This window comes from Glycine soja, chromosome 10, assembly GCF_004193775.1.
Source record: "Glycine soja cultivar W05 chromosome 10, ASM419377v2, whole genome shotgun sequence".
Lineage (NCBI taxonomy): Eukaryota > Viridiplantae > Streptophyta > Magnoliopsida > Fabales > Fabaceae > Glycine > Glycine soja.
This window is the reverse complement of record NC_041011.1, coordinates 9,098,466-9,164,945: the sequence shown is the minus strand read 5'-3', so window position 1 is coordinate 9,164,945 and position 66,480 is coordinate 9,098,466. Positions and strand designations below refer to the sequence as shown.

General features: G+C 36.4%; 2 protein-coding genes across 2 annotated transcripts; both read left to right on the top strand.

Moving 5' to 3' along the window:
• The first annotated feature begins 6,294 nt into the window (after nt 1–6,294).
• On the top strand, nt 6,295–33,669 carry LOC114371325 (protein ASPARTIC PROTEASE IN GUARD CELL 2-like). The gene is made up of 3 exons (XM_028328794.1): nt 6,295–6,381; nt 32,873–33,062; nt 33,149–33,669. Exons 1-3 carry the CDS (start codon nt 6,295–6,297, stop codon nt 33,667–33,669), a joined length of 798 nt encoding a protein of 265 aa, XP_028184595.1.
• Nucleotides 33,670–35,165: 1,496 nt separating this feature from the next.
• Nucleotides 35,166–35,816, top strand: LOC114371324. Its single transcript, XM_028328792.1, has one exon. It carries the CDS (start codon nt 35,166–35,168, stop codon nt 35,814–35,816), a length of 651 nt encoding a protein of 216 aa, XP_028184593.1.
• The last annotated feature ends 30,664 nt before the right edge of the window (nt 35,817–66,480 follow it).

The window sequence follows — 66,480 nt, the reverse complement described above, 5'->3', positions numbered from 1 at the left end:
GATGTTGTTGTTGTTGATAATGTCATTGAGATGAGAAGATGTTGATATTGAAAGCGATATTGAAATGAAATGTTGATGATGTTGAAAATACATTGTGATGATGTATGTTGTGTATGTTCATTGGGGGGTGCATTGACCTTGTCGAATGTCCCTGGTGGGGGAAAATAGAGTGGGTAAAGAGTTTAAGCATCTCTGGAGGGGATGGCTTAGGATCTATAATTCATCCATGGTTAGTATACTTGATGGTGCCCATGTTTCATATGTTGGATGTTGTGTATGTTCGTGGGGGGATGCATTGACCTTGTCGCATGTCCTTGGTGGGGAAAGATAGAGTGGTTAAAGAGTTTTAAGCATCTCAGAGGGGATGGTTTAGGACCTTTAATTCATCCATGGTCAGTGTACTTGATGGTGCCCATGTTTCGTACGTTGGATGTTATGTATGTTCGTGGGGGGGGGGGGTGCATTGACCTTGTCGGATGTCCTTGGTGGGGGGAAATAAAGTGGTTAAAGAGTTTAAGCATCTCTAGAGGGGATGGCTTAGGATTTTTAATTCATCCATGGTCATTGTACTTGATGGTGCCCATGTTTCATACCTCATATGACACGGAAATAGTATAAACTTTTCCAGTAAGTACTTGTAGTTCCTTGCGAGGAGGAATACTTGCACTAGGGGGTGTGTCACTCGGTTTGGAACTCCCTGTGACTCAGGCTGATCACCGTGGAGGGGGGGGGGGAGTTGCCTGTGCACGATAGGGTGACCTCGACAGTTACTGCCTAGTTTTCCTAAGTGAGAGTGTCGCGTGGACACGCTTAGGCTATTTCCTTGGGGATGGTACCACATTGCATCTGAGAGTTGAGGTCAGGTGCATACATTATTCTGAGCATAATTGATTGGAACTATGTACGAGTGATGAATATTTGTTGAGTGTGTGTGTTGATTAATGAATGTTGTGTAAGCTCATGATATTTGCCTATGTTTTCTTACTAATTGTGGTTATTTGAATTTAGTATTAGTTCTTTTTATAATGAACTCACCCTTGCAATTTTGTATCATGTGGTTGATACTTGTTCGTGGGAGTAGAATGACAGCAGTAGGGTGCGGGAAGTGAGATTCTGATGGGGAGCCACCGAGCCTACGTAATGACATTGGGATTATTTTGGGAGAGAGTTGTGTTTTGTTTGTTGGATCAAGTGGCCTCAGTATAATTAAGAAGGGGGGGGTGAATTAATTATTAACGTGTCTTGACTAATTATAAATCTATCATTCTTAATGTTACTAGATTCAATTAGGCTTTTACTACTAAGTTAAGAAAGTAAAGAACAAAAATAAAAACTTAACCAAAAGTAAAAGCGATAATTAAAAGTACACAGCAGAAATTAAAGAGTATAGGGAAGAAGAAGACAAACACAAGATTTAAGAATCAAAAGAATTCTTAGGCGGTTAGTCCTTTGAATCTTTTGTAAGGGAGAAGAGAGACACAAAAGAATTCAGACGGTTAGTTCTTCGTTCTTTTGGCAAAGGAAGAAGAGAATGAAAAAGATGAATAACACAAGTTTTTGAACAAAGGACTTTTCTTGGAAAAGAAAGTGTTTGAACAAAAACTTTTAGAAAGATGAAGAAAAATGAATCAGAAAATTTTGTAGAAAGAGTTGAAAGATATTGAATGATGTTGAGAGAAGATTGAAAGATAGATTCTTAGATTTTTTTTATATCTTTAAATTATGCCATGGTCACATATTTATAATCTCTTCATGAATCAAAGTCAAAGCTTGTAACTCTTGGCAATTTCTTTAAAACTAGTCACTTAAAAAGTTATGACTTTTGTAAGAATCTTCAGAAACAAGTCACTTGAAGAATTGTGACTTTTGGAAATGTATTTTTTGAAATCAGTCACTGGTAATCGATTACCATTAAGGTGTAGTCGATTACACATCAACAGATGTGACTCTTCATTTTAAATTTTGAAAATTAAAACGTTTAGAAGCTCTGGTAATCGATTACAAGTATTGTGTAATCGATTACACAAGTTGAAAATGTTTAAACACAAGTTGTAACTTTTGAAATTTAAAATCTTAACGTTTTAAAAACACTGGTAATCGATTACTACCTTCTGGTAATCGATTACCAGAGAGTAAAACTCTTTGGTAATGATTTTGTGAAAACTTCTTGTGCTACTCAATGTTTTGAAAAACTTTTTAATACTTATCTTGATTGAGTCTTCTTCTTGATTCTTGAATCTTGAGTCTTGAATCTTGATCTTGATTATTCTTGAATCTTGATTCTTGAGTCTTGAATCTTGAAACTTGATTCTTGAATCTTTGCTTGAAACTTTGCTTAACTCTTGATTCTTTGGCATCATCAAAATAACCTTGGAAGGCATTGCTTCCACATTGTTAATCAACTCCTCCATAGTTGGTTCATGATTCTTTTGTTGAACTAAAGATGTAAATCACAAATTTAATTATATGTATGAACAAGTTTAATTTCCATCATGTGTATGACGTGTACCGAGTTATATATATATATATATATATATATATATATATATATGTATGTATGTATGTATGTATTCACTTAAGTAATGGTGTTTTGTTTGGTGAATGTATGTCGAGACAAAAATTACTTTTATTTTTCATAAGCAAATTAAGGGAGTTTTCATTTAAAAATTGAAATTCTCGAAGATTAGAATGGTGATATCATAGCGACGAGACGGGTCGTTACAATAGTCTTTACAATATCCATGCCAACCTCATCATCCAACATGCTGGTGGAGGCCTTGAGAGCAAACAAACTCATATAAGTACCAATTTCTATATTGCATGACCCCATTTGGGAACTTCTTGTTGGAATTTTAAGGGATCCTTATAAAATACCAATAACCACCTGGAACACATTACTTTAGATTATCCAGAAGAATTTTAGGAATACCAACCTGGATTCATAATGATTGATCAATGCAGTGGAATCTGGAAAACAGTCACGAACAATTGGTTTGATGGCCTTCCTCAACCAAATCTCCTTATTCCTTATGGGACCTTCGTTTTCTTTTCAGATAGGGAAAGGAGAAAACTATTTATGATTTGGTGTCTTGAGGACCATAATCATGCCTCAGGTTTTAAACCTATTAGGGTTCCCATTATTCCTTAATGAGCCAAACGGATTTCCGCTCATTATGCCCATATCAATTTTTTGTTGATAATCTAATACGCTCATCAAATTAGATCACTTATATTGTGCTCATAAAAAATGTAAATAACTAATATTAATGTTATAATATAATGTGTTGCCCATATTAATTAATTAATTAGGAATTATGAAATTCCTAAAACCTCCTTGTGTTGTTGGTTCCTCAAGAACTCGACCATCATAGCATTGCAAACAATGGTTTCTGATAGAGGACATTGATTAAACACCTTGCTTGGGTGAACAAATATGGTAAAGGGGAGGATGATGGTGGTGCGGTGGTGGTAGGCGGCGAGGATGTTGGCAAAGTTGCAAGGTACGATGACATTGACAATGCTTTGGTGGATGATCGGTGTTGGGAAATAGCAAGGCAATAGAGGGCGATCGAGGTGAAGGTGTTGGACAAGTGGCCTCAGATATCTTAAGAAGGGGGGGGGGGGTTGAATTAAGATATCACAAACTTTTCCTAATTAAAAAATTCTATTTTTATTTTAACCCGTAACCCTAGATTCCTTAACAGTAAACTCTTAAGAAAATATGCAAGATAAACTTACTGAAAAGAAAGAATAAATAATAAGCAATTAAAGGAGTTTAAGGGAAGAGAGATTGCAAACTCAGATTTATACTGGTTCGGTCACTTCCTTGTGCCTACGTCCAGTCTCCAAGCAACCTGCTTGAGAGTTCCACTATCTTGTAAAACTCTATTGCAAGATCTGAACCACACAAGGACAACCCTTCCTTTGTGTTCAGATTTCTTTACAACAAGAGACCCTCGGTCTCTTAATCCCTTTTCAGAATAAAGAAGAAGAGAAGAAGAAATCTCTCTTGAAAGAGATCGATTGAAAAATTTGAGCACTCAAATAATTCCTTATAGAATCACAAGTGTTTTGGCCAAGGAATTTGTAAGAGGATAAAACGATTTTGCTTTTTAAGAAGATAAGACCTTTTTGTTCTGAAAACTCTTAGCAAATTCGTGTCTCAAGTCACATATATATAGGCCTTTGATGGCCATTCAAGAACCAAATGAAAAGATGTGACTGTTAAGAATATTTTCTGAAAATCTCCTCTGGTAATCGATTACAGTATGTGTGTAATCGATTACAAGCTTTAAAATTTGAATTAAAACGTTCAATAACTGCTGGTAATCGATTACCATATATGTGTAATCGATTACACAGTGCAAATTTTGAATTCAAATTTTAATAGCTGTTGTAAATCATTTTTGGCCACTGGTAATCGATTACATCCTCTGGTAATCGATTACCAGAGAATAAATCTCTTGAAAAAGATTTTTTAACTTAAATTTCTTGGCCAAACCTTTTGCTACTTCAATTAGGAATTCCCTTCCTATTTAATATACCCTTCCTAAGACTCTAGAGACTGTCTTGATCATCCATCTTGAATATCTTTAATTTCTTTGTCTTGAATAAAGCTTTGAGAAGCATGTGATCCTTTGGCATCATCAAAACATTCAGCTTGATCCTTTGTCTATAATCTCCCCCTTTTTGATGATGACAATCCCTGAAATCAAGACAAGCTATATACAAGATGATAGCACGTTCACACAACCCTTACTCCCCCTATCTTTTGGCATGTATGCCTAACTTTAAGGATTGATTTTTAATGATAGATTTCTAATTGATGTTCATTGATTTCTAACCCAAGTTCTCTCCCCCTTTGGCAACATAAAAAAGAACTAAGCAAAACAATCAATATCTAAACAGAGCCAAACATTAAACCAAAATAAGTCCATACATTGTCATAACCAACCAAAGCAAAGTCGAGAATTATAATAGAAGTGCAAGATTAGGATAACTAGAGCAACAAAAAGCCAAATACACGGCGATAAAACAAAGTACTAATAATACTTAATCATAATAAAAAAATAAGCTAAGATGATGATGAAGGCGGTGGTGGTGGATCAAAGCAAGTACGGATGAAGGAGACATCTTCTTCAACCTTGGTGATCCTTGAATCCATGGCATCGAACCGCATGTCGACTTGCAATTCCATGGCATCAAACTTGCCACCAACAAAAGTCCGAAGACCATCGAACTTGTCCAAAAGCCTTTGAAGAAGAGAGGAATTATCTTCAACTGGTAGGTTGCCTTCATCATCAGCGGGTTGAGCACCCTTTTTGACCCAAGAGCCATCATGCTCTTTGTGGTAACCAAAGGAGGCAATCACAGCAGCACCAATTAAAAAGGATCTCTTGATTGGAACATAAGGTTCAAAATGAAGAGGAATTTGAAAATGGCGAAGAAAGAGAGTGACAAGGTGTGGATATGGCAATGGAGCATTTAATCGCAATGCCTTATGCATGCGATATCTGACTAAGTGTGCCCAGTCAAGTTGACGCCCGATATGAAAGGCCCACATGATAACAAGATCTTCCTCAGAAACCTGGGCAAGGTTGGAAGATCGTGGAAGCAAAATATGCACAATGAGATAATGAAGGATATGACTTTCAAAAGCCAATGAACCGGCAAGAAGGCGTCCAATCATATCCGCATGGTTGGTGAAAACCAACTGGCGGGCATCATATGCAGAGAAATCAAATTTCCAATCGTCATTCAAATGGTACACCGTCACTGGACAATTGGGTTAAGTTATGGAAAAGGGATTGGTCAATGACCATTTTTATCCCAAAAACCTCATAAATCAAAGTGCTTTCCTGAATTTCAAGGTTACAATAAAAAGCTTTAACCAATTCAGAATAAACAGGCAATTGTAATGACATGAAAGGTATGAGACCTAAGTTCTGAAATGCTTGAATGCAATCAAAACTTTCAGCAGAAAAGAAATCCATATCTATGAACTTAGGGTCGATAATGGAACAAGATGAGAAAAGGTTTGAGTACCGTATCTGCTGTTCTTCGGAAGAAAACAATGTGGAAGAGGATAAGAAGGGTGGAATTGGTGCTGTGGATGCGCTGGTGGCTCTGGAACGATGAGGTCTTGAAGCCGAAGCGGATGTGGATGAACCCTTACGTTTCTTTGATGATTCTGCCATATGATGGAGTTTTTGCAGATTGTAATCGGTGAAATCAAAAGAAAAATGAAAAAAAAAGAAGAAGGTTGCAAGTTACGGGAGTCGATTTGATGAAGAAATGAGTAAGGTAGAAAGGTTTGAAGGTTTGGGAATGGAGGGACGTCGCAAGGAGGAAGAGGCTGCGCAGGGGTTTCTGAAAAACGTGGTATATATAGACCAAGACGCATTGTAATCGATTACAAGTACTGGTAATCGATTACAGGTGGAGGCAGCCTACTGGTAATCGATTACATGAAGACTGTAATCGATTACAGGTCAACTGTTCTAGTGTAATCGATTACAGTATTCATGTAATCGATTACCAGAACAAAAAAATAGCCTTTTCCCAAAAGAAAACTTATTTCTAAGTCTAAAAACTTATACTATCTTAAGAGTTAATTATACAAACAAGAAAAGTAAAATAAATTAAACAGAAACAAGTGTCATACTTAATCAAAACACAATCAATCAATCATAAACTTTACCTATCCAAATCACTAAGGTCTAAAAGGCCTAATTCTCTTCTTATTGAAAATAATATATCCTTTGGGAGAGGTTTTGTAAAGATATCAGCAAGCTGATTCTTTGTATCAACAAACTCTAGCAAACAATCTCCCTTTAGAACATGGTCTCTTAGAAAATGGTGCCTAATTTCTATATGTTTCGTTCTAGAATGTTGTATAGGGTTTTTGGATAGATTTATGGCACTAGTATTATCACACCTAATAGGTATGCGATCAAGAAGGATACCATAGTCAGATAATTGTTGCTTCATCCATAAAATCTGTGCACAACAACTGCCGGCAGAGATATATTCCGCTTTAGCAGTGGATAAAGCAACATTGTTTTGTTTCTTACTATGCCATGAGACAAGAGCAGATCCAATTAATTGACAAGTTCCACTTGTGCTTTTTCTATCAGTTTTAGATCCGGCAAAGTCAGAATCAGAATATCCTATTAAGTTACATGTTGAGTTCTTAGGATACTATAATCCTAAATTGATTGTACCTAATAGATATCTCATGATTCTCTTTACTGCACTCAAATGTGATTGTTTGGGGTTGGATTGAAACCTAGCACACATGCATACACTAAACATAATATCAGGTCTACTAGCAGATAAATAGAGAAGAGATCCGATCATACCTCGATATTGTTTCATGTCTATAGACTGACCAGATTCATCTTTATCTAAGTAACAGCTAGTGCTCATCGGTGTAGCCATGTGTTTTGCACTTTCCATCCCAAATATTTTGATCAATTCCTTGCAGTACTTGGCTTGGTTAATGAATATACCTCCTTGAGTTTGCTTGATTTGTAATCCTAGGAAGTAATTTAGTTCTCCCATCATTGACATTTCAAATTCACTTTGCATATCAAGGGAAAACTCCTTGCACAATGAATCATTAGTGGATCCAAAAATTATATCATCAACATATATTTGAAGCAACAAAATATTATTATACTTTCTCTTTATGAACAATGTGGTATCCACTTTTCCTCTAAAAATTCTTTTTCTAGGAGAAAATTGCTTAAATGTTCATACCACACCCTAGGGGCTTGTTTCAAACCATAAAGAGCCTTTTGCAATTTATAAACATGATTTGGTTTATCCAGGATTTCAAAACCTGGGGGTTGTTCAACATATATTTCTTCTTGAATTAAGCCATTTAGAAAAACACTTTTAACATCCATTTGATAGAGCTTAAAATCCATTATGGATGCATATGCTAAGAGCATTCTAATGGCTTCTAATCTTGCAACTGGAGCATATGTTTCTTCATAGTCTATTCCCTCTTCTTGATTATACCCTTTTGCTACTAACCTAGTCTTATTTCTAATAATTATGCCATGTTCATCTAATTTATTTCTAAAAACCCATTTTGTTCCTATGACAAAATTATTTTCAGGTTTTTCTACTAATTTCCACACATTGTTTCTTTCAAACTGATTTAGTTCTTCTTGCATAGCAATTATCCAATTATCATCTATTATGGCTTCATTCAAATTTTTAGGTTCAATTATAGACACAAAAGCCATGTTATTACAAAAATCTTTTAAGAGAATGTCTAGTTGTTACCCCTTTTGAGATATCACCAATAATGTTGTCGAGGGGATGATCTCTTGAGGCTTTCCATTCTCTTGGAAGTTCATTATTTGCTCTAACTCCATTATCTTGAGAATCCTCATTGCTTCCTTCATCTTTTTCTTTAGAGTCATTTCTATGAATATGTGTATCTTCTAAGGAATCTGAAATATCATCTAAAAAATCCTTCCTTGGAAGAATGGCATTAGACTCATCAAAGGAAACATGTATAGACTCTTCAATTGTCATTGTTCTTTTATTATATATTCTATAAGCTTTACTATGTAGAGAATATCCAAGAAAAATACCTTCATCTGACTTAGCATCAAATTTTCCTAAGTTATCTTTTCCATTATTCAATACAAAACATTTACAACCAAAGATATGAAGATGTGAGATGTTTGGTTTTCTGCCATTGAACAATTCATATGGAGTTTTCTTTAAAATGGGTCTTATTAAAGCCCTGTTTAAAATGTAGCATGCAGTGTTAACGGCTTCAGCCCAAAAGAATTTTGGAAGAGGAGTATCATTCAATAAAGTTCTAGCAATCTCTTCCAAAGATCTATTTTTCCTTTCAACAACACCATTTTGTTGAGGGGTTCTTGGTGCAGAAAAGTTATGCTCAATCCCATGCTTACCAGAAAATAATTCAAATTCTTTATTTTCAAACTCACCCCCATGATCACTCCTAATAGATATAATCTTGAGATTTTTCTTATTTTGAATGATTTTTGCAAGTTTTCTAAATGCTTGAAATGCATCATTCTTATGAGTGATAAAAAGAGTCCATGTGTATCTAGAATAATCATCAACTATAACAAGAGCATAATAACTTCCTCCAAAACTCATGATTCTGGAAGGACCAAACAAATCCATATGTAGTAATTGTAAAGGTTGCGTAGATGAAACAATGTTTTTAGATTTGAAAGAAACTCTAGTTTGTTTTCCCTTTTGACATGCATCACATAGCCTATCTTTTTCAAATCTTAGTTTTGGCAAACCAACAACTAAATCTTTTGATATTAATCTATTTAAGTGTTCCATGTTTATGTGTGCAATCCGTTTATGCCACAACCATGGATCATCATCTTTACTAAGAAAACATTGATTATTATCTAGTTTTTGACTTAAGTCTATCATGTAAACATTGTTGACTCTAAACCCTATATGTTTTATATTTGTATCATGTTCATGTTCAATGACACACTTTTGAGAATCAAATGATACCAGATAGCCTTTGTCACATAATTGACTCACACTAAGCATACTATGTTTAAGACCTTCAACAAATAGAACATTTTCAATGGAGGTTGAAGAATTTGTACCTATTTTTCCAACTCCAAGAATTATACCTTTGTTGTTGTCACCATAAGTTACATGTCCTCTTTTCTTGGGAGAGATATGTGTGAATTTTGATGCGTCTCCCGTCATATGTTTTGCGCATCCGCTATCTATGTACCACTTTTTCCTCAAGGGTTCCTACAAAATCAAAGTTGTGACTTAGGTACCCAAACTTTATTGGATCCTATAGTGTTAGTATGAATAACAGATCCTTTTGGGACCCAAATCATTTTAATATTGTTACAATTCCTTCTAAAATAGCATGTAGATGTGCCATGCCCTTTTCTTCCACAATAAAAACAAGTAATGAAAGGGGAATTATATTTTTGTGAAGAAGAAAAGAAATTTTTATAAAATTTTTGTTGTTTTTCTGGTTTGTATCCAAGTCCTGCTTTATCAAAAATACATCTTTGATTTCCTAATATGACATCCAAGTTATTTTTGCCAATAGAAAATTTAGCAAGTGAATTTTTTAAATCTTTAATTTCTTTTACATACTTGCTACAACATTTACATGAATCAGATATAACTTTTTCATCAAGAATAGTAGAGACATGAATTTTATCATTTGATTTGGAATTTGAAACTTCAGTTTTAAGATGATCTAATTATTTATTTAATTTTGAAATTTCATTTTCCAAATTTGAAATTGTTTTCTTAGAGGATGAAACTAACTTTGCAAGTTTAATTGATTCTTTATGCAAATCAGCAAATGCATCTTGTAATTCATCAAAAGAAATGGATAAGTTGTTATTTGAAGATGTTACCTCTTCATCGCTTTCATAACTTTTTGCCATTAGACATAGATTTATCTCTTCATTCTCTGAATCCTCAGATGATTCCATATCATTGTCATTCCACGTGATGTAGGCCTTCTTCATCTTCTTTTCAATGAAATTTTTCTTTTCAGATTTCTCCATTCTTTTCTTGAAGATTGGGCAATCAACTCTCAGATGTCCAGGTTGATTACATTCAAAGCATTTTAGAGTAGAGGATGAATCTTCTATCCTTCTTTTAGGTTTAAAATTTGGTCTCTTTTGATTTCCTTTGACTCTCAAGAACTTGTTGAACCTGTTTACAAAAAGACTAATATCTTCATCATTATTCAAGTCAATTGAATCTTCTTTATCACTGTCTTCTTGGATTGCAGATGAGGCTTTAAGAGTGATTCCCTTCTTTTTCTTATCAGTTTCTTCATGTTGATTTAATCTCAATAATTCCATTTCATGCTCCTGCAATTTTCCAAATAACGTAGCAAGAGACATACTAGACAAATCTTGAGATTCTGTGATGGCTGTTACCTTTGGTTGCCATTCTCTATTAAGACATCTTAAAACTTTATTTACTAGATCTTCATTTAGAAAAGTTTTTCCTAGAGATGCAAGATGATTAACTATGTGTGTGAACCTCTTTTGCATGTCTTGTATACTTTCATTTACATTCATCCTAAACAGTTCATATTCACGAGTTAATGTGTTTATCCTAGATCTTTTAACATTTGTTGTGCCTTCATGTGTTACTTGTAGGGTATCCCACATATCCTTAGCACTTTTACAATTTGAAACCCTAAAGTATTCATCTATTCCTAGGGCAGATGTAATAATATTTTTGGCCTTTAAATTATATTGTACTAATCTTCTTTCTTCCTCAGTCCAATCTGCTCTAGGTTTTTCTATTGTTGCACAACCGGCCACTATAGAGGGAACATAAGGTCCTTGTTCTATGGCTTCCCAAATATTTAAATCTATTGCCCCTATAAATATTTGCATGTGGGTTTTCCAATAGTGGTAACCCACTCCATTAAAGATGGGAGGTCTATTTATAGAATTTCCCTCGGGAAACAAGTAGTTTGATGAGGCCATAATTCTTGAAGCTTCTAAACTTTATACAAGAATGAAGCTCTGATACCACTTGTTGGACAAGTGGCCTCAGATATCTTAAGAAGGGGGGTTGAATTAAGATATCACAAACTTTTCCTAATTAAAAAATTCTATTTTTATTTTAACCCGTAACCCTAGATTCCTTAATAGTAAACTCTTAAGAAAATATGCAAGATAAACTTACTGAAAAGAAAGAATAAATAATAAGCAATTAAAGGAGTTTAAGGGAAGAGAGATTGCAAACTCAGATTTATACTGGTTCGGTCACACCCTTGTGCCTACGTCCAGTCCCCAAGCAACTTGCTTGAGAGTTCCACTATCTTGTAAAAACCTATTACAAGATCTGAACCACACAAGGACAACCCTTCGTTTGTGTTCAGATTTCTTTACAACAAGAGACCCTCGGTCTCTTAATCCCTTTTCAGAATAAAGAAGGAGAGAAGAAGAAATCTCTCTTGAAAAAGATAGATTGAACAATTTGAGCACTCAAATAATTCCTTATTGAATCACAAGTGTTTTGGCCAAGGAATTTGTAAGAGGATAAAACGATTTTGCTTTTTAAGAAGATAAGACCTTTTTGTTCTGAAAACTCTTAGCAAATTCGTGTCTCAAGTCACATATATATAGGCCTTTGATGGCCATTCAAGAACCAAATGAAAAGATGTGACTGTTGAGAATGTTTTCTGAAAATCTCCTCTGGTAATCGATTACAGTATGTGTGTAATCAATTACAAGCTTTAAAATTTGAATTAAAATGTTCAATAACTGCTGGTAATCGATTACCATATATGTGTAATCGATTACACAGTGCAAATTTTGAATTCAAATTTTAATAGCTGTTGTAAATCATTTTTGGCCACCGGTAATCAATTACATCCTCTGGTAATCGATTACCAGAGAATAAATCTCTTGAAAAAGATTTTTTAACTTAAATTTCTTGGCCAAACCTTTTGCTACTTCAATTAGGAATTCCCTTCCTATTTAATATACCCTTCCTAAGACTCTAGAGATTGTCTTGATCATCCATCTTGAATATCTTTAATTTCTTTATCTTGAATAAAGCTTTGAGAAGCATGTAATCCTTTGGCATCATCAAAACATTCAGCTTGATCCTTTGTCTACAGAAGGGACATGAATGGAGAAGTGTAAGAGTGTAATGCGACAAATAATAATCAGGAAACATATTTTCATTGTTTATGAAATGAGGTTAAAAATGTAGTGAAATGAAGTAAAAAATCAAATCATCGTTATTTTTCCCCAACACATTTCTGTTTCGAAATTGCTTTTTAAAACAAAATACATGAAATTGGTAACCACCTTGAATGGAGCCTAAAGTTTTCAAATATAAAAACCAATAACCCTTGAAATTACCAAATATAATTGCTATCATATACTGACCAATTCTCAAATATGAGTGTACCAGTACTAGAGATTATTCAAATCAAAGCAACATGTTGCCATATGGATTGCTCAAAGCATGTTAAATTAAAGAAAATGTGTTAGGTTATGTGTTGCAGAATAGAGTGGAAACAATATAACATGTAACTTGCTTTAAAACCTGTTACCTAGTTCACCATTTTTTTATCAGTTTAGGTATGAGTCTACTACTTTTAGTCGAGTCGAATGCATTTCTAATGCATTAAAGTGACCAGACCAAATACAGGTCTAGTTGTCGCTTAAACTGATCAAATCAATTAGTTTGATTTGAGTTTTAAAACACTATTTTGCATAGAGATCTTCAAGATTAGAGACTTGAGCAGAGGAGCCTTTGCTCTAGCTGATTGCATGTCTCCCCCTTCTCACAATTAACACTTGCTAAATTGGTTTACTATATTATAATAAGCTTAATTATGCCACGAAATAATCCACATGATGTCATTTTGTTTCTTTCTATTAAACTCATTATCTCTCTTTAAACAACACACCTAGCGAAAAATTCCTCCCTTGTTTCTCTCATGATAATGAAACACTTTGTAGCACACACTAAAATTTTAAATTTTCTTTTCCACAACAAGCTTCCCCATCCACCCACCTTCCTTTCATCTTCAACATCCACTCAAGGAACTTTCTTCCTTCAAGAAAATGAGTCTTTTTGCAAGCTTGCAAGCCTCACTCTCCTATCTTTTTTGGCACGTGAAGAGGTATAAAAGGCGGGAAGGAATGGGAAATGGTTTCATTTTTTCTTTTCTACATGCTGATAGTGGTGACTTCACTACCAAAGTTCTTGTTTTGATTTCTCTTGATGTATTTGAGAAGTGGCTAAAATTTTCTCTTTAGAAAAATAATTATTTTTCAGTTGGGAATGTCTAAATATTAAGGGTAGACTATGTCCAAGAAAATACATACTATACTTGAGTAATGTGTTGTGATTTAAAAATGAAAAAACACCTTATTTTTCCTTACATGGCTCTCAACTAGTCCAAGAAAAAGGGAAAATAAATTTGGTTTTGTGTCACTTTGGATTGTATTGATTCCTATGCCCAAAATTTAACATATAATGAAGATGAAGTGGATTAGAAGGTCACTCAAAAGGGGTTGATTGGTTGAATAGTGATACTTGATTGACTATGTATTTTTCTGCAAAAGAGAACATAGCTTCTGAAGTTTCTCTCAATTATATTGGTTCAACCACAACCTTTGGCTATGCTCGGTCCTTACACATGTAGGATTTCCACTAACACGAGCATAAACTATGGTATTCTTTTTTCCGAAGTCTCCACAGGCTCCTACAACCGGTATTCTCCAAACTTTTGCAAATTCCCCCAAATATTATTTCAAAAGGTTTCTCCAAGCTTCACCCTAAAATTCTTTAAGCCTCTGCAAGATCTGCCCAAGTATTATTTTCAAAAAGTCTTTTTGGACCTTAAACCCAAAGTAACAACAACTGTTTGACTCATACAACACTTTATTGTGCTCTCTCAACCTTTAGAAGCAATAATCCCCTAATTGTTCTTTTACAGTTACCTATCCTAAAAGGGTTTTGCTTAAAGACAGGTGACCTATTACACCTTTCAAAAATCACTCATTAGTAAGGCTCCACTAAAGAGATGTTTATAGAAACTCTATGGCTAAGTGGATTTGCCTCTAAAGTCCTATAAAGACTGGGCTAACTAAGACTAAATTGAAAGCAAAATGATATATATGTATATGTACAACTCGACTTCTTGATCTTACCCTTTTTATCCTAATTTTCTTCTTAGTAATGGGCTTCAACAAATTTTCCTTCATATAGAGCTTGTAGATGGCTATTGTTGGATTCTTGAGAGGTTTAAAGGTCAAGAATTTGCAATTGATTGAAAAACTTGTCTTGGCCCATCCGAATTGAACTCGTGGTGGGCCAGGTTGACACACCTAACCCACCTACAAAATAGACTCTTAGTATTTTTTTAATATTGTTTTAAGACCTCAAAGTTCTAGACTTTAATTTGTTTATTTAGTGTCATGTTTTAGACTATTTTATTCTAGACTATTATGTAAACATGAAATTTTTTCCATTTTTCTAAATTTTTGTTATTATAGTTCTATCTTGTTGTAGGTGTGATGTGTGGATAGTGAAAGATTTAATTTAAATAATATTTTCCTAATTTATCCAAAATTTAATTTCTAAAAAATGATTTTCTGTTGAATTTTATTTTTTTAAAAGGTTTTTTTTAATTTTAAGTGGGTTGGTGGACCAACCTGTGTGTTGTTGTCACCATAAGTTACATGTCCTCTTTTCTTGGAGAGATATGTGGTGAATTTGATGCGTCTCCCGTCATATGTTTGCGCATCCGCTATCTATGTACCACTTTTCCTCAAGGGTTCCTACAAAATCAAAGTTGTGACTTAGGTACCAAACTTTTATTGGATCCTATAGTGTTAGTATGAATAACAGATCCTTTTGGGACCCAAATCATTTTAATATTGTTACAATTCCTTCAAAATAGCATGTAGATGTGCCATGCCCTTTTCTTCCACAATAAAAACAAGTATGAAAGGGGAATTATATTTTTGTGAAGAAGAAAAGAAATTTTTATAAATTTTTGTTGTTTTTCTGGTTTGTATCCAAGTCCTGCTTATTCAAAAATACATCTTTGATTTCCTAATATGACATCCAAGTTATTTTTGCCAATAGAAAATTTAGCAAGTGAATTTTTAAATCTTTAATTTCTTTTACATACTTGCTACAACATTTACATGAATCAGATATAACTTTTCATCAAGAATAGTAGAGACATGAATTTTATCATTTGATTGGAATTTGAAACTTCAGTTTTTAAATGATGCTAATTATTTATTTAATTTTGAAATTTCATTTTCCAAATTTGAAATTGTTTTCTTTAGAGGATGAAAACTAACTTTGCAAGTTTAATTGATTCTTTATGGCAAATCAGCAAATGCATCTTGTAATTCATCAAAAGAAATGGATAAGTTGTTATTTGAAGATGTTACCTCTTCATCGCTTTCATAACTTTTTGCCATTAGACATAGATTATCTCTTCATTCTCTGATCCTCAGATGATTCATATCATTGTCATTCCACGTGATGTAGGCCTTCTTCATCTTCTTTTCAATGAAATTTTTCTTTTCAGATTTCTCCATTCTTTTCTTGAAGATGGGCAATCAACTCTCAGATGTCCAGGTTGATTACATTCAAAGCATTTTAGAGTAGAGGATGAATCTTCTATCCTTCTTTTAGGTTTAAAATTTGGTCTCTTTGATTTCTTTGACTCTCAAGAACTTGTTGAACCTGTTTACAAAAAGACTAATATCTTCATCATTATTCAAGTCAATTGAATCTTCTTTATCACTGTCTTCTTGGATTGCAGATGAGGCTTTAAGAGTGATTCCCTTCTTTTTTCTTATCAGTTCTTCATGTTGATTTAATCTCAATAATCTCATTTCATGCTCCTGCAATTTTCCAAATAACGTAGCAAGAGACATACTAGACAAATCTTGAGATTCTGTGATGGCTGTTACCTTTGGTTGCCATTCTCTATTAAGACATCTTAAAACTTTATTTACTAGATCTTCATTTAGAAAAGTTTTTCCTAGAGATGCAAGATGATTAACTATGTGTGTGAACCTCTTTTGCATGTCTTGTATACTTTCATTTACATTCATCTAAACAGTTCATATTCACGAGTTAATGTGTTTATCTAGATCTTTTAACATTTGTTGTGCCTTCATGTGTTACTTGTAGGTATCCCACATATCCTTAGCACTTTTACAATTTGAAACCCTAAAGTATTCATCTATTCCTAGGGCAGATGTAATAATATTTTTGGCCTTTAAATTATATTGTACTAATCTTTCTTTCTTCCTCAGTCCAATTGCTCTAGGTTTTTCTATTGTTGCACAACGGCCACTATAGAGGGAACATAAGGTCCTTGTTCTAGGCTTCCCAAATATTTAAATCTATTGCCCCTATAAATATTTGCATGTGGGTTTTCCAAAGTGGTAACCCACTCCATAAGATGGGAGGTCTATTTTAGAATTTCCCTCGGGGAAACAAGTAGTTTTGATGAGGCCATAATTCTTGAAGCTTCTAAACTTTATACAAGAATGAAGCTCTGATACACTTGTTGGACAAGTGGCCTCAGATATCTTAAGAAGGGGGTTGAATTAAGATATCACAAACTTTTCCTAATTAAAAAATTCTATTTTTTATTTTAACCCGTAACCTAGATTCCTTAATAGTAAACTCTTAAGAAAATATGCAAGATAAAACTTACTGAAAGAAAGATAAATAATAGCAATTAAATGATATAAATAATTAAAGAATTAATTAAAGACGATTAGTATTAATGGGAAGAGAGATTGCAAACTCAGATTTATACTGGTTCGGTCACACCCTTGTGCCTACGTCCAGTTCCCAAGCAACTTGCTTGAGAGTTCCACTATCTTGTAAAAACCTATTACAAGATCTGAACCACACAAGGACAACCCTTCGTTTGTGTTCAGATTTCTTTACAACAAGAGACCCTCGCGTCTCTTAATCCCTTTTCAGAATAAAGAAGGAGAGAAGAAGAAATCTCTCTTGAAAAAGATAGATTGAACAATTGAGCACTCAAATAATTTCCTTATTGAATCACAAGTGTTTTGGCCAAGGAATTTGTAGAGGATAAAACGATTTTGCTTTTTAAGAAGATAAGACCTTTTTGTTCTGAAAACTCTTAGCAAATTCGTGTCTCAAGTCACATATATATAGGCCTTTGATGGCCATTCAAGAACAAATGAAAAGATGTGACTGTTGAGAATGTTTTCTGAAAATCTCCTCTGGTAATCGATTACAGTATGTGTGTAATCAATTACAAGCTTTAAAATTTGAATTAAAATGTTCAATAACTGCTGGTAATCGATTACCATATATGTGTAATCGATTACACAGTGCAAATTTTTGAATTCAAATTTTAATAGCTGTTGTAAATCATTTTGGCCACCGGTAATCAATTACATCCTCTGGTAATCGATTACCAGAGAATAAATCTCTTGAAAAAGATTTTTTAACTTTAAATTTCTTGGCCAAACCTTTTGCTACTTCAATTAGGAATTCCCTTCCTATTTAATATACCCTTCCTAAGACTCTAGAGATTGTCTTGATCATCCATCTTGAATATCTTTAATTTCTTTATCTTGAATAAAGCTTTGAGAAGCATGTAATCCTTTGGCATCATCAAAACATTCAGCTTGATCCTTTGTCTACAGAAGGGACATGAATGCGAGAAGTGTAAGAGTGTAATGCGACAAATAATAATCAGGAAAACTAAATATCCTATTAAGTTACATGTTGAGTTTAGGATACTATAATCCTAAATTGATTGTACCTAATAGATATCTCATGATTCTCTTTACTGCACTCAATGTGATTGTTTGGGGTTGGATTGAAACCTAGCACACATGCATACACTAAACATAATATCAGGTCTACTAGCAGATAAATAGAGAAGAGATCCGATCATACCTCGATATTGTTTCATGTCTATAGACTGACCAGATTCATCTTTATCTAAGTAACAGCTAGTGCTCATCGGTGTAGCCATGTGTTTTGCACTTTCCATCCCAAATATTTTGATCAATTCCTTGCAGTACTTGGCTTGGTTAATGAATATACCTCCTTGAGTTTGCTTGATTTGTAATCCTAGGAAGTAATTTAGTTCTCCCATCATTGACATTTCAAATTCACTTTGCATATCAAGGGAAAACTCCTTGCACAATGAATCATTAGTGGATCCAAAAATTATATCATCAACATATATTTGAAGCAACAAAATATTATTATACTTTCTCTTTATGAACAATGTGGTATCCACTTTTCCTCTAAAAATTCTTTTTCTAGGAGAAAATTGCTTAAATGTTCATACCACACCCTAGGGGCTTGTTTCAAACCATAAAGAGCCTTTTGCAATTTATAAACATGATTTGGTTTATCCAGGATTTCAAAACCTGGGGGTTGTTCAACATATATTTCTTCTTGAATTAAGCCATTTAGAAAAACACTTTTAACATCCATTTGATAGAGCTTAAAATCCATTATGGATGCATATGCTAAGAGCATTCTAATGGCTTCTAATCTTGCAACTGGAGCATATGTTTCTTCATAGTCTATTCCCTCTTCTTGATTATACCCTTTTGCTACTAACCTAGTCTTATTTCTAATAATTATGCCATGTTCATCTAATTTATTTCTAAAAACCCATTTTGTTCCTATGACAAAATTATTTTCAGGTTTTTCTACTAATTTCCACACATTGTTTCTTTCAAACTGATTTAGTTCTTCTTGCATAGCAATTATCCAATTATCATCTATTATGGCTTCATTCAAATTTTTAGGTTCAATTATAGACACAAAAGCCATGTTATTACAAAAATCTTTTAAGAGAATGTCTAGTTGTTACCCCTTTTGAGATATCACCAATAATGTTGTCGAGGGGATGATCTCTTGAGGCTTTCCATTCTCTTGGAAGTTCATTATTTGCTCTAACTCCATTATCTTGAGAATCCTCATTGCTTCCTTCATCTTTTTCTTTAGAGTCATTTCTATGAATATGTGTATCTTCTAAGGAATCTGAAATATCATCTAAAAAATCCTTCCTTGGAAGAATGGCATTAGACTCATCAAAGGAAACATGTATAGACTCTTCAATTGTCATTGTTCTTTTATTATATATTCTATAAGCTTTACTATGTAGAGAATATCCAAGAAAAATACCTTCATCTGACTTAGCATCAAATTTTCCTAAGTTATCTTTTCCATTATTCAATACAAAACATTTACAACCAAAGATATGAAGATGTGAGATGTTTGGTTTTCTGCCATTGAACAATTCATATGGAGTTTTCTTTAAAATGGGTCTTATTAAAGCCCTGTTTAAAATGTAGCATGCAGTGTTAACGGCTTCAGCCCAAAAGAATTTTGGAAGAGGAGTATCATTCAATAAAGTTCTAGCAATCTCTTCCAAAGATCTATTTTTCCTTTCAACAACACCATTTTGTTGAGGGGTTCTTGGTGCAGAAAAGTTATGCTCAATCCCATGCTTACCAGAAAATAATTCAAATTCTTTATTTTCAAACTCACCCCCATGATCACTCCTAATAGATATAATCTTGAGATTTTTCTTATTTTGAATGATTTTTGCAAGTTTTCTAAATGCTTGAAATGCATCATTCTTATGAGTGATAAAAAGAGTCCATGTGTATCTAGAATAATCATCAACTATAACAAGAGCATAATAACTTCCTCCAAAACTCATGATTCTGGAAGGACCAAACAAATCCATATGTAGTAATTGTAAAGGTTGCGTAGATGAAACAATGTTTTTAGATTTGAAAGAAACTCTAGTTTGTTTTCCCTTTTGACATGCATCACATAGCCTATCTTTTTCAAATCTTAGTTTTGGCAAACCAACAACTAAATCTTTTGATATTAATCTATTTAAGTGTTCCATGTTTATGTGTGCAATCCGTTTATGCCACAACCATGGATCATCATCTTTACTAAGAAAACATTGATTATTATCTAGTTTTTGACTTAAGTCTATCATGTAAACATTGTTGACTCTAAACCCTATATGTTTTATATTTGTATCATGTTCATGTTCAATGACACACTTTTGAGAATCAAATGATACCAGATAGCCTTTGTCACATAATTGACTCACACTAAGCATACTATGTTTAAGACCTTCAACAAATAGAACATTTTCAATGGAGGTTGAAGAATTTGTACCTATTTTTCCAACTCCAAGAATTATACCTTTGTTGTTGTCACCATAAGTTACATGTCCTCTTTTCTTGGGAGAGATATGTGTGAATTTTGATGCGTCTCCCGTCATATGTTTTGCGCATCCGCTATCTATGTACCACTTTTTCCTCAAGGGTTCCTACAAAATCAAAGTTGTGACTTAGGTACCCAAACTTTATTGGATCCTATAGTGTTAGTATGAATAACAGATCCTTTTGGGACCCAAATCATTTTAATATTGTTACAATTCCTTCTAAAATAGCATGTAGATGTGCCATGCCCTTTTCTTCCACAATAAAAACAAGTAATGAAAGGGGAATTATATTTTTGTGAAGAAGAAAAGAAATTTTTATAAAATTTTTGTTGTTTTTCTGGTTTGTATCCAAGTCCTGCTTTATCAAAAATACATCTTTGATTTCCTAATATGACATCCAAGTTATTTTTGCCAATAGAAAATTTAGCAAGTGAATTTTTTAAATCTTTAATTTCTTTTACATACTTGCTACAACATTTACATGAATCAGATATAACTTTTTCATCAAGAATAGTAGAGACATGAATTTTATCATTTGATTTGGAATTTGAAACTTCAGTTTTAAGATGATCTAATTATTTATTTAATTTTGAAATTTCATTTTCCAAATTTGAAATTGTTTTCTTAGAGGATGAAACTAACTTTGCAAGTTTAATTGATTCTTTATGCAAATCAGCAAATGCATCTTGTAATTCATCAAAAGAAATGGATAAGTTGTTATTTGAAGATGTTACCTCTTCATCGCTTTCATAACTTTTTGCCATTAGACATAGATTTATCTCTTCATTCTCTGAATCCTCAGATGATTCCATATCATTGTCATTCCACGTGATGTAGGCCTTCTTCATCTTCTTTTCAATGAAATTTTTCTTTTCAGATTTCTCCATTCTTTTCTTGAAGATTGGGCAATCAACTCTCAGATGTCCAGGTTGATTACATTCAAAGCATTTTAGAGTAGAGGATGAATCTTCTATCCTTCTTTTAGGTTTAAAATTTGGTCTCTTTTGATTTCCTTTGACTCTCAAGAACTTGTTGAACCTGTTTACAAAAAGACTAATATCTTCATCATTATTCAAGTCAATTGAATCTTCTTTATCACTGTCTTCTTGGATTGCAGATGAGGCTTTAAGAGTGATTCCCTTCTTTTTCTTATCAGTTTCTTCATGTTGATTTAATCTCAATAATTCCATTTCATGCTCCTGCAATTTTCCAAATAACGTAGCAAGAGACATACTAGACAAATCTTGAGATTCTGTGATGGCTGTTACCTTTGGTTGCCATTCTCTATTAAGACATCTTAAAACTTTATTTACTAGATCTTCATTTAGAAAAGTTTTTCCTAGAGATGCAAGATGATTAACTATGTGTGTGAACCTCTTTTGCATGTCTTGTATACTTTCATTTACATTCATCCTAAACAGTTCATATTCACGAGTTAATGTGTTTATCCTAGATCTTTTAACATTTGTTGTGCCTTCATGTGTTACTTGTAGGGTATCCCACATATCCTTAGCACTTTTACAATTTGAAACCCTAAAGTATTCATCTATTCCTAGGGCAGATGTAATAATATTTTTGGCCTTTAAATTATATTGTACTAATCTTCTTTCTTCCTCAGTCCAATCTGCTCTAGGTTTTTCTATTGTTGCACAACCGGCCACTATAGAGGGAACATAAGGTCCTTGTTCTATGGCTTCCCAAATATTTAAATCTATTGCCCCTATAAATATTTGCATGTGGGTTTTCCAATAGTGGTAACCCACTCCATTAAAGATGGGAGGTCTATTTATAGAATTTCCCTCGGGAAACAAGTAGTTTGATGAGGCCATAATTCTTGAAGCTTCTAAACTTTATACAAGAATGAAGCTCTGATACCACTTGTTGGACAAGTGGCCTCAGATATCTTAAGAAGGGGGGTTGAATTAAGATATCACAAACTTTTCCTAATTAAAAAATTCTATTTTTATTTTAACCCGTAACCCTAGATTCCTTAATAGTAAACTCTTAAGAAAATATGCAAGATAAACTTACTGAAAAGAAAGAATAAATAATAAGCAATTAAAGGAGTTTAAGGGAAGAGAGATTGCAAACTCAGATTTATACTGGTTCGGTCACACCCTTGTGCCTACGTCCAGTCCCCAAGCAACTTGCTTGAGAGTTCCACTATCTTGTAAAAACCTATTACAAGATCTGAACCACACAAGGACAACCCTTCGTTTGTGTTCAGATTTCTTTACAACAAGAGACCCTCGGTCTCTTAATCCCTTTTCAGAATAAAGAAGGAGAGAAGAAGAAATCTCTCTTGAAAAAGATAGATTGAACAATTTGAGCACTCAAATAATTCCTTATTGAATCACAAGTGTTTTGGCCAAGGAATTTGTAAGAGGATAAAACGATTTTGCTTTTTAAGAAGATAAGACCTTTTTGTTCTGAAAACTCTTAGCAAATTCGTGTCTCAAGTCACATATATATAGGCCTTTGATGGCCATTCAAGAACCAAATGAAAAGATGTGACTGTTGAGAATGTTTTCTGAAAATCTCCTCTGGTAATCGATTACAGTATGTGTGTAATCAATTACAAGCTTTAAAATTTGAATTAAAATGTTCAATAACTGCTGGTAATCGATTACCATATATGTGTAATCGATTACACAGTGCAAATTTTGAATTCAAATTTTAATAGCTGTTGTAAATCATTTTTGGCCACCGGTAATCAATTACATCCTCTGGTAATCGATTACCAGAGAATAAATCTCTTGAAAAAGATTTTTTAACTTAAATTTCTTGGCCAAACCTTTTGCTACTTCAATTAGGAATTCCCTTCCTATTTAATATACCCTTCCTAAGACTCTAGAGATTGTCTTGATCATCCATCTTGAATATCTTTAATTTCTTTATCTTGAATAAAGCTTTGAGAAGCATGTAATCCTTTGGCATCATCAAAACATTCAGCTTGATCCTTTGTCTACAGAAGGGACATGAATGGAGAAGTGTAAGAGTGTAATGCGACAAATAATAATCAGGAAACATATTTTCATTGTTTATGAAATGAGGTTAAAAATGTAGTGAAATGAAGTAAAAAATCAAATCATCGTTATTTTTCCCCAACACATTTCTGTTTCGAAATTGCTTTTTAAAACAAAATACATGAAATTGGTAACCACCTTGAATGGAGCCTAAAGTTTTCAAATATAAAAACCAATAACCCTTGAAATTACCAAATATAATTGCTATCATATACTGACCAATTCTCAAATATGAGTGTACCAGTACTAGAGATTATTCAAATCAAAGCAACATGTTGCCATATGGATTGCTCAAAGCATGTTAAATTAAAGAAAATGTGTTAGGTTATGTGTTGCAGAATAGAGTGGAAACAATATAACATGTAACTTGCTTTAAAACCTGTTACCTAGTTCACCATTTTTTTATCAGTTTAGGTATGAGTCTACTACTTTTAGTCGAGTCGAATGCATTTCTAATGCATTAAAGTGACCAGACCAAATACAGGTCTAGTTGTCGCTTAAACTGATCAAATCAATTAGTTTGATTTGAGTTTTAAAACACTATTTTGCATAGAGATCTTCAAGATTAGAGACTTGAGCAGAGGAGCCTTTGCTCTAGCTGATTGCATGTCTCCCCCTTCTCACAATTAACACTTGCTAAATTGGTTTACTATATTATAATAAGCTTAATTATGCCACGAAATAATCCACATGATGTCATTTTGTTTCTTTCTATTAAACTCATTATCTCTCTTTAAACAACACACCTAGCGAAAAATTCCTCCCTTGTTTCTCTCATGATAATGAAACACTTTGTAGCACACACTAAAATTTTAAATTTTCTTTTCCACAACAAGCTTCCCCATCCACCCACCTTCCTTTCATCTTCAACATCCACTCAAGGAACTTTCTTCCTTCAAGAAAATGAGTCTTTTTGCAAGCTTGCAAGCCTCACTCTCCTATCTTTTTTGGCACGTGAAGAGGTATAAAAGGCGGGAAGGAATGGGAAATGGTTTCATTTTTTCTTTTCTACATGCTGATAGTGGTGACTTCACTACCAAAGTTCTTGTTTTGATTTCTCTTGATGTATTTGAGAAGTGGCTAAAATTTTCTCTTTAGAAAAATAATTATTTTTCAGTTGGGAATGTCTAAATATTAAGGGTAGACTATGTCCAAGAAAATACATACTATACTTGAGTAATGTGTTGTGATTTAAAAATGAAAAAACACCTTATTTTTCCTTACATGGCTCTCAACTAGTCCAAGAAAAAGGGAAAATAAATTTGGTTTTGTGTCACTTTGGATTGTATTGATTCCTATGCCCAAAATTTAACATATAATGAAGATGAAGTGGATTAGAAGGTCACTCAAAAGGGGTTGATTGGTTGAATAGTGATACTTGATTGACTATGTATTTTTCTGCAAAAGAGAACATAGCTTCTGAAGTTTCTTCTCAAATTATATTGGTTCAACCACAACCTTTGGCTATGCTCGGTCCTTACACATGTAGGATTTCCACTAACACGAGCATAAACTATGGTATTCTTTTTTCCGAAGTCTCCACAGGCTCCTACAACCGGTATTCTCCAAACTTTTGCAAATTCCCCCAAATATTATTTCAAAAGGTTTCTCCAAGCTTCACCCTAAAATTCTTTAAGCCTCTGCAAGATCTGCCCAAGTATTATTTCAAAAAGTCTTTTTGGACCTTAAACCCAAAGTAACAACAACTGTTTGACTCATACAACACTTTATTGTGCTCTCTCAACCTTTAGAAGCAATAATCCCCTAATTGTTCTTTTACAGTTACCTATCCTAAAAGGGTTTTGCTTAAAGACAGGTGACCTATTACACCTTTCAAAAATCACTCATTAGTAAGGCTCCACTAAAGAGATGTTTATAGAAACTCTATGGCTAAGTGGATTTGCCTCTAAAGTCCTATAAAGACTGGGCTAACTAAGACTAAATTGAAAGCAAAATGATATATATGTATATGTACAACTCGACTTCTTGATCTTACCCTTTTTATCCTAATTTTCTTCTTAGTAATGGGCTTCAACAAATTTTCCTTCATATAGAGCTTGTAGATGGCTATTGTTGGATTCTTGAGAGGTTTAAAGGTCAAGAATTTGCAATTGATTGAAAAACTTGTCTTGGCCCATCCGAATTGAACTCGTGGTGGGCCAGGTTGACACACCTAACCCACCTACAAAATAGACTCTTAGTATTTTTTTAATATTGTTTTAAGACCTCAAAGTTCTAGACTTTAATTTTGTTTATTTAGTGTCATGTTTTAGACTATTTTATTCTAGACTATTATGTAAACATGAAATTTTTTCCATTTTTCTAAATTTTTGTTATTATAGTTCTATCTTGTTGTAGGTGTGATGTGTGGATAGTGAAAGATTTAATTTAAATAATATTTTCCTAATTTATCCAAAATTTAATTTTCTAAAAAATGATTTTCTGTTGAATTTTATTTTTTTAAAAGGTTTTTTTTTAATTTTAAGTGGGTTGGTGGACCAACCTGTTTAACCCTCTGATGTGTCATCATTTTCTCCTATTTCTTAACCCTTTTTGTCACCATTTTAATTACTGATTAGCCTTAATTGTCAAATTAATTATGTAGTTTTATCATTTGGGCCTATTGGACTAATTTTATGTTTTTAATTTAATTTCAAGAGAATTATAAGCAATTGGACTTGAATCCAGAATTGGGCTTGGACTTGATGAGTGCAGACTATTTTATTCTACCAAATCTTATCTTATCTAAATTTTATCTCATCTAGATATTATTTCATCTAGATTTTATCTTATCATATCTAGATTTTATCTCATCTAGATATTATTTCATCTAGATCTTATCTTATCTAGATATTATTTCATCTAGATTTTGTCTTATCTTATCTTATCTAGATTTTATTTTATTTATGGGCTTGGACTTAAAACAGATTTGTAAGCTTCGGGGCTGAGAACTATATAACAGCACCAAGGTTCTAGTTTTAGGCTCTCCTCTCTCTCTCCTTTTTCGTTTTTAGTTTTAGGCTTCTCTTCTTCTTTTTTTAGACACTTTTTCGTTTTGGAGAGAGAGAATAAATTTAAGTTTTGCGATTCGAGTTTTTACTATTCATGTAGCAATAAAATTTCGTTTGCTACTTCAATCTGTAATTTCATTCTCTACTGATTAATGGAAGGCTAAGTCTCCAACGTTGTTTTCTCTTGAGGATCAAGCACAACTTTCTTTGATGTTCTATTATTACTATTAAATTATGATCAGTTTCTCCTCTTCACCAATTATTCTATAATTGTTGCTATTGATCCATGCATGCTTAGTGCTTGATTAATTGTCTCTGCGCTTAATTCACGTTCATGCTTAATGATCATTCATGATTAATTGGTGTATGTGTTTCTTAATCACATAATGAATGCCTTATCTTAAATTTCGCTTAGTAATTTAATTTAGGGTTGGATTAAGTGGTTGAATTGATAAAGGATAATTTCTCACCCATGGTGGGTCAAGCCGGACCAATTTTCCAAGACTCAATTATAAGTGAGTTGGGTTGGGTCTGCCCATTTATAGGTGGGTCGAGGTGGGCCGACCGACCTGTTTTGATTTCTACTTTATCCAGCTTAGTCATGAGTTTGTTACATCAGAGAAGTGATTCTTCTACTGGTAATGATTAAGAACACTTCTTTTGTCTTCTCTTTTCCTTGCTTTGATTAGGACTTGTAGATGATAACAAGCTCTCTTTTCTAGCATCAGTCGTGTCTTCTGATATGTAGGCCTCAATACATTGTTGCATGGTATCTTACTTTTGATGCAATCCTACTCCGCAAGGGCATTGGATAGAAGACTCCAAGTAGATTGGGCTAGAGATCCAAGGGAAGGCCCTAGGGTTCTCATGAGCCTTAGAATAGATTTCGAGCCCATGGGCTAAGTATGAGCCCGCTTATCTTTGTAAATATTAGAATAGGTTTTTCCTTCTTTTGGGCCTTGTATTTTGACCATTCTAGTAGTATAGGGTTTTAGCCTTGTATTTCAGGGCATTTTGAGTAGTCTTTGTAGTAGGGACTTTTTTTTGTATTTTCATGTATTTTGTCAAGGAGGTGAGCTTAGTTTTTAGATGGGTGTGTGTAGCTAAGCTCTAGCTTCTCAAGGAAGCTTCTTAAGGAGGTGAGCTTAGTTTTTAGATGGGTGTGTATAGCTAAGCTCTAGCTTCTCAAGGAAGTTTTCTCAAAGAAGCTTCTCAAGGAAGTTTTCTTAAGAAAGCTTCTCAAGGAAGCTACCTAGTCTATAAATAGAAGCATGTGTAACACTTGTTGTAACTTTGATGAATGAGAGTCTTGTGAGACACAACTCAAAGTTCAACTTCTCTCCCTTTTTCTTCCTTCAATTTCGTGCTCCCCCCTCTCTCTTTCTCTCCCTCTTTCTTTTCCTCCATTGAAGCATCCTTCCAAGCTTCTTATCCAAGGCTCATCTTGGTGGTGAAGCTCCTTCTTCCATGGTGGAAAATCACCATTAAAGGACCTCATTGAAGCTCAAAGATCCAGCCTCCATAGAAGCTCCACAAGCAAGCTTCCATCAAGACTTGATACAGGGTCTTTATACCGTGCTCAAGGCAATCAATATACAATGCTTAAAGAAACAAATCGCTGGTGCTGGCAGCTTGGACATACAAACTTGTAAAAATTACTGAGAATTGGTTACTTCGAATTTTGAGCTGAAATTTTTACTGAATTTTCTAGACATCTGGAAAAAAGTTATAAAAAAAACAAGTGATTTGGATAAAAGGAAAAAAATACGAAAAATCACACAAGTTGGCAGGAAAATCAGTATCCAGAACAAAAAAAGGTGAAAGGGAAGTGTGCTTGTTGTTTTGGCTCAAAATTTATTCTATAAATGGAAATTTGAATTGAAAATTAGTGGGAAGACAAGTGCCAAAGCTAGAGGTTTGTTGAGTCTTTTTTTCAGTTTTTTTACTCTACTCTAGAGCCATTCTAAGTTTCTCTTTGAGTCCTAGCTTGCTTCTATGTCCTTTTAATTGCTTTAATTATTGAATAATCCTTGAAAAATTGTCTTGTTAAAACTCCATTGGTTTAGCTTTCATTTCATTTTTTTTGGTCTTTGGTTATTACTTGTCTCTTTGTTTCCTTGTTTGTGGGTTGCCATATAGGGAATTGGAAGGAGGATTGGTGTCATCCCTTGAAGAATTTGAGTCCAGAAGCAAGGGGCCAATCACCTTAAGAGCTATTGGACTAAGAAGCACTCCAAATTGAGTGAATCACCAAAGAGAGAGCAACCACCAAAATTGAGGACCATTTTGTAATTTTGTAATTTGCAATTTACTTACCTTCATTGCTTTCAAGTTTTGTAACAAAAAGGCCTTTCATTGGAAGTGTGTTGGGAGCCTCCAATAGGTTACCAAACTTCCATTTGTGTGTAATAATTTTAGGCAATTTTTCCTTAGGATAGTGAGTGTTTTGTTGGGAACCTTGAATGTGGTCATCCAAACACTCTTAGGATTCACCTAGTTTACATTTCTTGCTTACTTTCATAGCTTATTTCCTTTACCTTCCATTGTCAAACCGCCTAGATAGCTTTCCTTTTACCAATTAGTTTTTTACCTTATCTTTCACACCTCTTTTAGTGTTTATTTGGCTAGTTTCAACCATAGTTTCTTTTACCTTTTGTTTTCAAACCTCCAACAAGAAAGAACCACAACTTAGGAACCAACATGAGTCATCATTCATCTAGTGTTAATGGCAAGGGTACTAGTCATAAAGACCCTTTATCTAGAATCTTAGATGAGTTGAGTTCCCTCAAGTTATGGAAGCTTGCTTGTGGGGCTTCTATGGAGGCTGGATCTTTGAGCTTCAATGAGGTCCTTTAATGGTGATTTTCCACCATGGAGATGCAGCGGAAGACAAAGGAGAAGAGGTGAGAGGCGGCGCCATCCACTAGGGAATAAGCCATGGAAGAAGGAGCTTCACCACCAAGATGAGCCTTGGATAAGAAGCTTGGAAGGATGCTTCAATGGAGGAAAAGAAAGAGGGAGAGAAAGAGAGAGGGGGGAGCACGAAATTGAAGGAAAAAAAGGGAGAGAAGTTGAACTTTGAGTTGTGTCTCACAAGACTCTCATTCATCAAAGTTACAACAAGTGTTACACATGCTTCTATTTATAGACTAGGTAGCTTCCTTGAGAAGCTTTCTTAAGAAAACTTCCTTGAGAAGCTTCTTTGAGAAAACTTCCTTGAGAAGCTAGAGCTTAGCTATACACACCCATCTAAAAACTAAGCTCACCTCCTTGAGAAGCTTCCTTGAGAAGCTAGAGCTTAGCTACACACACCCATCTAAAAACTAAGCTCACCTCCTTGACAAAATACATGAAAATACAAAAAAAAGTCCCTACTACAAAGACTACTCAAAATTCCCTGAAATACAAAGCTAAAACCCTACACTACTAGAATGGTCAAAATACAAGGCCCAAAAGAAGAAAAAACCTATTCTAATATTTACAAAGATAAGCAGACTCATACTTAGCCCATGGGCTCGAAATCTATCCTAAGGCTCATGAGAGCCCTAGGGCCTTCCCTTGGATCTCTAGCCCAATCTACTTGGAGTCTTCTATCCAATGCCCTTGCGGGGTAGGATTGCATCAACTTTATTGCTTCTAGTGTGTGCTTCTAGTTAGTGTAGACATATTTGTCTTCACTCCCATCTTCTATAATGTATCTTCTGATGATCCTTTAGCCATGCATAGGTTCTAATATATACCTCCAAAATCATGTTTTCAATCATATATACAACTTATAATATTTGTACTTTCATATAAAAAAGCATGATTGCCATTTTGCTTCTACTGTCCTGCTTTTGAAATTGGATAGATCGCAAGGTTATAAAACCTTCATTGTTGACCAATATACTTTCACACTGTCTCCATGCTTCTGAATTAAGTTTTGTATTTTAAAGCAATCAAGGCAAACCAAAAGTAGTACAAGTCTAAAGAACTTAGAATTTACTACTTAAATTCATTGTCATTAAAACACTTGATTCAGAAAATGTAGTGTTTCAATGAAAAATAAATTGAAATTTTACTTTGTCTATCTCTTAATCAATTTTGGTGTTAAAAAAAGAGAAGGGGATATATATTTTTTTTAATTTGGCTTTGTTTTGATCCCCAAGCTTACAAGAAGTTAAATGGTAACCAAATGGAAATTTAGCTTTGATTTCTTGTCTCAAGTGTTGGTTTTGGTTGAAGAAAAGGAATATAAGTTATAAGTTTTTATTTTATTATAGCATAGATTTAAATTTCATAGCAATGAAATGAAATTCATCCAAGGTGTTAGAAAACTTTTTTTTGAAATTAACCAATCAAGCAAGCTTTCTATAAGTGCTAAAAATTGAAAGATTGATGTTTTTGGTCCTAAGGTCAGCCTCAAAGAATAAAAGGGGAATTTTATGCACTAAAATGTTATAATGCTTTAAGTTAAAATAAAAAAAAATAGTAGAAGAAGAAATTGTGTGATTAAATTTGATTCCATTAAGAACAAATAGAAAATAGGACTAGTATGGGTGAAAAGGTAATATATTTAACGAATGGAAACATAAGTCATTACAATAAGGTTTGGTTAAGAAACCACCAAATATAAGGTCTCCTCTACCCAGCATAAGGGTGTCAATTTGTACCGTAAATAAGGATCCCCGCAAGGACTGCCCTATTTGGGGCCCCACAGATGGGGATTTTTTCCCACGGGGATGGGGATAAATATTTCCCTGCGGGCATTGCGGGGATGGGGATGGGAATCATTCCCCCCACCCTGTGGGTCCTCAGTCTAAGGAAATTACAAAATTACCCTTATATTTAAAGAAATTCTAACAAGTAACAACTCGGTCCCCTCAAAACTCAAACCCTCAAATAACTCATTCACTTTACTTCTCGCCCTAGACCGCTCTGCGTTGCTCACTTTTCCCAGACTGCACCTTCACCACCTAGTCCTGTCACCACTCATCGCCAGTCACATTGAAGTGTAAGTGTTGGCTACTTTCTTCCTGTCAATGGATTTGTTTACTACACATCTCCTTCATTTCTTTTTTCCCCATGGCTTTGCTTGACCATTTCGGAATTACATTTTACATTTGAAAGTTTTAATCTTCTATTTTCTTTGGCTAGGTGGTTGCTCAGATTTTAGTTTTCAGTACCCATGTTTGTTTTCATGTTTTGATTATTTGGGTTTTCTTTATTTCTTTGAAAGATAATTTTTTTGTGAATTAATGGTCATGGATGATATTACAAGTTATGCCCATCCTCCATCATTGACAATATATAATTTGGGACTCAGTTATTTCCCTATTTGTTTCTTCTTGTCTTTTTTTGTCGTAAATTGTTACTTGCAACAAAATGATGAGTGTGGTACACTGGCAACAAAAGTTTGTGTTTAATTTCTCATTCTATTTTCTTAGCACTTATAATGGGTTTATTAGTTATTCATCAAATATTCATTGTAACAAGTAACTATATTTGACCATTACATGACTCTGAAACAAAATGGTCTAAAATACTCAACTATTCAAAAAATTGCAAGAGACTTTTTAGATTTTCCTATCTCAATAGTTGCTTCAGAGTTAGCCTACAATGCTGGTGGTTGTGTTTCGAGTTCACACTATAGTAAGTTGAATTCAAACACTTTGGAGGCTTTGATGTGTACCCAAAACTGGTTATTGACTTGCAACATTGGAGGGTTGCTGACTTGCTAGTTGTTGAATTTGAGGACTTGAGACTTATTGGTTGTTCAAAATACACTACTGGAAAATATTGATTCTACTATGCACATTCTAAGATGATTATTAATTAGGAGTAATATTTTTTGTTTTTACGTCACGCATTCTAAGACGGTCGTACAGAACCATCTTAGAATGTTAGTCCATGACATTTTTGTAAATATGGAAAGCTTAAACGAAGACGGGTTTGGCTGAAGGACCATCTTTGTTTAAGTTACCCTAATTATTAACTCTGTAGTTGGCTCACTCTCGCGGTCAGTCCTCAAACACATTGTGCGGGCATTCAAATCGAGCTGGGTGCACTTGTTGTAGTTCGTCTTCTCCACTGCCGTCGTTTCGGTTTCTCAAAACCATTTCGCACGCGAGGGATATGAGTCATTCAAGGTTTATGACAGCGACAAGCATGTTAGTGAACTCAATGCCGAGCAAGAGGAAGAATTTCTCGTGCTTGTGGTGCTGTTGGGGATCTACGACGCGTGCTTGGCAATGTTGAACCTGCGATGTCTCGCGATTGTGTTCGATTTGGACGAGACGCTCATCGTGGCGAACACGATGAAGTCATTTGAGGATAGGATTAAGGCCCTGAAGGGGTGGCTTTTTCGTGGGTCCCACTCGTCCCCAACCCCTTCTTCCCCAGCTTCAACTACGTTGGCCTTTCGGGTCTCGGGGTTGGAGGCACGCAGCTTAACATATCCGAAGATCTTTATCGTGTGACAGATTTAGGCGATGAAGGGGCCGTGATGGACACTGGAATCACCGTCACGAGACTTCCGATGGTGGCTTACGGTGCCTTCCGGGACGCCTTTGTGGCGCAAACAACCAACCTGCCCCGGGCACCAGGAGTGTCCATTTTCAACACGTGTTATGATTTGAACGGGTTTGTGACGATTCGGGTGCCCACAGTGTTGTTTTATTTCTCGGGCGGGCAGATCTTGACCATCCTGACTCAAAATTTCTTAATTCCGGCGGATGATGTGGGAACTTTCTATTTTGCATTCGTTGCTTCTCCTTCTGCCCTTTCCATAATAGGGAATATTCAGCAGGAAGGGATCCAGATTTCGGTTGATGGAGCCAATGGTTTTCTCGGATTTGGACGCAATGTCTGTTAGTCATCTCAATTTTCAATTTTGTTAGTCTTAGCATCTTCATAATTAAATTTACATTTACTCCTATCCCAAATAACTCATCTATTTGACTGCTAATTATCCTAGTTTGTTTATGAGCTTGCCTTCAATTTAATTGCTGAAAGTAACGTGTTCAAGCAATTCTTGCAACACACAGGTTTTATTTGTACTTTTTCTATATTTTAATTTTGAATAATGTTTCTCAAACACCCATATAATATGAAAGAGTTTATGATCTAATAGGAATAGGAAGAAAGATAAAAAGGTGCATCGCGAGGAGAATCTAACGTTCTCGCCGTAGTAACACAACGTGGTCAAAAGGGGGTGGCTTTTGCCCTGCGGATAAAGTTATTTTCCCATTATTGTTATTTGGATTTATAAGGTTTCTGAGTATTTTTCCTTATGTTTTTGCTTCATTAGATGGATTGGCAAGGGCAAAAGGTAACAGACCAGTTAATGTAGCTAATAATTGTTGCATTTGTTGTGATTGCATTTGCAACATTGGATCCTCATATATATTGGTGGTGTGGTCTTCGTTCAAATGGCTCAGATTTAACATTTCCATGGTTTTTGGTATTTGGAGAATTTTTTAGTTTTTTTATTGCTATGTGATAATCGAGTATATACTTATAACAATCTTGCGTATCTGATATCTCATAATGATATTTTGCTTATTAACTATTCTATCACGAATTAGGCATTTTGCGGTATGGTTTATTGTTAGAACAAATCAGGCAATGGGTGAAAGTTTGAAAAAGAAAAAAAAAAGCTTCAAGTCCCACATCGCTTAAAGTAAACACTTGAATAGTGTTTCACTCCCTATATATAGAGAGCCTCTTTCTTCATTTTTTCTTGTCCCAGTTGAGAAGCATTTTCTCAACTTTTCTTTCTCCCTCCCATATTTTAGCCGATGCATTTCCGACAAACTTCTCCCTCTTTCTTTCTGTCGCACTAAATTTTCGGTTGGCTATTAAAGTGACTTTTCAAGTCATATTAACACTTGGCTATTAGAGTGAATTTTCAAGTCATATTTTTCAGTTGGCTATTAGAGTGACTTTTCAAGTCATATTTTCGGTTAGCTGTTAGAGTGACTTTTCAAGTCATATTTTCGGGTGGCTTTAGAGTGACTTTTCAAGTTATACAAGAGGGTGTAATTCTAGAAAGGTTCCCTCAATGCAGTGGGAATCTTGTACAGTAATCTGGGCTGTTTTATCTTGGGGACTTCGTGGTTGATAGTCTGCTTGCACAATTTTTGGCAATGCCACGAAACGTCTTAAAGAAAGCAACATTTTCCGCGACTCAGCCAGTAATTTTTTCAGTTTTTCATAAATTATTTTTACAACAATTTTAAGACAGGTTTGGGTTTTGTCATGGCTACCGTAGATATTACTGGCTCGAACAACAATGACCTCAACAAACCTTTTAGGTTTGAAGGGTATCATTTCAAACGTTGGCAACAAAAGATTATGTTTTCTTTAACTATGAGGAAAGTTGCCTATGTTTTGAACACTGATATTCCAGTGGTACCTAAAGATGTTGAGAAGGAAGTGAAGGATAAAATGACTATGGAATTAGCTCTCTGGAATGAAAATAATTATCTATGCAAGAATTTCATTCTGAATGGGTTAGCTGATGATCTCTATGATTATTATAGCCCATATAAGTCTGCCAAATTAGTTTGGCTGGTTCTAGAAAAGAATTATGATACTGAGGAAGTTGGAACTAAAAAGTATGTTGTTAGCCACTACCTCAAGTATCAAACGACTGATGATAAATCAGTAGAGTCTCAATCCTATGAGATACAGAAAATTGCTCATGATATCATATCAGAGGGTATGGCTTTGGATGAGCAATTTCAGGTTGTTGTCATCATAGACAAGCTGCCTCTTGGCTGGAAGGATTTCAAAAACCTTCTCAGACACAAGACCAAAATATTCTCTTTGGAGTCTCTGATCACATGTCTGCGCATTGAGGAAGAGGCACGCAGACAGGATCAGAAAGATGAAGTGTTGGCTGTGTCTCACAACAACACTAAAAGGAAGAACATAGCTGCTCCCCAGGCTAACATGACTCAAGAGCCATACATAGTTGTGATACCTGAGATCAATATGATTGGAGGATCAGATGAATGATGGATAGACACTGGCGCCTCCCGCTATGTCTGATATGATCGTGTTATGTTTAAAACATACACGAATGTTGAAAATAAGAAAGTGTTGCTGGGTGATTCCCACACCACTACTGCTGCTGGAACTGGAGATGTTGAACTGAAGTTTACCTCTGGAAAGACTTTGATCCACAAAGATGTGATGCATACTCCAGAGATGAGAAAGAATTTGGTTTCTGGTTTTCTTTTAAACATGACTGGGTTTACTCAAACCATAGGTGCAGATTTATTTACTTTGACCAAGAATGGGGTATTTGTAGGGAAAGGGTACGCCACTGATGGCATGTTCAAATTGAATCTTGATATTAATAAAGTTTCTCCTTTTGCTTACTTGCTGTGTGATTTTAATATTTGGCATTCTAGACTTTGTCATATAAATAGTCATTGCATATCTAACATGAGTAACTTAGGTTTTATTCCAAAGTTATCTTCAAATCCCTTTGAAAAATGTGTTTTTTGCAGTCAATCTAAAATAACTAAGAAATCCCATAAATCAGTAGTTAAAGAATCTGAGCCATTGCATTTAATACATTCTGATATATGTGAATTTGATGGAACGTTGACCAAAAATGAAAAATGATATTTTATCACTTTTATTGATGACTGCTCTGATTATACATATGTATATCTTATGAAAAATAAAAGTGAAGCGCTTGACATGTTTAAGTTATATGTAACAAAAATTGAAAATCAATTCAATAAGAAAATTAAGAAACTTCGAAGTGATAGAGGCACAGAGTATGATTCTAGTTTGTTTAATGAGTTTTATAATTAGCATGGAATCATCATGAGACGACTGCTCCATATTCACCTGAAATGAACGGTAAAGCTGAAAGAAAGAACAAAACTTTTACAGAATTAGTTGTCGCTACTATGTTGAGTTCTAGTGCAACATTTTTTTGGTGGGGCGAAATTTTATTAACTGTTTGTTATGTGCTAAATAGAATCCCCAAATCAAAAAGCTAGACATCTCCCTATGAGATATTAAAGAAAAGACAACCAAATTTGTCCTATTTGAGAACTTGGGGATGTTTGGCCTATGTAAGGATCCCAGACCCCAAGAGGGTTAAACTCGCAAGTAGAGCCTATGAACGTGTGTTCATTGGTTATGCTATTAATAGCAAAGCGTATAGGTTTTATGACCTAAATGCAAAAGTGATCATAGAGTCAAACAATGCTGATTTATATGAAAATAAATTTCCTTTTAAATTAAGGAATAGTGGGGGGGTACTTCATCCAGTCACCTTCATGCTATTAGTAGTGAAAATCTTGCACAACCAGAACAAGAAATAAACCCTCGAAAAGGTAAGAGAGCAAGAATTTCTAAAAACTATGGGCCCAGTTATATGGCCTATACATTAGAGGAGGATCCATCAAACCTCCAAGAAGCTTTGTCTTCTTTGGATGCTGACTTGTGGCAAGAAGCCATTAATGATGAGATGGATTCTTTAGAATCTAACAAGACCTGGCATTTAGTAGACTTGCCTCCTGGTTGCAAACCAATTGGTTGTAAATGGATCTTGAAAAAGAAACTAAAACCTGATGGTATTATGGATAAATACAAGGCTAGCCTTGTAGCCAAGGGTTTTAGGCAAAGAGAGAATATGGATTTCTTCGACACTTTTTCACCAGTCACTAGAATAACATCTATTCGGGTGCTAATATCTCTTGTTTCTATTCACAGTCTAGTGGTACACCAAATGGATGTTAAAACTGCTTTTTTAAATGGTGAATTGGAAGAGGAAATCTATATGGAGCAACCTGAAGGGTTTGTGTATGGTCTAAAACAAGCACCTAAGCAATGGCATGAAAAGTTTGATAACTTAATAGTCTCGAATGGGTTTAAGGTGAATGAAAGTGACAAATGCATTTACTACAAATCTGTAAATAATATTTGCACTATCATATGTGTATATGTTGATGACCTTCTCATAATTGGTTCAAATATTCATGTGTGAACGATGTGAAATCATTGTTGTGTAACAACTTTGATATGAAAGACCTCGGAGAAGCAAGTGTGATCCTTGGTATTAAGATTACCAGGTCAAAAGAGGGAATTTCTCTGGATCAATCTCACTACATTGAGAAGATCTTAAAGAAATATAACTACTTTGACTGGAAACCTGCTAGTACACCATATGATCCAAGTGTAAAACTGTTTAAGAACACGGGTGAAGGTATACGACAAACTGAGTACGCAAGTATCATTGGCAGCCTTAGGTATGCCACTGATTGTACTAGACTCGACATAGCCTATGTTGTGGGATTATTATGCAGGTTTACCAGTAGACCTAATATGAAGCATTGACACGCTATTGAAAGGGTAATGAGGTACCTTAAAAGAACCATAAACCTTGGATTACATTATAAAAGGTTTCTCGCTGTACTTGAAGGATACAATGATGCGTATTGTAACACTTTTTCAGATGATTCCAAAGACACCAACGGCTATATATTTAGCATAGCTGGTGGGACTGTTTCTTGGAAGTCAAAGAAACAGACTATCTTAGCTCAATCCACTATGGAGTCTAAGATGATAGCACTAGCAACTGCTAGTGAGGAAGCAAGTTGGTTGAGAAGCTTATTTGCAGAGATTCTTTTATGGGAAAGACCGATACTAGTTGTGTTGATCCATTGCGATAGTACCGCGGCTATTGCAAAAATTGAGAACCGTTATTACAATGGTAAGAAATGACAGATACGTCGTAAACACAACACTGTTAGAGATTTACTCTCAACAGGAGCTGTTAGAGTGGATCACGTACGCACTGATGATAATTTAGCAGATCCTTTGACAAAAGGATTAGCTAGAGAGAAAGTCCATAACACTTCTAAAAGAATGGGACTAGTGCCCTTACTGTGATGATCATTCATGATGGTAACCCAACCTAAATGACTGGAGATCCCAAGAACTAGGTTCAATGGGTAATAACAAGTTATTAAGTGATATGAGATGAAAATGCTGTTATAAGTGAAAGTAGCATGATTCCTGAAGTAACAAGAAGATGAGTTATGAAAAAATTCTTAATTCTTAATGAGATTTATACTCTATGTTGAGTGGAGTACCTAGGCTACAGGAGTACTCTTGATAGACTCACCTATGTGAATGTGGAAGTGGGGGCCGCTTCATATGAAATTTTGGGCAAAAATTTCTAGAGCGTTCACTATACCGGGATAGACGTGCGTGGCTTTTAACACACGGGCTTTATAGAATACACCTATGAAAAGGTTGTGTGTGGTTTGATGTCGGAGATAGAGTTCAAGACTTCGAGTCACTCTAGTAAAATCTGAATCTTACTTACTATGCAAAGGTTCAAGTTGTATGACACCTTTGTTTATGTACAATTTTATGAAATCCTCGAAAATCTTCTTTTCAAATTTCAAGTGGGGGATTGTTAGAACAAATGAGACAATACGTGAAAGTTTGAAAAAAAAAAGCTTCAAGTCCCACATCGCTCAGAGTAAACACTTGAATAGTGTTTCACTCCTTATATATAGAGAGTCCCTCTCTTCATTTTTTCTTGTCCCAGTTGAGAAGCATTTCCTCAACTTTACTTTCTCCCTCCCATATTTCAGCCGATGCATTTCCGACAAACTTCTCCCTCTTTCTTTCTGTCGCACTAAATTTTCGGTTGGCTATTAAAGTGACTTTTCAAGTCATATTAACGGTTGGCTATTAGAGTGAATTTTCAAGTCATATTTTTCGGTTAGCTATTAGAGTGACTTTTCAACTCATATTTTCGGTTGACTGTTAGAGTGACTTTTCAAGTCATATTTCCGGGTGGCTTTAGAGTGACTTTTCAAGTCATACAAGAGGGTGTAATTCTAGAAAGATTCCCTTAGTGCAGTGGGAATCTTGTACAGTGATCTGGGCTGTTTTATCCTGGGGACTTCGTGGTTGATAGTCTGCTTGCACAATTTTTGGCAGTGCCATGAAACGTCTTAAAGAAAGCGACATATTCCGCAACTCAGCCAGTAATTTTTTCGGTTTACCATAAATTATTTTTACAACATTTTTTAATGCATGCCTTTTGTTGTTACAATTTGAAGTTTCGAGCAATAGTAATTTTGTTGGTGATGTTAATCTGAGTTCAGAATCTGATACTGTTTCTAAGGGTATAGGAAACGGTCACCTGCTTAGCTCTGGGGTTGAGCTAGATAGTAGAGAAAAGGAAGTGGATTCAAGTTGGCGAGATTTACTCAATAGCACCATGCTTGAGGAATATTTGAAATACTTTAAGTCTTTAAATGACAGGCAAAGAGAAGCAGCTTGCACTGATATTTCAACCCCTTTAATGATTGTAGCTGGTCCAAGAAGTGGAAAGGTATTCTTGTACTTTAGGGTCTTCTTGGTCCATTGCATGTTAACATTTTCTTTTCCCTTTGTGTTTTTTATTTTCATATTGGAGCTGATTTTTATTTTCAATTTATACCAGACATCAACAATGGTAAGGCATGTATTGATGATGCTCAACGAGGTGATGCAAAATAATTGTTCCTAAGAGATAGATACTTTTTACTTACTTATCTTTGATCCCTGTCCATCTAAACCTATCTTTCTAAATCAAGTGTTTTTACCTGTTAAATGTTGTTGCTCAATACATTGTTTGTAATTTCTATTTTTTGCTAAATACAAGCAGGGCATTAGTTCATCAAACATTCTTGCAATGACATTTACTACAGCAGCTGCTTCTGAAATGAGAGAACGTATAGGAGCTATAACTGGGAAGGCAATAGCTAAAGAACTTACTATCAGTACTTTTCATTCATTTTCCTTGCAGCTTTGTCATTCACATGGAGAAAAGTATGTTGCTCTGAATTTGATTCAGATTTTCACTTTAATTTGTCCTCAATCTGCTGATTAAAGGATACAACTCGTGTCCTTCTATGTCTTGTGAAGTTGTAGTTTATTTCCCTGCTATTTAAATGTTAATTGTGCCATTTATCATAATTCACAATTCATCTATCAATTCACAAACTGATAATTCATTTACATGATTAGTTTTGAATATATTTTGTTGATTTGTTCCCATGAATATCTTAGCATCTTGAGATTAAGTTAGCAAAAATAAAACAAGTAGTTTAAGGACATTTTCGTATATTTAAATTTAAAAGATAATGACATCCTACATTTTAAGAAGCAATAAATTTCATTTGGTACATGTAATTCAGATGGAATAGCTTTTGGAAAAAAAAAAAGCTAGTTTAACTGCAATATTTATAAGTTGAATTAGAAGAAATCATGAGGAGGATGTACAACTCCAACTCTGTTGCTCTTGATATTGATGATGCCTGCTTGATTACCAATGTTGACTCTGGGTATATCATAATTCATAAGTGGTATAGCAGCAGCATTGGGGTTATGCTTGGAACCATGGTGCGTATTAGACATACTTATGTTATAGTAATAAGGGAAGATTTCATGATGGTTTTGATGCTTGATTGTTGGTTAGTCTCTAAAATCATGTATTCAGAATGACTATAGTATTGTTTGCGGGCCATTGGACCCAGTACTTTTTCCTTCTGGCTGCTGTCGGGAAATGCTAGGTGCACCCAGCAATATTGCTGGTGCACCCGACAATTTTAATGAATGGGCCATTTTGCCCTTTAACAAAAAATTTAAAAAAGTGCCTCCTCCTCCGGAAGAAGCACTTGTTGTTGCTTCTTTTGGTTCTTTCGGGTTCTTGCTTCCTCTTCTCCGTCAGCGACACCGCGAGCCAACCGCCAAGCTTCTTCTTCTTCTCCGCGAACGAGGCTTCGAGGTTAGTCTCCCTAACTCCCCATTGCTTTTAATATCCAGCATTGTTGTAGCAGTGTAACCTTAGGATAGTAACCTTAGAGCAGAAGACGAGGGTAGAAGACGTCGGAAAAAATGGGGAAAAGGGGCTTACGGTGGTGGCTTCCGAAAGATCCATTAGGGGTTCTTCCGGAACTTCCGGAAAAAGCTGTTCCGGAAACATTCCGGAAGAAGTGTTCTTCTGGAAGAAACCAAAGGTTTTCCGGAAGTCTCCCGGAACACCTCTTCCGGAAAGTTTCCGAAAGAACTACTTCTTCCGGAAGAATTCCAGAAGAAGGGTTCTTCCGGATGACCTTTGAGATTTTCGGAAGTTTGTTTTTTATTTTTTAAAAATATTGTTTTGTTTTTTTAAAAAATGAATGATTATTATATTTTTATGATTATTTTGTTTTTTAGATTTTATAAAAAAAATGAGGTTTGGCTTTTTGATGACAAATAAAGATGTTTTTTTATAATTTAAATTGTGTATTTTTACTAAATATTAATTTTTAAATTATTTGTTTTTTTGTTTATAAATGAAGTCGTGTCAGTTTTTGTTTATTGTTTTTTTTTAAAATTAGTGTATTTTATTTATAAATAAAGTTGGTTATTTGTATAAATTAAGTTGTGTATGTTTTGAAATTTTTGTTAATTGGTTTTGTTTATTTTTATTTGGTTTTAGTTGAGTATTTGACTAATTATGTAATTTTAAATTAGTTATGTTTTTCGTTTATAAATGAAGTTGTTTATTTTTATAAATTAAGTTGTGTGTGTTTTGAATTTTTTTTTAAATACTATTTTCGTTATAAATGATATAAATAGTTGTGTATGTTCTAAAAAAAATTTCTCCCATATTTGTTTTAATTTTATATATAATTTTAGTTGTGTATGTTTACTAATTAATTATTTGTACATTAGTTGTGTTTTTTTTATAAATGAAGTTGTTTATTTTTTTAAAATTAAGTTACGAATAATTAATTATTTTTACATTAGTTATGTTTTTTTATAAATGAAGTTGTTTATTTTTTTAAAATTAAGTTGCGGATAATTAATTATTTTTACATTAGTTGTGTTTTTTTTATAAATGAAGTTGTTTAATTTTTTTTAAATTATCTTGTGTGTGATTTCAAATAATGTTATTTAAATTAGTCTTACTTTTTTTATAAATAAACTTGTTTTATTTTTATAAAGAAAGTTGTGTATGTTTTGACCGAAAATAATACGTGTTCCACATAATTTGCAGATCATGGTTAGAACATGAGGTTTAGGTCATGCTATAGGTAGAGTTATAGGTAAAGATAGACAGGATGACCTTGATGATTTTCCCGAGAGGCGTAGGCCTACTGCATCAGCCCGTAGGCAACGGGTTCATCAGATGACTCAGGATGTTCCTGACATGACTAAGGATGTCCCTGATATGGCTGAGGATGCACCTCAGATGGCTACGGACGTACAGGGTCATGATGGTGCTGAGGGGTCACATGCTGATGGATTCCCAGGTGGAACACGTGACCCATCAGTGCTGACATCATTTGCGGACCATGTTGCACACGCCGTTTGGAGTGGACAGGTATTTTAATTTGTTAATTATTTATCATTGTTGATTTGTTTGTCATTAATTTTTTTTTTAATAATTGTATAATTTGTACTTCAAATCAGGAGCGTCCTGATTTGAAGTTGGTGTCACATGGGAGGAAGGTGACATTGATTGGGAGGCCAATGCCTGAGATTCAAAGACTGGTTGGTGCCACAAGATTAAGTTCATTGATTGATTGTTCAGTTGTTACTGGTGATCCTGGACTTATATCTGCATTTGTGGAGAGGTGATACAGCGAGACCAGCACCTTCCACCTTCCGGTAGGAGAGTTGACGATCACATTGGATGATGTGTCGTCACTCCTTCATTTGCCTATCACTGGCGCGTTGCACAGCTTTCATGCTCTTTCTATGGAGGAGGCGATATTTTTGCTGACAGAGTTGCTTGAGGTGTCTGCCGAGGAGGCTAGAGCCGAGACAGCACTGACATGTGGGGCATACATACGACTAGGATGAGTTCGAGACATTTATGAGATGAAATGTCAGGCCCAGCTGTGGATTGCAGCAGCTCGTGCTTATCTGCTGCACCTGGTCGGTTGCACTCTTTTTGCTAATAAGAGTGCAACATACGTTCATGTGGTGCACCTAGACGCTTTTCGCGACCTGGGTCAGAGTGGTGGTTATGCTTGGGGAGTTGTCGCGTTGGTTCATATGTATGACCAGTTAGATGAGGCTTCTAGGACCACCACACGACAAATTGCGGGGTACCTGACTCTATTCCAGGTAAATTTTTTGTTTTTTAATGTTACGTTCGATTATGATTTAAACATGTTTTTATGTTATGTTAACCTCATTTTTTTAGTAGTGTTGGATCTATGAGCACTTTCCTAGTGTGCACTAGTCCGTGACAGATGATACATACCAGGAGACATCCCCATGTGCTTCCTGGTGGCTGACGTCGAAGGCGTACATGAAGGGAATCACAGGAGCACCTTACAGGGCACGTTGTGATGCTTTGACCGTCACAGATGTGTCCTGGTTGCCGTACACTGAGCATCGGGGGGTTAGGGCCTTTGAGCTGATTTCATCATTCCAGGGTCAGCTGAGATGGGGTCCTATGGTGGTCACAGCTCGACCGGAGAAGGAGGTACGGCAGTTTAGTTACATTCAGAGCATCCCTCCGCCGCCTGTTAGTGCTTGATTGTCACATGATGATATAGATGACAGGTGGATGCATTTTGCGGAGCACGTACTACCTATGGGTAAGCTTTGTCTAGTGCTTGGGCAGGTATCTGCGGATTACATGGAGTAGTTTTTCCGCATATCTCACTCATTCATGATACCGACCCAGGTAGGTGACCAGCCCAGAGATGCACCAGCCGCAGACCCTGAGGAGTACATACAGCCGCCCAGCCCTCAGGTTCCAGTGGCATTTGACCCCTCTCCACATGCAGTGGTAAGATTTTTTGCGCGTTTAATGTTTGATGAGTTGTTATTTATTTTAAATTTTATAATAAATGTTTTTAATGACTGTCACAGGATGATTATGACGGCTATGAGGCGATTGCACAGAGGTTGGAGCGTGTGCTCAACCTTAGGATGGTCACTGCAGGCATAGAGTTATATGATATTATGCAGGATTGCCTGACGATCGCCAGAGGAGGATCCAGTGCTGATGGAAGTGTCAGGGCTCGACAGAGACGGCACACAGAGCATTGATTATTGTATTTATTTTTTGTTTTGTAGTTGACATGAATTTTTGTATTTGTTACACTTTTTAGTTTAATATAGTTGACTTGTTTTGCACAGTTTATTATTTTATGATATTAACTGACTATCGATTCTGATTCCGATCGTGGTCCTTAAGCAAAGTTTTGGAGTGTTTTAAATTTTTTGTTAAAAAAAGTGAAGCTAAAATCATGAGTTTTGTTTGTAAGAATTATATTAAAAATAAATATTTTTATAAAAGAGGCAGAAAATCCAAAAAAATAGGAATCAGATCCTTTTTTTGATGTTTAAGTATCCATGTTTGGGGTTTTTTTTTGTGGGTGTGCGAGTGGCGTAAGACATTGGAGGGGCTCTATTTCTCATGTTTGGATGTCAAAGGACTCAAAAAAGTTATTTCCATTCCCTGGTTCCATCAAATAACACCTAAAAAAAGAGACAGAAAATCCAGAAAAATAGGAATGAGACCTTTTTTTTATGTTCAAGTCCCCATGTTTGGGGTTTTTTTCCGTGGGTGTGAAAGTGGCGTAAGACATTGGAGGGGCGCTATTTCTCATGTTTGGACGTCAAAGAACCCAAAAAAATTATTTTCGTTCCCTGGTTCCGTCAAATAACACCTAAAAAGAGGGCCAGAAAATCCAAAAAAATAGGAATGAGACCCTTTTTTTTATGTTCAAGTACCCATGTTTGGGGTTTTTTTCCGTGGGTGTGCGAGTGGCGTAAGACATTGGAGGGGCACTATTTCTCATGTTTGTACATCAAAGAACCCAAAAACATTATTCCTATTTCCTGGTTCCATCAAATAACACCTAAAAAAAGAGCCCGAAAATCCAAAAAAAAATAGGAATGAGACCCTTTTTTTATGTTCAAGTACCCATGTTTGTGGTTTTTTTCCGTGGGTGTGAGAGTGGCGTAAGACATTGGAGGGGTGCTATTTCTCATGTTTGGACGTCAAAGAACCCAAAAAAATTATTCCCGTTCCCCGATTCCATCAAATTACACCTAAAAAAAGAGCCAGAAAATCCAGAAAAATAGGAATCTGACCCTTCTAATTATGCGTAAGGTTTTAAGGTCAAACAATTAAAATAAATTATCTTTGGACCATTGAAACAACACATTGAAATTTAGTATGGGATTTAAACACGCCATAAACAGATAAAGGTTACATCAACGAAAAAGCAAAAAAATAAACATTGCATTCAGTTGTTTAGCGATGTCGCAATCACCTCGTCTTCGATTTTCACAACATATTTAGTAAACACAGCTAAAATTTCTATTGGTCCATATTTTTTCCAGTAGTTAGATTGTACTAACACCTTCAGCAGTTCTTCGTTGGTCTTCAGCTCATTTATTTCATATTTTATAAGCGTATCTGAATACTCAAAGCGATCTGGTTGGCGGAAAAACAATCGTCTTACCGTTTATGATTCGTGAATTCCAAGAGGGGAAATCCCTTTAGGTGTAACTTGCTTTATTAAATTCTTCAGTTCATCCATGGTACATGTTGAAGGAATTTGAAATTTCTTAGGATTTTTTCCTGTGACCGCACATCCAACAAATATGTTCTGCGGTGGCATGTTCCATTTCCCGTTGTAATACAGGATCGCGTCATAAGTACGGGGAATAGTGCATTGAAGTAAGTTTATTACTCCATCTGGTGTTCTTCCAACGGTGCATAATAACTCAATCGGACCAACACAAGAAAATTGATCATTACACATTAACATTGTATTGACATCGTCATCATTTATCAATTTCATACACTAAAAGCGAATTTGGTTACCTGTATCGATGAATGGCTTCCAGTAGTGAATTTCATCCAAAAATTGTTTGTCGGATAGCTGTTGGGTATTGTGTATTCTGGTTTTTAGGCTTGAAAATCACAGCTGTTTGGTACTCGAATGGGCACCGGAGTTGAAGTTTGGAAGTAAACCCCAGTATCGTTGTGAATAATTGATCCATTTGGAAAAATGAAAGCCAACCTTGAGTTAACAATCGTCTGACTGCTAGTTTCTCCTAAAAATGCCATACTTTGTGTATCAATTGGGAGACTATGTGAAAGCAAGATAATGTGTGATTTATTAGCCGTGTCTGCTATATATATAGATGGTTGTGACCGAGCGATTGCTTCACTTTGTTTACAAAAAAATAGACACGCGTGAACATGTTTCGTGTTTATGTTTCCTTCAAAATGTGTAGTCAAGTCAGTCAATGTGTTGTCGCGCTCAAACTTTAATACGCATGCATGTCATTATGTGTTGTCAATTATGATAATGATGTATGCTACACGCGTAAATGATTTTTGTTGGACCAACAATTTTTTTGCTTAACGAAATGAGTACTTAATAATATTAATTGGTTAGTAATGACTTACAACAAATTATATGGACCAACAATTACATAAACAATGCATGTTTAGTCTTCATTTAGGTCGACATAGTGTCTTTTGAATGATATCAAGCTTGTGTATTGCTGCATTCTACTAATATATAGAGTTGTCCACTGCTTTGCCTGAGAATAACAATTGCTTGACCACAACAACGCTGGAGGCGGTAAGGGACAATGGTCTTTCAAATAAACCTGTTGTATATGAACAAAGATTATATCATGCGATGACCGTGTCAAATGAACCAGCGAAGTCATTGCATAATTGTTATACTAACTATATTCAATGTACCTGAACAAAATGATTTCCAAACACGTGATCGACACATATCATGCAGTGCCCAGAAGAATCAGGTGGTGCTTGACTTCTAAGAGGAAAAAATGTCATGCTTTGTTGTCGGGACAACGATACAAGGATTACATTATACCGTGATGCAATCACATATCCCATCTCCGTTATATCCATCCACTTGTCCACACTAACCTGAATCAACCAAACATACACATGTAAGTAATTTAAAGTTTGTTATTAAAAAAATTAACCTAAAAACATACCTTCAAAAACCCATCAACAAGTAAGGACAACTTTAATTGTTCAAATCTCTCTGTGCCACCGAAGAGGTTCATGTACTCATGCGACCACCTGCCAAGTTCTTTAATCAATTCATTACGCACTAACAACCATGAATCTTCCCCCATACCTAATAAAGCGGCAATGGACCGATATCCACAGTTACCGTCCGCTTTCACATCCACAACGTCACGAATGAAACCTTGAATGAATGGCACAAATTGATCCAACATCGGGATGATCCTTGTTGGCTGAGGCGGTTCAGAACATGATGCACTACGTTTGACTGGAGAGTTGCTGCTTTGAATAGAATGAAAAGCATCAACATACTCTCAGTAAGACGGATCACGCTTTGTGGATCTTTGACTTCTTTTCATCGGTTTCTTCGGTGCACCTTTAGTGTTGACCTTTGACGGAGGAGGGCACATAGAGTTATGATCAGGGTATGCAATTTCTCAAAGTTTACTCTTCAGAGTTACTTTGTCAGACACATCAAGTTCATCAAACCTTTTAGATATGGTCTCTATCTCTTCCTTGATGCTGACTTCCGTCTCACATAACCCTTGGTCTGAAAAGCAAAGTCTCCTCCAGAAAATATGGATTGACTCCACTGGGATGCTGCCAGCAGTATACCTAGAAAGCTCACATGCACAAGGAAGACCGTGCGTGCTTCTCATCACACAACCACAAGAAGAGGGATTGTTGTCGAGATAACGTAGACAGTCAACCTCAGAAGCAATCTGATTTAAAGCGTCCCTTGAAATCATCCCAAGAAGCCTCTTGTATAAGGTTTTTTTATATACATGTCCAACCACATGTGTACTGGTTTCAAAGGATGCTTTAATTTCAACGTGTTGCAGCATGATCATGTTGTTCATGGCATCCCAAACACTACATAGATCTCCAACGCTATTTTGTAGTACTCTTTTGAGAGCTCAATGATTTGATTCAACCCTACATTTAAAATACACAACAAACATGAAAATATACAACAATTAAATATCATTTATTAATAATCCTTACTAACAAATAAAATCAGTTCTTAATACCTGTTTGTTGTTGTGTTGCCTAGGTGCATGACCTTATTCGTCCATGTTGTAATAAATTTTTCCTTGTGGGGGATAATCCATGTGTCGTTAACATAGTCAATGAAAATCGCCAAGGCGAACAAGCAATTTGAAACTTCTGAAGCGACTCAGCGAACTGGTGTTCGGACGGACAATCAACCAAAGTACCCCAGTTATCCATTACATAGTCCCACGCATTTTTTTCACCGATTAAAGATTTGCACTTCGCCTTCACATTCTTATCGATATGAAACTTGCACAACAAATTTGTACACTCTGGGAACACAGTTTTCACTGCATTCATCAGTGTTAGGTCTCTGTCAGTGACAATAACAACAGGGAGGCAATCGTTTCTTAAAAATAGGCCTCGAAATCGTTCCAAAGTCCATACAATATTATTAACACGTTCAGCCTCCAGATATGCAAACCCAGCAGAGAATGTCATCGTCGTTGGTGTCACTCCAACAAAGTCAAGTAGTGGGAGTCTGTACTTGTTTGTTTTGTAGGTACTGTCTATAAAAAAACACCAGATGACATGCATTGCATAACTTTACTGCATCTGGGTGACACCAAAATAGATCACGCACCACAACTTCATCCTTCAATCTATGCCAATGAATGTATTGATCATGTTCGAGAAGCTTCATCAGATGTTGCATTTCGGTATCAGCTCCTCTTATTGAAGAACGATATGCACTTCTTGCATTGTAAATTAGCTTTATCATGGTGCAACTGTTGGCATTGTGTTCCTTCAACGTTAGTAAGATGTTTTTTGGTTTCACCATCGACTTTGTCATATCAGCAATAATTTTATTTTCATCCTTAGTCAATCGCCCAGCGTATGGATGTCCAACTAAGGACTTGGCCAATTCATGATTATGAATACCACAAATCAACTTCACCATCCAACCTTCCCCTCCATGCACTGGTTTCCCACGAAGCCTGAAGGGACAACCACATTTCCTACTCCCAGTGTCTTTTCTAATGAATTCTTTATTCCTACACTTGTACGTACCACTCCTTTCACACCCAATTAAGACAAATGAACTTCTTCCTCTGCTACCGGTATCTGTGTCAGACCTCATAATCATTGCAACAAATCCATTTTCATTGGCAACTGTTCGAGCCCACTGCAAAACATCATCTCGAGTACCAAATACCTACAATGCAACCCCAACATATTAATTTTTATACAAAACATCAATTCAACCAAATGACTCAAACTAATCAACATGATTACCTGAGACGTATTAAAAGCATTTGAACAATCGACATGTGGTTCAGTCACACCACATTCTTCTTCATTATCATAATCATAATCCATATGAACTTCTTGTGACATCGCATAGTCATACGCCCATTGATCTTCGTCCATCTTAAGGACATATGCATCATACACAAGTACACACACACACACACACACACACACACAAACAAATTTTAAAACAGAATTAAAAAAATTTGTTAATAATGGTAACTTCCGGAAGCACTTCTTCCGGAATTGAGCTTAGTAACTTCCGGAAGTACTTCTTCCGGAAGTTACCAAGCTCAATTCCGGAAGAAGTTGTTTCGGAAGACACTTCTGGAAGACTCTTCTTCCGGAATTGAGTTTAGTAACTTCCGGAAGAAGTACTTCCGGAAATCCAACATTCTCATTCCGGAACTACTTCCTCCTGTGGTTAAAATTTCTTCCGGGAATAGCTTTTTACTGTTTATCTTCTCTAAAAACTACCCAGAAAACGAGAAAAAATACCAATAAATGCATACCTCCGATGAAATAGGAAGAGCAACGACTAACACAACTTCAAATACGGAACAACTGCTTCACGGGACCACCAAATCTTCAAATACGGAACAACTACTTCACTGGACCACCAAATCTTCAAAGCTTTTTACGGAAGGAGAGCAATAGCAAGAACACAGGGATGCAGGTGAAATGGAAGGGTGTAAAACGAAAAACCAGCGCAATAAATTTAAAGAAAACTACACAAGGACAAAATCATCATTACATATGCATTAAATATTATTTTATTTTTAGTTAGTATTATAAAATGAAATTTATTTTTACTTGACGTTGTTATAAAATTATAATTATTTTTTTATTATATATTAAGTTTTGTAATATAAATTAAATGTTATCATAATAAATATTTTATATTTTTTATAAAATATATGAATTAATTAATTTTTATGATTTAAATTATACTAAATTGTCACACAAATTATTATTTACATTTACATGCGCGTAAAAAAAAGGAATTAGAAATATTAGTCATAATTATGTTCACTGTTTGTTGGGTGCCCCAACAATATTGATGGGTGCACGTAGCAACTCCCTCAGCTGTCGTTAGGAAATTGTGCTCAGTAATAGAACATGACTTTTCAAGGTCCAAATGTTCTTAATTTTAATTTTTTTTTTATTAGGAAAAGTTTAAATAAATTTGGTCTGAGTCACTGGAATCAAGACTCAAGATATATATGTCTCATGACTGTTTATTTCTATTAGACCATATATATGAAGCAAGAGAAAAATATTCTATAAGTTACCAATCATATAACATCTATTTTCTTTGTTAAACTATTTGATATTTAATTACCGCATTCATCAATAGTAGCTCACTGAGATTTCCCTGTCTTCATACAATGAGTTATTAAATGACACCCTATATGTTAAGTATTAAGTAGTTTATACACACGTACAACTGTACAAGTACACATCAGGCAGAGTGTCATTTTCTCTTTACTAAATTAATTTGTAATTTCTATTAGCCCTTCGGAATTCCAGTGAAAATCCAGTCCTTACTGTTTTATTTAATACATACATTACAGGAAGAGCTTCAGAAATGTTAAGAACTTACACACAGATTAGGGAGAGTTGTTGCGTATCCGAGTTCTTCAAGGATGGGACCCAGCCATTCACATTACGTGCAGGCACAATGGCTAGATAAAGAGGTAATTAAGTAAATTTTTACAATAGCTTCCTGCCTCTTTTTTCAGCTTACTTGCTTGTAGGTTCTTTATAAGTTATGATTTTTTTTTTACATATCTTTCTCGCAGATGGCAAATCCTTTGAACTGCACTTCAGGGGCTGGCTGGACCATAAAAGATTTAACAGCTGGATCATAAAAGATTGCCCACTTCACCTCTTCTTTGGTGTAAGTTAGCATTTTCTTTGTCTCAAATCAGATTTCACTGTGTCTGGACTAAAAAAAAGTTCAATTACTAAAAACAAAATTGTTATTTTATCATAAAACACAAAAGAAAGAAAAATTTTATTAGTTAACAAACATAAAATTTGAGTATTTTTATAAGTTGAGAAACTCGTAGGTCAACTTTCTAATTCACAAAATTTCCTGAAAGCTTAAATTTTTATTTTTGAACTTTTATCTTTTCAATGTTTATGTGCTAGTTTTTTTTCTTCTGTAAATCTGATATTAGTATACTTTTTAAATTGGCAGTCTATCTTTTTTTATTTAGTTATGTTGGTTATTTGTTGTTTATATTATAATAACCGCAGTCCAAGCCCTGTGGTGGCACAAAATTCCAGTATGAAGAGAAACTATAGTATGCCATGATTATCATGATATAAAGATTCAAGAAAGTACACAGGTGCTAGGTGTTGGGGCAATTCCTCGTTCAATTCTTGTCATCTTAACATATGGCTTGGTCTTTTTTTTTTTTCAAAAAGCAAATTTATTATAAGTATATAAATGGCTGGTTTATTTAGTATTAGTTAAATTGAACTTGGCGATATCAGGAATTTGGTCACGAAGGAAGTACTAATAAAGTTGGCATATGATCGTGTTCAAACTTGTGGCAGTGTGAATAAGCCATCGTAATGATGAGTGTGGACTCTTTAATGGCATAGGAAGCAAGACCTTGTCGATGTAGAGGTAGGACCGTGGTGGTCTTGTAAAAAGTAAATGACACAAAACCATCTCAGGTTTGATTTCAATTTGTTAAAGGTCTTGTCACCCATCTGGTGGGGCTTCCTTCTGCTTTGCAAAGCTCCTCCCCTGATGCTTGTGAGGAGTATGTTTGACTTGCCCCTGGTTAAAGGTCTTGCCAACCAGTTTGAGGTAGGTCGTTTGGCCTACTGAGCTTCTTCTTTGATGATTATGAGGAGTATGTTTGACTTTCCCTTGGTTGAAGGTCGTGCCAACCAGTCTGGGGGTAGGTTGCTTGACCTGCAGAGTTTCTCCTTTGATGGTTATGAGGAGTAAGTATGAGCTGGACCTAATTGAATGTCTTGTCATACAATCTGGTGATGGGTCATCTTGAACGACAAAGCTTATCCTTTGATGGTTATGAGGAGCAAGTATGACTTCCACCTGATTGAAGGTCTTGCCAAATAGTCTGTTGGTAGTTCATTTGGTTGAACTTGGACTGTTGGTGTTGGTCATTGTAGTTGTTGCGAGTGAGCGAACCAAGGGGTGCCTTGGGTTTTGTAGAAGTGTGTATCAAGGGTGAACCTTGGGTTTTTGTACCAAGGTCAGACTTTGGATTTTTTATATACTTATATTCCTACACAAATAAAAGTTAGAAATAGAAAAGATTATCAAGGGTAGACCCTTCGTACCTTGAGTTCCTGTGGAGAATGAACTTAGTAAACAAAAGGGCTCACCAAGGGTGATCCTTGGGTTTGCTGAGCCTTAGACCAAGAACATGTTTGCACTAGGTTTTGTTAAGCTTGTGGAGCTGTGTCAAGCCTTACCAAAGACAGGCCTTGGATTTTGTGAACCTGTGAGGATTAATAAGCCTGGAGCTTGAGTTTGTTGAGTCTTATGTGCAGCGTAAGTATTGTGCTCTTGCATACATGACACTCACTGTGGGTGGCATGTACTGGAGACATAATGGTGTAAATCAGTTGGACTCACCAAGGGCGAACCTTGGGTTTTGTAAGCCCTTTGGAGGATTAACCATGGAATTATTAGACTTGGGTTTTGGGAGTCTTGGTCTTGCATACATGCCACTCGCCATAGGTGGCACGTACTAGAGACACAGGGGTGTGTTCTTGCATATATGTCACTCAACATAATTGGCATATACCAGAGACATGGTAGTGTATTTTTGCGTACACTACCATGGTAGTGTATTTTTTTAAATTCTTGGATATATGTTATTCATCATGGGTGACATAAACTGGAGTCATGGTAGTGTGTTTGTGCGTACATGTCACTCACTATGAGTGACACATAGTGGAGGCTTAGTAGTGTGCTCGTGCGCACATGGCACTCGTTGTGGGTGACACATACTAGAGGCTTAGTAGTGTGCTCGTGTGCACATGACACTCATCGTGGGTGGCATATACTGGAGACATAATGCTAGAAGAAGGGCTTACCAAGGGTGGACCTTGGGTTTTAAGAGACTTAGAGCTATGACTATGGGTGTTCTTGTCTTGATAAGAGAAGTGTGAAGAGGAAGGGATGTAGAATTTTTATTCAATATATTTGATTGAGTACAAATTCCCTTTGTTATCCTAGATGTGCCTCATTAAAACCTCTCAAGTCAAAACTCTTATTTTTCTATTTTTGGGACAAAAGACTTGAGTAGGAAAAGAGTACAACACTGGGTTTGGATCTAGGTTAACTGAAGTAGAACTTTATAGGTAGGTGGAATTCCATGTTCTTGGAATTTCTTTGCCATCCAGTTCTTGTAGTTTGTATGCTCTGTTGTTAAGGCTGGTTGTGATCCTAAATGGGCCTTCCCCAGTTGGGGCCAAGCTTTCCCTCTTGGGGATCTTTTTTGGCTTCTCCTCAGACTCGCCATACGAGCTCACCAGGTTAAAAGGCTTGTGGTTGAACCTTTGTATTGTATCTCCTTGTTGCTCAAAATTTGGAAGCTTCTTCTTTGATCCTCGTTATTTCTTGGACTTCATATGTGATATCAAGTTTTACCCTCATATTTTCTTCATTTTGTTGTTGCTGGAACAACAGTTTCCTTGTCGACGGTTCCCCGACTTCAACAAGGATGAGTCGGTAAGAAGTTTCGTTGGTTGCTGTTTGGGACGAGCAATGGTGTGCCTAGAGTATGCTAGAGTGCTCCTCTTTCCATAGACCCTTAGACTTGTCAAGAGTAGTATGCAAGGCCCTGAGGATGGCTCTATTAGCTGCCTATGACCGACTGTTAGTCTGAGGATGTTCGATATAGGTGACTAGGTGGTTGATGCCTAGCCTTGTAAGAAAATCTTTGTATATCTGAGCATTGAATTGAGTGTTGTTGTCTGTGACAATGGCATATAAGAGGTCGTACTTGCAGATTAGGTGTTTCCAGGTGAATTTATCAACCTTGTTGGTCGTAATTTCCCGCAGTGGTCTTGCTTCTATCGACTTGGTGAAGTAGTTGAATGCGACTAGTAAGTGTTTGACTGCTCCCAGGGCCTTTGGCAATGGTCCTAATATGTCCATTTCCCACATGGAAAAGGGCCAAGGGGAGCTTAGACTATGAAGATTATCAGGAGGAGTGTGTGGCACGTTTGCAAATTCTTGGCATCGTTTGCACTTCTTGGTGAAGTCGAAGGCATCTGCCCCGAGTGTATGCTAGTAGTAGTTGACTCGTACCACTTTGGTGGCTAGGGAGCGTCCTCCGGTGTAAAGACTACAAATCCCTTCATGAAGTTCTCTCATGACATAGTCTACCTATTGGCTCATTAGGCATTTTAGCAAGGGCACTGTCAACCCTCTTTTGAATAGCTCGTCATCAAAGATGATATAGTAGTTGGCCTTCTATTTAAGGTGTCGAGCTTCGTCCTCGTTTAGTGGTAGTTCCCTCCCAAATTAGGAATTTCTTGTAGAGGGTCATCCTGTTTGGTTCCTCTTCTTCTCCGGCCATAATTTTCCCGACATCTATGTGTTGGACCTTGTGGCCTCAATAATCTTAAGAGGGATAGGCTTAGAATGCAGAAGAAGCAACAACAATCAATTTAATAATGTTCTATAAACATGCAAGGCAAAATTGATTGCAATAACATAACTGAGATAAGGGAAGAGAGAATGCAAACACAGTTTTATACTGGTTCGGCCACAACCCGTGCCTACGTCCAGTACTCAAGCAAATTCTTCTTGATATCATCAAAGTCTTCATGATTTACATTCTCCCCCTTTTTGATGATGACTGTTAGTGCTTAGCTCTACTGAGTTTTAAAAGATTGGCTAAGATTTTGTTAAAACATAAGCACTTAGACAATGAAGGAAAGCTGGAGTTGCTGCACATGATGTCCAACGTTATGTAAAGGAATAAGATCGGGCTGCACAATGCACAAGACAAGATAAAATGTCAAATGAAGAATTGAAGCTGCAGGATCCACGATGTCGGATACAATGTCCAGGACATCCTGCCCGAAAATACTGGAGTTGCTGCACAATGCACAAGGCAAGATAAAAGTCAAATGAAGAATTGAAGCTGCAGGATCCACGATGTCGGATACGATGTCCAGGACATCTTGCCCGAAAATACTGGACACATAAATCTGTTATATCTTTAACAGATTATTGTGCAGTTAGCAACAGATTAGACGATCTATCTTTAGGAACGAATTAAAAGATAATTAAAGTTCGAATTACAAACTAGAAGAGTTCATTCAGGGATTAAAGATTAAAGATAAAAACTAAAAGATCAAACTGTATCTTTTAGATCTTTAAGTGCAGATTTTTCGGGAGAATGATAGATCTCATCCAGCACAAGTAGTTGCAGCCCAGATACGTACACTGCTATTTAAACATGAAGGCTGCACGGGTTTGAGTACCAAGTCCGAGATTGAAGAGTTATTTTGTGAGTTTTGGGACTTGAGTGTTTTGTGAGCCACCTTGATGTTATCCTAACATCAAGTGTTGGACCTGAGTGTGTAGAGTTGATCTCTATAGTTTGTGTAGAGTTGATCTCTATTGTTCGGAGAGCAATCTCTGGTGTGTCTTTGATTTGTTTGTAAACACGGGAGTGTGATTGAGAGGGAGTGAGTGGGGTTCTCATATCTAAGAGTGGCTCTTAGGTAGAGGTTGCACGGGTAGTGGTTAGGTGAGAAGGTTGTAAACAGTGGCTGTTAGATCTTCGAACTAACACTATTTTAGTGGATTTCCTCCCTGGCTTGGTAGCCCCCAGATGTAGGTGAGGTTGCACCGAACTGGGTTAACAATTCTCTTGTGTTATTTACTTGTTTAATCTGTTCATACAGTCAAATACAATCTGCATGTTCTGAAGCGTGATGTCGTGACATCCAGTACGACATCTGTCCCCAGTATCAGAATTTCAATTGGTATCAGAGCGGGCACTCGAAATCACTGAGTGAGATCTAGGGAGATAAATTCTGATGAACATGGAGAAAGAAGGAGGACCAGTGAACAGACCACCAATTCTGGATGGAACCAACTATGAATACTGGAAAGCAAGGATGGTGGCCTTCCTCAAATCACTGGATAGCAGAACCTGGAAAGCTGTCATCAAAGGCTGGGAACATCCCAAGATGCTGGACACAGAAGGAAAGCCCACTAGTGAATTGAAGCCAGAAGAAGACTGGACAAAAGAAGAAGACGAATTGGCACTTGGAAACTCCAAAGCTTTGAATGCTCTATTCAATGGAGTTGACAAGAATATCTTCAGACTGATCAACACATGCACAGTGGCCAAGGATGCATGGGAGATCCTGAAAACCACTCATGAAGGAACCTCCAAAGTGAAGATGTCCAGATTGCAACTATTGGCTACAAAATTCGAAAATCTGAAGATGAAGGAGGAAGAGTGTATTCATGACTTCCACATGAACATTCTTGAAATTGCCAATGCTTGCACTGCCTTGGGAGAAAGGATGACAGATGAAAAGCTGGTGAGAAAGATCCTCAGATCCTTGCCTAAGAGATTTGACATGAAAGTCACTGCAATAGAGGAGGCCCAAGACATCTGCAACATGAGAGTAGATGAACTCATTGGTTCCCTTCAAACCTTTGAGCTAGGACTCTCGGATAGGACTGAAAAGAAGAGCAAGAATCTGGCTATCGTGTGCAATGATGAAGAAGAAGAAGATGAGTATGACCTGGATACTGATGAAGGGCTGACTAACGCAGTTGTGCTCCTTGGAAAACAGGTCAACAAAGTGCTGAACAGAATGGACAGGAGGCAGAAACCACATGTCCGGAACATCCCTTTCGACATCAGGAAAGGTAGTGAATACCAGAAAAGGTCAGATGAAAAGCCCAGTCACAGCAAAGGAATTCAATGCCGTGGGTGTGAAGGCTTTGGACACATCAAAGCTGAATGTCCCACTCATCTCAAGAAGCAGAGGAAAGGACTTTCTGTATGTCGGTCTGATGATACAGAGAGTGAACAAGAAAGTGATTCTGACAGAGATGTGAATGCACTCACTGGGAGATTTGAATCTGCTGAAGATTCAAGTGATACAGATAGTGAAATCACTTTTGATGAGCTTGCTATATCCTATAGAGAACTATGCATCAAAAGTGAGAAGATTCTTCAGCAAGAAGCACAACTGAAGAAGGTCATTGCAAATCTGGAGGCTGAGAAGGAGGCACATGAAGAGGAGATCTCTGAGCTTAAAGGAGAAGTTGGTTTTCTGAACTCTAAACTGGAAAACATGACCAAATCAATAAAGATGCTGAATAAAGGCTCAGATATCCTTGATGAGGTGCTACAGCTTGGGAAGAATGTTGGAAACCAGAGAGGACTTGGGTTTAATCATAAATCTGCTGGCAGAATAACCATGACAGGATTTGTTCCTGCCAAAAACAGCACTGGAGTCACGATGTCACAACATCGGTCTCGACATCATGGAACGCAGCAGAAAAAGAGCAAAAGAAAGAAGTGGAGGTGTCACTACTGTGGCAAGTATGGTCACATAAAGCCCTTTTGCTATCATCTACATGGCCATCCACATCATGGAACTCAAAGCAGCAACAGCGGAAGGAAGATGATGTGGGTTCCAAAACACAAGACTGTTAGTCTTGTTGTTCATACTTCACTTAGAGCATCAGCTAAGGAAGATTGGTACCTAGATAGCGGCTGTTCCAGACACATGACAGGAGTCAAAGAATTCCTGGTGAACATTGAACCTTGCTCCACTAGCTATGTGACATTTGGAGATGGCTCTAAAGGAAAGATCACTGGAATGGGAAAGCTAGTCCATGATGGACTTCCTAGTCTGGACAAAGTACTGCTGGTGAAGGGACTGACTGCAAACTTGATCAGCATCAGTCAGCTGTGTGATGAAGGATTCAATGTAAACTTCACAAAGTCAGAATGCTTGGTGACAAATGAGAAGAGTGAAGTTCTAATGAAGGGCAGCAGATCAAAGGACAACTGTTACCTATGGACACCTCAAGAAACCAGTTACTCCTCCACATGTCTATTCTCCAAAGAAGATGAAGTCAAAATATGGCATCAAAGATTTGGACATCTGCACTTAAGAGGTATGAAGAAAATCATTGACAAAGGTGCTGTTAGAGGCATTCCCAATCTGAAAATAGAAGAAGGCAGAATCTGTGGTGAATGTCAGATTGGAAAGCAAGTCAAGATGTCCCACCAGAAGCTTCAACATCAGACCACTTCCAGGGTGCTGGAACTACTTCACATGGACTTGATGGGGCCTATGCAAGTTGAAAGCCTTGGAGGAAAAAGGTATGCCTATGTTGTTGTGGATGATTTCTCCAGATTTACCTGGGTCAACTTTATCAGAGAGAAATCAGACACCTTTGAAGTATTCAAGGAGTTGAGTCTAAGACTTCAAAGAGAAAAAGACTGTGTCATCAAGAGAATCAGGAGTGACCATGGCAGAGAGTTTGAAAACAGCAGGTTCACTGAATTCTGCACATCTGAAGGCATCACTCATGAGTTCTCTGCAGCCATTACACCACAACAAAATGGCATAGTTGAAAGGAAAAACAGGACTTTGCAAGAAGCTGCTAGGGTCATGCTTCATGCCAAAGAACTTCCCTATAATCTCTAGGCTGAAGCCATGAACACAGCATGCTACATCCACAACAGAGTCACACTTAGAAGAGGGACTCCAACCACACTGTATGAAATCTGGAAAGGGAGGAAGCCAACTGTCAAGCACTTCCACATCTTTGGAAGTCCATGTTACATCTTGGCAGATAGAGAGCAAAGGAGAAAGATGGATCCCAAGAGTGATGCAGGAATATTCCTGGGATACTCTACAAACAGCAGAGCATATAGAGTATTCAATTCCAGAACCAGAACTGTGATGGAATCCATCAATGTGGTTGTTGATGATCTAACTCCAGCAAGAAAGAAGGATGTCGAAGAAGATGTCAGAACATCGGGAGACAATGTAGCAGATACAGCTAAAAGTGCAGAAAATGCAGAAAACTCTGATTCTGCTACAGATGAACCAAACATCAACCAACCGGACAAGAAACCCTCCATTAGAATCCAGAAGATGCACCCCAAGGAGCTGATTATAGGAGATCCAAACAGAGGAGTCACTACAAGATCAAGGGAGATTGAGATTGTCTCCAATTCATGCTTTGTCTCCAAAACTGAGCCAAAGAATGTGAAAGAGGCACTGACTGATGAGTTCTGGATCAATGCTATGCAAGAAGAATTGGGGCAATTCAAAAGGAATGAAGTTTGGGAGCTAGTTCCTAGACCCGAGGGAACTAATGTGATTGGCACCAAGTGGATCTTCAAGAACAAAACCAATGAAGAAGGTGTTATAACCAGAAACAAGGCCAGACTTGTCGCTCAAGGCTACACTCAGATTGAAGGTGTAGACTTTGATGAAACTTTCGCCCCAGTTGCTAGACTTGAGTCCATCAGATTGTTACTGGGTGTAGCTTGCCTCCTCAAATTCAAGCTGTACCAAATGGATGTGAAGAGCGCGTTTCTGAATGGATACCTGAATGAAGAAGCCTATGTGGAGCAGCCAAAGGGATTTGTAGATCCAACTCATCCAGATCATGTATACAGGCTCAAGAAGGCTCTCTATGGATTGAAGCAAGCTCCAAGAGCTTGGTATGAAAGGCTAACAGAGTTCCTTACTCAGCAAGGGTATAGGAAGGGAGGAATTGACAAGACTCTCTTTGTCAAACAAGATGCTGAAAACTTGATGATAGCACAGATATATGTTGATGACATTGTGTTTGGAGGGATGTCGAATGAGATGCTTCGACATTTTGTCCAACAGATGCAATCTGAATTTGAGATGAGTCTTGTTGGAGAGCTGACTTATTTTCTGGGACTTCAAGTGAAGCAGATGGAAGACACCATATTCCTCTCACAAAGCAAGTATGCAAAGAACATTGTCAAGAAGTTTGGGATGGAAAATGCCAGCCATAAAAGAACACCTGCACCTACTCACTTGAAGCTGACAAAAGATGAAGCTGGCACCAGTGTTGATCAAAGTCTGTACAGAAGCATGATTGGGAGCTTACTATATTTAACAGCTAGCAGACCTGACATCACCTATGCAGTAGGTGTTTGTGCAAGATATCAAGCCAATCCCAAGATAAGTCACTTGAATCAAGTAAAGAGAATTCTGAAATATGTAAATGGCACCAGTGACTATGGGATTATGTACTGTCATTGTTCAGATTCAATGCTGGTTGGGTATTGTGATGCTGATTGGGCTGGAAGTGCAGATGACAGAAAAAGCACTTCTGGTGGATGTTTCTATTTGGGAACCAATCTTATTTCATGGTTCAGCAAGAAGCAGAACTGTGTGTCCCTATCTACTACAGAAGCAGAGTATATTGCAGCAGGAAGCAGCTGTTCACAACTAGTTTGGATGAAGCAGATGCTCAAGGAGTACAATGTCGAACAAGATGTCATGACATTGTACTGTGACAACATGAGTGCTATTAATATTTCAAAAAATCCTGTTCAACACAGCAGAACCAAGCACATTGACATTAGACATCACTATATTAGAGATCTTGTTGATGATAAAGTGATCACACTGAAGCATGTTGACACTGAGGAACAAATAGCAGATATTTTCACAAAGGCATTGGATGCAAATCAGTTTGAAAAACTGAGGGGCAAGCTGGGCATTTGTGTGCTAGAGGATTTATAGCAATTACTGTTATTTGAACGTGCTCAAACGTTAATAGCGCGTTCTCTACTGGGCCAAGACAAATTCGACCGTTGCTTCACACGTCCCTTTACATTCCTCATTCAAACTTATATTGTCGTGGTAATCCCGTCTTCAGCATTTCCCAACAGCTCTCAGAAATTCACGAAACCATTCCAAAAGCTCTACTTCTCCATGGCTACCTCACCAAAAGAAACTTCAGCTTCTGGTTCACCCTCTGTACCATCATCTCTGCACCAGGAACAACCTGAATTCAACATCCAACCCATACAAATAATTCCTGGTCAAGCCCCTGTCCCTGAGAAACTGGTTCCCAAACGACAACAGGGAGTAAAGACTGCTGAAAACCCTAGCCTTGCAACAAGTCCTAGGGAAGTAGACACGGAGATGGATAAGAAGATCCGCAGTATTGTGAGTAGCATTTTGAAAAATGCTTCTGTCCCTGAAGCTGATGAAGATGTTCCAACATCCTCCACCCCGAATGTTTCTGTCCCTGATGCTGACAAAGATGTTCCAACATCTTCCACCCCAAATGCTGAAGTCCCCTCTTCATCCAGTAAAGAGGAATCAACAGAGGAAAAGGATCAAGCCACAGAGAAGACCCCTGCACCAAGGGCACCAGAACCTGCTCCAGGTGACCTCATTGACCTAGAAGAAGTCGAATCTGATGAGGAACCCATTGCCAACAAGTTAGCACCGGGCATTGCAGAAAGACTTCAAAGTAGAAAGGGAAAAACCCCCATTAAGAGGTCTGGACGAATCAAAACTATGGCACAGAAGAAGAGCACTCCAATCACTCCTACCACATCCAGACGGAGCAAAGTTGCAATCCCTTCCAAGAAGAGGAAAGAAATTTCCTCATCTGAGTCTGATGATGATGTCGAACTAGATGTTCCCGACATCAAGAGGGCCAAGACATCAGGGAAAAAGGTGCCTGGAAATGTCCCTGATGCTCCATTGGACAACATTTCATTCCACTCCATTGGCAATGTTGAAAGGTGGAAATATGTATATCAACGCAGACTTGCTGTTGAAAGAGAACTGGGAAGAGATGCCTTGGCTTGCAAGGAGATCATGGACCTCATCAAGGCTGCTGGACTACTGAAGACAGTCACCAAGTTGGGAGACTGTTATGAAAGCCTAGTCAGGGAATTCATTGTCAACATTCCCTCTGACATAACAAACAGAAAAAGTGATGATTATCAGAAAGTGTTTGTCAGAGGAAAATGTGTTAGATTCTCCCCTGCTGTGATCAACAAATACCTGGGCAGACCAACTGAAGGAGTGGTGGATCTTGCTGTTTCTGAGCATCAAATTGCCAAGGAAATCACTGCCAAACAAGTCCAGCATTGGCCAAAGAAAGGGAAGCTTTCTGCAGGGAAGCTGAGTGTGAAGTATGCAATTCTGCATAGGATTGGCGCTGCAAACTGGGTACCCACCAATCATACTTCCACTGTTGCCACAGGTTTGGGTAAATTTCTGTATGCTGTTGGAACCAAGTCCAAATTTAATTTTGGAAACTATATTTTTGATCAAACTGTTAAGCATTCAGAATCTTTTGTTGTCAAATTACCCATTGCCTTCCCAACTGTATTGTGTGGCATTATGTTGAGTCAACATCCCAATATCTTAAACAACATTGACTCTGTGATGAAGAGAGAATCTCCTCTATCCCTGCATTACAAACTGTTTGAGGGGACACATGTCCCAGACATTGTCTCGACATCAGGGAAAGCTGCTGCTTCAGGTGCTGTGTCCAAGGATGCTTTGATTGCTGAACTCAAGGACACATGCAAGGTGCTGGAGGCAACCATCAAAGCCACCACAGAGAAGAAAATGGAGCTGGAACGGCTGATCAAAAGACTCTCAGAAAGTGGCATTGATGATGGAGAAGCAGCTGAGGAAGAAGAAGCAGCTGAGGAAGAAGAAGAAGCTGCTGAGGAAGAAGTAGATGCAGCAGAAGAGACAGAATCAGATGATGATGATTCTGAGGCCACCCCATGACCATCAGACCTTTATTTTTGCTTTTACTAGCTATAGGGGCATGTCCCTTTGAACAATTGATTACTATTGGTCTGTAATATTTGCACTTTAAGTTCATGCATTCTACTTTTGTCAAATTCTGTCTAAAAAGGGGGAGTAATGGTATATGCATGTTTAGTAGGATACTATGTATGCAATAGTAGTATTATGCATGATTTATGATTTTGAGAAGTAGGATACGATGAATGCATGATTCATAATTTTGAGGGGGAGTTGTATGTATATGATTTTGAGGGGGAGACTACTGCTGCTGCTGATGATGACTGATGTAAGCTACTGTAACTACTAGTAGCTGATAGAAGATGCTGCAGTAAGTGCATGGAGACAGGGGGAGCAGAAAGCTGATGTCACATGAGATGTCTTGACATCCTGGAAAAGACTAGTAGCTGATAGAAGATGCTGCAGTAAGAGCATGGAGACAGGGGGAGCAGAAAGCTGATGTCACGTGAGATGTCTTGACATCCTGGAAACGACTTGCAACTTGCAGAATTTTGCTGTTACCACTACAGATACCGCTGTGCTTGATTACTCTGATAATGAAAGTTGCTGATCCCACTTGCATAACTGCTCGTACCTGCTCAGGAAGTGTCTAAGTATGTTTTAGACAAAATTTGCCAAAGGGGGAGATTGTTAGTGCTTAGCTCTACTGAGTTTTAAAAGATTGGCTAAGATTTTGTTAAAACATAAGCACTTAGACAATGAAGGAAAGCTGGAGTTGCTGCACATGATGTCCAACGTTATGTAAAGGAATAAGATCGGGCTGCACAATGCACAAGACAAGATAAAATGTCAAATGAAGAATTGAAGCTGCAGGATCCACGATGTCGGATACAATGTCCAGGACATCCTGCCCGAAAATACTGGAGTTGCTGCACAATGCACAAGGCAAGATAAAAGTCAAATGAAGAATTGAAGCTGCAGGATCCACGATGTCGGATACGATGTCCAGGACATCTTGCCCGAAAATACTGGACACATAAATCTGTTATATCTTTAACAGATTATTGTGCAGTTAGCAACAGATTAGACGATCTATCTTTAGGAACGAATTAAAAGATAATTAAAGTTCGAATTACAAACTAGAAGAGTTCGTTCAGGGATTAAAGATTAAAGATAAAAACTAAAAGATCAAACTGTATCTTTTAGATCTTTAAGTGCAGATTTTTCGGGAGAATGATAGATCTCATCCAGCACAAGTAGTTGCAGCCCAGATACGTACACTGCTATTTAAACATGAAGGCTGCACGGGTTTGAGTACCAAGTCCGAGATTGAAGAGTTATTTTGTGAGTTTTGGGACTTGAGTGTTTTGTGAGCCACCTTGATGTTATCCTAACATCAAGTGTTGGACCTGAGTGTGTAGAGTTGATCTCTATAGTTTGTGTAGAGTTGATCTCTATTGTTCGGAGAGCAATCTCTGGTGTGTCTTTGATTTGTTTGTAAACACGGGAGTGTGATTGAGAGGGAGTGAGCGGGGTTCTCATATCTAAGAGTGGCTCTTAGGTAGAGGTTGCACGGGTAGTGGTTAGGTGAGAAGGTTGTAAACAGTGGCTGTTAGATCTTCGAACTAACACTATTTTAGTGGATTTCCTCCCTGGCTTGGTAGCCCCCAGATGTAGGTGAGGTTGCACCGAACTGGGTTAACAATTCTCTTGTGTTATTTACTTGTTTAATCTGTTCATACAGTCAAATACAATCTGCATGTTCTGAAGCGTGATGTCGTGACATCCGGTACGACATCTGTCCCCAGTATCAGAATTTCAATGACAACCACCTGTAAGTTAGGAGCAACAACAAAGAAAAAATATCTATTTGCATATAGTTTACTCCCCCTTGGTTTTGCAATGATTGCTTATATGAGACAGTTGAAGATTTCATATTTTTCATATGTAAACAAATTGTCTCATAAACAATAGATAATTTTTCTTACTATTTTATCCTTTATCTTTCTCTCCCCCTTTGTCAACATCAAAAACAAATCATGAATAGAGAGGAGAAAGATGTTACCACTTGTTGCAATGTATTAGAATCAAGTGATACCAAAAGGCATTAAAACAATCATTCAATATTAATCAAGCAAAAACAAGTACAATAACACATCAATCAAATACAATCAATCATCAAATATTTCAAATCAAATTAATTAAATTAATAATCAACTAACTATACACAATAATTTCTATTAAAAAAATTCAAATTTCAAATTTCAAATTTCAAATTTCAAATTTCAAATTTTAAATTTTAAATTTCAAATTCCAACTTCCAACTTCAACTTTTAGTAACTTCCCCTTCCAACTTCCAACTTCCATTTTTAACTTTCAACTTCCAATAACTACTTCCAACTTCCAAATTTTAATTTTCAATTTTCAAATTTAACTTTTCAATTTTCAATTTCAATTTTCAAATTTCAATTTCAAAATTTCCTTTTCTAAATTTGAAATAGTTTTCTTAAAACATGAAACTAATTTCAA

Bases quoted from the DNA above. Each gene is read 5' to 3' on its own strand.
- LOC114371325 (XM_028328794.1), top strand. From the start codon at position 6,295: ATGAGTAAGGTAGAAAGGTTTGAAGGTTTGGGAATGGAGGGACGTCGC. The intron at 6,382-32,872 runs GTATATATAGAC...CACTTGTTGTAG, and splicing joins AGGGGTTTCTGAAAAACGTG to TTCGTCTTCTCCACTGCCGT. The intron at 33,063-33,148 runs GTCTCGCGATTG...AAGGCCCTGAAG, and splicing joins GGCAATGTTGAACCTGCGAT to GGGTGGCTTTTTCGTGGGTC.
- LOC114371324 (XM_028328792.1), top strand. From the start codon at position 35,166: ATGAGGAAAGTTGCCTATGTTTTGAACACTGATATTCCAGTGGTACCT.